We start from the raw sequence: 70,024 nt of genomic DNA on the forward strand, positions 1-70,024 counted from the left end.
GTGAACAGTGAAACTTGAAATATTGAAATAACAGAGGATATCAAGTTTCGATTGTAACTGACAGTATGCAGTTTTTCTTTGCTTCAGTAGTGTGGCTCCCTCTGACTGTCTTGTGCTCTCAGTCTGGGACAGGATGTACTGAGGATATTTAGTTTCATTTTCTGCTGCTGGTTGGCAGGAGTGCTGAAACGGATTTGGCATTAGATTTCGAGCCAAAGAGGGAAAAAGAGTTTTAGTCAGTGATGCTAATTGCTAGTGATTGCTAATCAATAGCCCTGGCACCATTAATTTTGGATGAAGAAGGTTTGGTCAGACATCTTGAGAGGAAATACAGTCTCTTGCATTGGACAAACACCCAAATCCTTTTTTTTTTTTATTACAGATTAGACTAACATTTCAGTAAGTTTATATGTATAATATCGATATTACCAGAAGTGAAAGGTAACTCAGCTGTACTTATGTGAAGTTTTGAGGTACTTGTACTTGTACTTGAGTATTTCTGTTTTATGCTACTTCATACTTAATGTATTTCAGGGTAAATATTTTACTTTTTACTCAAGTTGCTTTTCAGATTATAAGTTTTCAGACAAAACATATGATCAGTTGACAAAGTATGATCATATTTTACACTATGTGACAGTATATAAAGCAGTATATAATAAGATAACACTGGCAGATGGCATTCTGTATAATGAGTACTTTTAGTTTTAATACTTTTAAGTACATCTTTTTGGTAGTACCTCTGTACTTATTTCAAATGTAAGATTGTTATATGTTGTAGTGGCATTTTAATAGCAGTACTCCTCATTTCATTATCATCTTTTATTTTATTGTATTCTTTTAATTTTTATTTACGTTTTTTTCCATGTTGCCTTGTGTTTCATTTATAACTTAAAGTCTTGATGTACATCAGACACACATCTTTCAAAATAGATTCTACAAGTACATGTCAGTGATAACACCTACAGCAGAAATCGAAGAATATCTTAAGAGCTATTTATATATCTGGCCCAGTGCCATTTTATTTTTATTTTTCAATCATTATCAGATATTAAATCATATTTTACTGGCAGAATCAGCTCCTGCTGGTTTCCTGCAGGTACGACACAATGACTTGTGGGTTCAGTTGGGTACCAGTTAATGTCACAAATTTAGTTCACAGGGGCATAATGTGACATTTAAGCCTCATCAGCGACATATTAAAGAGTTCAAAACTAACATGAGCCTCTCTGTGTCACTCAGCTGATGGATAGTAACAGATATACAGCAGATCTTAGAGGAGGTAACCATTCCTCGATATACACGAGGGCCTTATGTGGCCTCCTGAGACGATGCAAGTCATATTTACGCTCTCTCAAACAACATACATGTGATCTGTTTGCGTTCTTGTGGACTGTGTAAAGAATATCACAGGCTTTTTAGTGATGTAACACACATAGGTGTGTAAGCAACACAAAATGGGGGCAAACACATTTCATGGAATAACATTAGAAATATATAAATTGTTTTGGTTCTCCATATGTTGTTTCTTATTTATTCAAGTTTTACTTATTTATATGGAGTTTTTAGAAGTGTACGTTAACTTTAAGTCTTTGAAAATACACATTTTAATGTGTCATTTCTAGGACTTATTTTGTCTCATTTCTTTTGAACCTTTTTTTATTTTTAACTTTTTTTTTTACATACTTGAGGAAACAGCATTTGTTTGGCAGAAAAGATTTTGCTGAAAATTATTGAGGAAGAATCACAGATTTTTTGTTTTGTAGACACACATACACATGCTGACGTTATGTATAAGAAGTTAAAAGCATGCCAAACACCTTCAATATTGATTGTCTGAAAGGAGCATTGTAGAAGATTTTTAGGGATTTAGTGGCATCCAGTGGTGAAGATTGTAGATTGCAACCAGCTGAAACTTTTTCCAGTTAGAATTTCGTAAGTGTTTATTGTTCTGGGTTTTTTTTACTGTGAGGTGAAGTATACCACAGAGGTTTCTTTCTCTTCAAAACAAACAGGCCAGATGATTAAAATCGGTAAAAAAAAACACACTAAATAAAGCAGTTTCAAATTTTAAAAACTGGTGTTTTTCCAATGCTGCTTGTTGCAGAGGGGTTGCGAACTATAGTGGCCATGGTGAAAACCTGAAAGTCACTATCTAGAGCCAGTGTTTGGTTTGCGATCTCCATAGACTAGGAAATGCTCTGCAGATATAAACATCTAGATTCTATTTTCAGATAGTTATACATTGAAGAAAACATAGATATTATATTATATTCAATTTCAGCCAGTATTTCCCCTTAAAATCTGCACGCTGGGCCTTTAAATTATGTAGGACCTCTGCTCTCAGGAGAGCAGTACTCGTGCTCGTACTCTGCTCAGAGGACTCGTATCTCATTCTTACAGACAGTGACAGGGCGGCACAGAGGCCCGTCTGAACACTTCTAATAATAGCCACAACTAAAATAGCCAGTCATCACATGAAATCAATAATGCCACTTAGATATGACAGAGTGCTCTGGCTGGCCGGCCTCCTTATCCCGTATCACCCATAACACTCAGGTCACTCAGTTTGTACCTGGAGACATTTTCTTGTCAACTGCCCAGTGGTAGAATTACATTCACACAAGTATGGGACTTAAGTACTAACATGAGGTACTTGTACTTAAGTCTTTTATTTTCATGACACTCTTTACTTCAACTCCACTACATTTCAGAGGGAAATACTATTCTTTTTACTTATAGAACATTGTGTCTTAAATTGAGTTACCCAGCAGTTAATAATACAAGTACAGCTGAAAAAAAAAAGCTGATTGACAGAAAAATTAATTGGCAACACTTTGTTGTTACCGTTTCAAAGATGTACAAATTTTGCACAAAAAAGTAAGTTATTATTATTTATATATATATATATATATATATATATATATATATATATATATATATATATATATATATATATATATATATATATATATATATATATGTACATTAATATATAGGCGCTACATCAATCAAAAGGAGATTCAAAGACGTGTTTGGGTTGACATATACTGCCTCCCAGTGGTCAATAAGTGTCATTACTGTGTTTTAACAGCTGCTTTCAGTGCTCCAGTGAAGCCTACAGATGGACTCTAGTCTATTATAATTCAGCATAAATTTAAAAAAAAAATGTGAGTCAAACACCAAATAATATTTTGTAGAATAGGCCTGTGTATGTATATATTTCCAGTGTTGGGGAGTTGCAAACTCATGCAATTAAACTCGGAGCTTAATTTCGCAGTGGCGCTGGTAGTTAAACCAGATTCCTATCAGCAGTCATTCAGGTAGTTAATTTACTTAGGACATTTTTTCCTATAGTAAACTATTAAAATTTTCAATACATTTGCATACAAATTAATTAAGCTCACCTGTGACCATCATTTGGCTATGGTTTATAAAGTTCATAATCTAAATAAGTAAAACTAAACTTAAATATATTAGGTGTCAATTAGTCTCAAGCATTGATTATTGCTATTCATTAACAAATATTCAGAAAAGTTTTTGCATGCTATTTAACAAGATACCTCACTAATGGGGTAATCCTGCTCAGTGCAACCTGGTCAGTTAGTTGACCGCTTGGTCAACTGCAAATTTAGTCAATGTAATACTGACTTGAAACCTCCAACATTTTTGTGCAATAATAATTCAGCTGTGCAGTGTAACAACTGTACAATACTCACTATTCTGCTCTTGCATTTATATGTTGCACTTGTGTACAATGCACATATTTACATGGTTCACATACTTCATTTATTGCTATTTCTTACTTTATTTTTATAATATACTTATTTAGATATTACAAGTTGGTACTGTACGCAGTTGTCATATATTGTAGCATAGTGCACTCTCAATTTCTCCATGTTCATAGTATAAAAGCAGTTTTTTTTCAGCCTGGAAATCAGTAAAGTTTTCTGAATCTGAATACTTCCCATCCTGGACTCTACTTTATGAAAGGCAGCTGTCCGACTGATGGATGCAAATAACTGAGTGGCAAATTTTGTATTATATTTTGTTATAATTTTACATTATGTGTATATTACTCATTTGATTTTTTCTTGTTTTACAAAGTAGTTTAAACTTTTTTATTTTTATTTTGCTTTAACAAAACTATATTTCTCCCTCGCGTAGTTCTGCTGTAGTTCAATTTCTCCCAGTGCAAATTAATTGGTTAGTTTCTATTTTGTGAAAGCTCCGTTTCACGTCTTTTCCAATTTCTGTTCCCTTAAATTTTGTAAGTCACTGAGCCTCAATAGACTATCTTTCTAAAAGCACATTAAAGGGAAAGCACAGTCCCATCCTAAGATTTTGCCAAACTGCTATTATTAAGTCCTGCGCATTACACATGATTATTTAAATTCTTATTATCAGAACTACAGAAATTATTTGAACCAAACACTTTTAATGAACTAGCACACAATGTTCAACCAGTGCCATTTGAACCAGTGGGGAATACAAGGCTCGTGTGTAAATGCCACTAAAATGCCCGAGAACAACTTCAAAATTTCAAACGCTTAAGAACAAATTAAAAAAACATGCATGCATGCAATAAGCCTACACTCAGTTCTATTGAGTATACAGTAAAAATCCTTTATATGTCCATGGACCATGGGAGGCTGTTAGGAGTCCTAAAACTTGGACCAAGGTTGTTGGTGGGCTTCGCCGTCTCCACTCTGCAGAGAAACAAGACAAAATGACAGTTAAAAAACAAAAAAATATATATGCACCAATGAGAGTCGGGAGCTTGTGCTGACTGTGTGGAGCCGACCACTTACCTTTGATTCAGGGACGTGGTTACACCCCAAACAAATGGAGCAGCATTATCATCAGCCTCTGCAAGACAAATACTTTGTCAGCTCTGCACACAAATTCCATGTGTTCAAAGTCTGATTCAGAGTACACAAAGGCAAGAAAATATTTTTTATTGCAATATTTCAAATGCGAGCACTGGTTGTTACTTTCAGATATAGTTAAGACATTTTGGGAAACACTCCATATAGCATTCAGCAGAAAAGCAGTGGTAGAGTGCTGGTGAATGCTTCATCCCTGTGTTTCACAAAAAAGCTCTTCCAGACATACTGCGCTTGAGTTTGTTTCCATGACAACAGTATTTTGAAACTAATGTTAGCTCTGTAGCTAATTTAATGCTACATAACCCTGAGCAAAGTGGTTTTATTTTCTTTCAAAAATGAGAAAAAGGCAACTTAGCAAGAAATGTCCCGCGAATTACAAAAATAAACAGCCTTAGAAAATTATTTTAAAAGCTAGGAAAAAATGTCCATAAAACTATATTTATAATTATAACAGAATTACTTTTTAAACACTTTTTCCAATTAATTTCCTTGTTTTTGCCTTTCCTTTTTTCTTGTTAATTTTTCTTTTCTGCAAAAGACTGCACACTAGATTACGCTCCCATTAAAATTTAAAATAAATAATAAAGACCATTTAGCTTAAAACGTCACCTCAGTGGAAATTAAATTAAATAATTATTGGAGCATAATCTAGTGTGTGTACTTTGTTTTTTTCTTTTCCTGTGTTATCTCTTGTCCAGCACCTGGTCTTTTTGTCATCTGGATGCGCGTAGAGTTTGTTGTGGTTATTTAAATACCTGTATCCCAGTCTTCAGTCATGTTTGGGTTCACCCAAGTGCTGACTGGCACCTGTAATTTGCAGTGTTCGTTTGGATATTCACCTGTAAACAGCACAACTCAACTCAGAAACACAGAAAGCACGCATCGACTCTGCGGAGCAAAAAGATGTTACTGAGCGATAATTTTACCATCTTCAATTTCCAGAGAAATTCTGTCCTCACAGGTTTCAGTGTGGTATGCCAGCTCATGTTTGGGAACCAGGTGGCGAGCGTTAAAGGGGCAGGTTCTTAGCTCGCTGGCCAGTTTCGGGTGATTCTACATCAGCGTGAGAGAGAGAAAAAAATCTAAGTTAAATTATGTATGATGTCCATGTAAATCTACAGTCTGTTTTCCACACCTGCTGGTGTTAGCTGCAACAAACAAACAGTCAGCTCACCTTCCTGCACTTAATAAGATGGTAAGGGAAGCGGCAGGCCCGGATCTGGTGGTTCTTGTCAAAAGGGCACTGCATTAGTCTATCCGGGTCACACTTTCCTTTCTCATCTTTAAAATCAGAGAAGAACAAATAAGTACATTGCAAACCTGGAGCAACATCACTTTTCTCGTGCTGCTCTCAGATGCCTTTTACAAGTATTTGACCTTTGAACCCTGAGCAAAGTGATGTGTTTTCTTTTGAAAAACAAGGGAAAAAGGCAATGAGTAACTTAAAAAGAGATGTTGCAAAATAATTCTGATATTTAGAATTATTATTTTTTAAGCTGAGAAAAATTCACTGGGCTGCTACAACATTTAATCCACCAATATTTACTAAAAAAGAAGAAATCTAAAATGTTAAAAATGTGGAAGAATGTCTTTAGTTTTACCTATTTCCTCTGTCAACTGTGCTCTCTCCTCAGAGGCCGTCTTGCATGGACCGCTGGTGGATCCAAATCTGATGGTGGTCGCCATTTCTTGCTGGGATTTACTGAGGACAGCAACTGAGGAGATCAAAACTACAGGTCAGGTTAAGATGAATTGCACAAAACAAAACAAAAGAATGTTGACAAGAATTTAGAAAAAAAAAATTGTGACAAGTTGCTAGATGCACATGCAGAATTTAAAAAAATGAGGAAACACAGCAGCCAATGAGATGATTCATCTGCAGGATTCTCTCCAACAGGTGTTCCAAATTTATCAGTCACCTCAAAGTGTTTGTTTATTGGAGTAGGTTTGTTTTGAACATTACACCAAAAACATCTGGTTTAAGAATTTAATGCAAAAATTAAAGTAAAATTAAAAAATCAATCAGGATCATTGGGTCTACTTAATGCTCAGTTGCTGATATGTATGTTAAGTTGTAAATTTTCCTGTAGCTCTAGTTTTAGTAGGGTTGTTTTTAACAACATATAAACAGTTGTTTTAACATATATTTGATATTTTGTCATTTTCTGTTGCTTTGGGGTGGGATAACAGTTTTTCATCTTGTTTTTATATATTTACATATTCAGATATATATAAAAAATGTCAAACCAAATCTCGAATCTAGGTAGCAGGTATTTATTTCTATTTTTTTTAAATTGTGACTAATGAGGTGAAAAAATCTACTAATACTACTACTAACAATCTACTAATTTAAAGTGTTTTCTCTTCTGAGAGGGAGAAAAGGACAGGGAAACGCTATTTTAAGTTAGTAACAATTTACCCACCCCAAAAAACCCTTAAATTTGATTAATTTTAGCGCCTGTACATATTAGTTGTAGTCTAAATTACGGTGCACCACGCCACAGGTTTGCAATAAAGGTTTGGCGATCAGGCGCCAACATTAAACGTCACATAAATGTATTAAACTAATAACCGCGTTTTAAAATTCATATACACAGTTTGAGGCTCTTTAAATTTAAGCTTTACTGGGAAAATCAGTGCAAGCCAAAAGTTAGCAAGTCGCTAAAGTTTGCAAATAAAATGAGTAACTGTAATAAAGGTAATTCAGGTTACCTGAGCTCAGTTTATCATCGGAAATACTAAAGTTAAAGTTTATAAAGTTGTAAAGAGTTACACCGAGAAATCACCTCACGGTCGTTTTTCCTTCTTTTCTTGCAGCTGGTGGTCAGCGCGAGACTAATCGATAACTTTCTTGCCCTGCCCCCGAGCAACTTTAAGTCAATCTCACGAGGTCACGTGACTTCCGGTTCAAACAATTCTAAAAGTGACGTCACATCGTTACATTCCCGTTACTTTAGTCGTTACTAATATCTGAAGATGTGCATTAAAGAAAAATTACATCTTCTGTGTTAAGTGGTGGAGGAAACTCTCAAATAATTCACTCAACCCTTAAATAGGCAGGCACAAATAAATGTAAAATTAATTAATTGCCATTTTCTCATGTAACTAGGCTAAAATAACATGATTTTAGGTTGTGTGTGTGTTTTTTTTAATGCGTAACCTTTAGTTTCCAAAGTAAAAATTGTATCTCCCAACACACATTGCCTGTTTAGAGTATACATTTAACACTTTCCTTTTATTCAATATTTCAAATGTTTCACCTTTTTAAAACATTTTATTAACAATATTTTTCTACTTCTTTTATGTTTTGTGTAATACGTTTTTAAAAAGTGAAAAAAACAACAACCCCTGAATTATACTCTACAACAAATGGTGACTGCGCCCGCCTGAGGTGGTATGAGTAACCGCACCTTCAAAAGTGTTACAAACATCATAAATACACACAATGTGGCCCTTTAAAAATATATATGTAAATACGCATATATTAACACACAAAGTAATCTTTGAATTATGACCATACATTTGCATGTGTCACATATACATATAAAATTTGTTCAGATTTTGAAGGTTTAAATACTTGTGAAGTTGTCTGAACTCAGCACAAGGGTTAAAATAGCAATACTCCTTTATGAGGACAAGTCCATTACGTATACATCAGACATTACGGTAAAGGAACAGCTTTTGGCTTTGCGGTGTATGAGCGTCATTACGGCAACGTATGCGGAACTTGACCGCATCAAACATGGCGCTGTCCTGCTCCAGCCTGTGTAGCCATTTGTCTTTGACCCGACTGTGTGGTCTCAGGACGAACAGGATAACAAATGGCCTTTACTCCCCTTATGTGTCCTGTCAGTCCAGGTATGTTTAAAACTCTTTATGTGTCACATGTCCGCTAATTTTCAGTAGCATCTCCCTGAAACCGATGCTAGCTTCAGCTCGCTGCCCATCAGGATGCGCCCAACCATTAATGTCTGATAAACATTTAGACACACATTTCATGGTCTAAAATGAGTTATCTATTTTATTATTAAGTCGTGGTACTCTGTAATGTCATGGGTGTGTGTTTTACTCAAAACTACATTTGTTTTATGTCGTTAATGTGTTTAAACACCCAATAATGGAGATGATTTCCGCCTTTTAATTCATTCAAATTAGGGACTGTTGTTTATTTATGAGAGGGAAGGTGGTGGCTGGTGTGTGACTTGTCCTTTTTTTCCACACTCTTCTTTTTCTTAATCCTCCTCGAGGCTACATATGTGTTTCATTGAGCGTCTCTCGGTGACTTAGGAAATATGGCAAAAAAGGCATGACTCTCCTAGTATCGTAAATTATTTGTTATATTCTAATAACTTACCTTTTGATGATTGAAAGTTGAAAGTTGAAGACAAAATCCTGCCCGCAGTTGAAAATAACTCAGTCTTTCACTCTTGCAGTGCATACTAGTTAGTTAGTGCAAATGGTATATTTTGGGCAACAATTAGACATAGAGTAAAGTGATTTTAATGAAATATTACTATTTCAGCTCAGATTTGGTTATGTTTTTTGTCTGATGGATGAGTTTATGCCACATTATGTGTTCAAAGACTGTCATAAATTTGAAAATCCAGTGATAATCTGTTTTATTTTCTATGATAAATGGTGTAATTTTGGTGTCTTTGGGTTCAGGTGGCATGTTTTCTTTAAATATTGGCTGTAAAATAATTTAAAGCCTGACTGCTTTATCGGTTAGCCAGTTTTATTGGCTGATGTTGACCCATCACAGATATATCCATCAGCTTACATGTTGTGCAGTATGCATGATATGTAAAGTTCATTTGTAACAGACAATGATACAGAAAAAAATAAAAGTAATTTTAAATTATCACATTCCCAATTGAATTTACTGTCTCAGTGCACTGATGTTAGTTTTGACAATAAAATCTACTGTTAACTGGTAAAATATTAGTATTTAATGACCATATCTGAGGAGCAATGACAATGCATGATGCATTTATATAAAATATTATAAATCGATATATCAATATCAAACTTTTTTTACTCACCAATATTGGTATCCAAAAAAATCTAATATTGGTCGGGCTCTACAAAATACAGCCATTTAAAGTTGTCTTCCCCTCCCTTAAGCCAAAATAAAAAACATAAGGCCCTCCACAGTGCTTAAAAAAATATTTGACATACCTCCCGTCTTATAAATCACAAACAGTCCCCTGCTGATCTTTTTTTAGTTGGACAGAAATAATTAATGTTCACCTGTTCTCTTCAGGCTACCCCTGTGCAGACACTACTCGTCCTCCAAAGTTAGACGAGGTATTGGTCGATATATCCAGAAGCTAAATACCAAGTATGAAGGTTTCCTCAAAAGGCGGTTTCCTCGCTTCTATCAGCTCTATCACACGTTTGTGGAAGGTAAGATCATCTCTTAACTCACCTCTGACGTCCTCAGCACTGTATTACGAACATTTTATACTGAAGATACTTTCCGTTTTGTAAATGTTTTGTTATTTCTGGTCATCATAAACATAATTTTTTAATCATTGCAGGATTCAAGCTTCTGTTCCGAGATGCCAAAGAGGTGCGGAGGATAAAAGCAAAAATGTTCTCTGATGGCGTGCAGGTCAAGGATTTGCCCTACAGGGAGATGGAGAAGCTCAGACAGGTCGGTCTCCTCCACCACCATTAAAACATACAAAATATTGTCACATTTATTATGGCGGTTGAGCTGCCACCTCGTCCATCTTTACGTGCAGTCTGTAGTTAAATCAGATTAAATCAAACGTCTCATCAGCATTTTCATGTAATACTTTGCCTTTAATGTTTAATTTCAGCTTTGTCATGTTTTTCATCTCACGGCAGCTTCACTGACTTTGCATTTCTTTCACAGTTTCGCAGAGACATGATCAAGGCCATTCCTCTGGTGGTGATATCCATCCCTCCGTTTGCCAACTACCTGGTTTTTGTCTTGATGTGAGTTACTTTGAAAAACCACTCAGTCGTCACCTTTTGATTCACATTCAGCAAAGCATGCGGAAATGATTGGTAGTCGTGTTCATTCACGTCCCTCTTAAATATGACTGTGTTCCATCATGTCTTGGGCTCGTTGATACATATTTTACCGCCCCTCTATGTGTCCCTCCTCGCTCTGCTTTCATCCCCTCCTCTTCACTTCCAGGTACTTTTTCCCCCGGCAGGTCCTGATCCCTCACTTCTGGACTCCAAAGCAGCGGGTGGAGTTTCAGGCGTTGTACCATTCCCTCAGGGTGCAGCACCACCAGCCAGTCCTCAAAGGGCTCGAGAACGCACAGGTCAAAGACGGACACCTCCAGAGTCGCCTGAAGGACCTGTGTGCTAAGGTAAGTCAGAAATGTTTAGCGATAGGAATACAGTATTATGATGAGGAGGTATGTGATAACATGCAGAATGGTTTGTATCTCTGCACAGTTTTACCATCTGCTCTCGTGTAACAACTGTTTAAATAAATGAATGAAACAAATTCACAGTGTATAAAATCACATGTACAAAAGTTTAGTGTGACTGGATCAAGCTGAATAGGGATCAGACTGAATATTAATATTATAACTTTAAAAAGACGTGATTAATGTGTTTTATCATTTGAAACATTTTACTGTTTATCTGGCTGAGATGGTATCAGTCTCTACTCATATATATACAGCTGTGAAGGTGAATCTAGTGTTTTCCAGGAAGAGTCGGCACATCCAAAAAACCATAAGATACATCTGAGAGGCTGTGAGATGATTAATGAGAGAGCAAAGAAAAAAAGTTGTATTCTTTGGACTTTTCTCTAATCTTTGTGTATTTGTGTAATGCTAAATTTTTTTCCCTCTTTTGGCCTCAAACAGTCATGAGATGAAGTTATCTGTAAAGTTTAGAGGAGAAATTTCTCTTTGTTGGAGCTCATTGAAACCACCAGACTTTCTTTGTATTTTATGAACTCATCATAGTAACTAATAGCTATAGAAACAAGAAATTGACCCCTCAAAAAGAATTAAAAAAATATATATATGTATAACTTTGTCAGCACAATTTTAAATATTAAAATATTGTAAATATTATTTTTCAACTAATTTTGAGGTCATTTTCTTGTCAACTTTTTCTAATTTCTTTAAGTTTGTGGGACATTTCTTGCCAAGTTGGTCATTGTCCATGACCCCCATGTTTTTTAAAGAAATCAAACCAATTTGTGCAGGTTTAAAAAGGTTAAGTACAAATGTGTAATTAAAGTTAAAGTATTTCAAAATGTCACTTATGTAAGTATACTTGGTTACTTTCCACCACTGGTAATGGAACATGGCTGATATATATCTGACCTGACACTTGATCAAAATACATTTTAATAATGCAGCCAGCTGGAAAGATTTTTAATTATATAATCACAAAAATACACAATTTATCTGAAATTAAAAAAGACTAAACGGCCATATAATGTCATTTAGGTAATTTATATTGTTACTCATTTTAAATGAACACTACTAACCCTTAAACACACATAACTCTCCATGTTTGCATGTATAAATAAAACAACAAGTTAAACCTGTTTTCATTATTCCATCTATGTGGAATAAACTTGAGTTTCTACATTTTCAGGTGCAAAGTGGAGAAAACCCCAAAGTGTCTGAAATCCTTGCCGTTCGCAGCCTGTTTTCTGGACCTCCTCTGGGTATAAAGAGGATGAGCGTGGCTCAGATGGTGAGTAACACCCTCCACTCTCCACTAACTTCCTGCACAAACACTCGTTCAGTTAACACGAAATACAAAATTCTCGGTGAACCCGGACACCATTTTTCGGCTGTCCTCCCGTCTAATCAGAGACACATCAGTCCGCTGCTCTTCCTGACGCCGCACCTTCCGGGTTTCCTGATTGGCCGCCGGCTGAGCAGCCACGGCCTGGAGCTGCTCCAGCTGGACCGGGCCCTCAGCAGGCTGGGCCCTCAGCAGCTGAGTGACTCTGAACTCAGACAGGTCAGTCACACTTCATGTTCGCTGCCCAGATATGATTTATATGATGTATTTATCTGTGAGCTGCATCACAAATATAGAAATATTTTTCTGTTTTCAGGCTTGTTACGTCAGGGGCCTCAGTTCTCACAGTCTCAACACTAACCAGTGTCGCGAGTGGTTATCCCAGTGGCTTCAGGTGTCCTCCTCACTCAAAGGTATTTCCATTTTACTGCGCCCTCAATCTCATATATGATGATGAGGATAAATATTTTAATAATCCTTCACAGGATATTATATTTGTTACGCCGGTTCATTCAGCTAACCTCTCACAAGCACAAATAACATAAAAGCACATCTGTTATTATTCACAGGAAAAAAAGAATCTTAAAAATAAATACTAAATAATAAATAATAAAAAAATACTCACTTTAAAAAAATATCCAATAATAACAGATACTATGTAATGTATAAAATTTCTTTAAAAAAAGTCTCATGGCAGCAGGCAGAAAAGTCTCTGCAGCGTTTAGTCCTGCAACCCTGTTGACATTTCAGCTTTATCAAGTATGTAAAGGAATAGTTCAGAGTTATTTGCTTTCTTGATGAGAACATTAATGCCACTCTCATATTTGTACTGTAGATTTAAAGTTACAGTGAGCGTAGCTTTAAGAGACAGGAAAACAGCTTGCCTGGGTCAGCTTACTAGCACCTCTAAAACTCACAAAATAACATATTATGACTTATTTGTTTAATCTGAACAAAGTTTAAATGACAGTTTGTGGTTTTAAAGGTCTAGTGTGTAGGATTAAGTGGCTTCTAGCAGTGAGGCTGCAGATTGCAACCAACTGAAACTCCTCCTGTGCACCAAACATGCAAGAAAAACACCTTGGCCAACACGAAAAATACGAACAGTGCTTTCTAGAGCCAGCATTTTGGGTTTGTCCGTTCTGGGCTACTGTAGAAAACAACATGGCGGACTCTGTGGAAGAGGACCTGCTCCATATGTAGATATAAACAGCTCATTATAAGGTAACAAAAACAAAACAGTTCTTATTTTCAGGTGAATATAAAGTAAAGAAAACATAGTTATGAATACTATATGCCATTTCTGCAAATGTATTTCCCTGAATCCTAAACACTGGACCTATGAGGGGAATTATGTATTTTTTTGGGGCTATCTTCCCATTTTTAGTCTTTATACAAAGCCAAGCCCAGCTTCATATTTAAGAGAGTATGCCACCGATTTAGAGTCGTACTCCAACTAAATTGTCAGTCTTGCGTTGAACAGTTAAAGATCTTAATCAATGAAGCACCATCAGAAATATTGTGTTTTTTATTACATGCTTCATTTCCCCCTGCCAATACCTGGTGCCTACATTACCCATGATGCACTTGTAGTTTTCAGAGCAATCCAATGCTGACTTGAAAGAACACTTCACCCCCCCAAATAATCATATGTACATAGATTCCTCACCCTGTGTTGCGTTTAATTCATGAAGAAAACTTTGCCTCTGGTGCACGAAAAATCCAAAAATGGATAAAATTCCAGATGGAGTAAAAGGGGTCCACGTTTAACAACAGCAAAATGGTATCAAAACATCTGTTTACAAACTCTCACACAGCTTGTGCGGTACAGAATATAAGTTTGTATTAGTCGTATGCGCTGAACTTCCCTAACACATGCATTTTCACTAAAACGTTACCATTTTAAACACTTCTGCATAAACAGTCTCATGCACGGATGAGTAATGCACATTCACTGTTTATGCAAAAGTGTTTTTAAAAAGCTTTATTTGAGTTATGTAGCATTACTCCATAAAACCATCAATGTGGAGAATCAATCTTCTCATCTCTCTGCCAAAATGCCAAAACTATTCCTTTACACTTATCTTTAAACATGTCTTTTGTAGTCTAAAATGTCATTGTATTTTATGCCTGTCTTGTTTAATTTTCTGCAGACTCAGAAGTGTCACTGCTTTTGCACAGCATTGTATTTCTGTCTGCCAATTACCCGAGCGGAGCCAGCCGACACTGACAGGAAGCCTGAGGCAAGCTGCTTTTGCGATTATGTTCTCTTACTTGCACTGGGCAGCACAACTTCCCGTTAGGGTTGTCAACATCTCCTTTTTGCCAAAGTGGGGGGGGGGGTTAAAGTGTTCCTGGTAAGATTATAAGATTAAAGAAAAAAAAAAGTTGTAGTCTAAATTTGCAGCAGGTTTGCAGTTAAAACGATCACTTTAATTCTAGACGCCACAGAACTGCAAATTATCCGGTTAATTCTTCTGAAAAATTGAATGAATAATTAATGTTTTTATCAGAGGGGGCGGTATGGAATTGGATTTCATGAATGAGGACAATGAGACAGGCGTATTTTGACTTAAAAATCTTCCTTTGTGGAATTCTCATGTATTTCAGACCGTCACGAGGGACTTAAATTGATTTTGATGCATTGAACTATTACAAAAGGTGATGTTGAGGTAATCTGATTACTTATCGCTGTATTTTCAGCTTGTTACCACTGTTGAGCTCAGGCTTGTCATTTGTTTACTTCTAAGCTAATGCATCATTACACGGCTACAAAGACACGCAGGGAACAAAGAGGATATTGTTGAGTAAAAGTGCAGCAGCACATTGTGTCCTGTTAATAATTCACTGGTGTAATGGTACAAACGTTCGGACTCATTCCACATAAAAATACACATAAAGTCACTCGTATGTGGGCGTCTTAAGTGTTTATATATTCACAGCAAGCGCATCCTGTAGCTTCTCATACATTTACCTCAATATGTGCTAAGCTTTTTGTTTTACAATAACACTGGTCAAATTGGAATTTTGTGTCTCAAGAGAAGAAAATAGTTTTGTCAAATATGGAAAAACAAAAACAATCAGTTGGTTACACAATGGGGTCCTTTAAAAGCAAAATTTACATTAAAAAAGCCGAATTAGTTTGTAGTTTGTTTTTGCAAAGACATTTAAGTCTGTTTGGGTGTCAATAAGCTAAGGGGGACCAAATATACCATTATATACTTTTTTTAAATCAATAAATGACTCAATAAATAAATAATTGAAATAATAAAGAAAGAAATCTATAAATTCTCAATTATCTAATAAATAATGCACTTTTATTTTTTAAATAAATGAATTAATTCTCAGACTTAAAAAAAAGTATTTATTTATTTGACAAATTATCTATTTATGTAATTGTTTGTATGTATTATGTATTAAGCTTTTCTTGCAATTTCTGGTTATGACCAGGAGGTCTGCTCAGTGGCCTGTATTGCTGCCTCAGACAAGTAAAATCGATCTGTGAACTCTTATTGATTAACCAATGGCTGTTGAGTGACACATGAAGACATGCCGCCTTTATAACCATATACAGAAATGAAGAAATACATAAAGCAGAAAATAATTAAATACGGAAATAAATGAATACAGATATTAATAAAAAAGAGAAATAAATGTTGAAACAAATGAAGTGGGAAATAATTAAATACAAAACTAAATAAATGCATACAAAATAATTTGTCAAATAAATGAATGTCATTTATTTATCTATTTCTAAAAATAAATCTGCATATTTATTAGATAATGGAAACTTTAATTTCTACATTTTGTTCTTCTTTATTGCAATTATTTTTTTAGAGTCATTTTAAAAAAAGTATGGAAGATTTGGTCCTCCATAAGAAGCTGAACTTATTCTGGTAGATTAATGTCCTTTTTTTGTGTGCAGCGCAGCATTTACAAGCTGTCTGAAAAGAATTGTGACGGCACTTTACTTTATTGTTTACTTGATGTTTTCTTGCTTTGGAGGCTTAAAATGACATTATAACTTATCCTGGTCAGACCACCAACAGCAGCGCAGAATTTCACTCAAACAGCACGAAGAGGAACGTATGCTGGCGTTTGGTATTGTAAAGAGTAAAATAGGAACTGTCATTTGCTTCCTGTGCCTTTTGCAAGGGTTGGCACAACACTCCTAAAATATGAGTCGCAAAAGCTATTTTCTGTTAAAGATTTTTAAATAAATATATGATATTATTTGCTCAAAAGGTTTTGAATATTGTGCCAATATTAAGCGCGATGTAATGGAACTGTGTCTGAAATAAATGCCTTTTACGGTGCATTAGTTTCCCCTGTTTTTATTTACAATTTTCAAATTTCAGACAGAATTTAAAGAGTCTTTAATAAAAGCAGACTCTAGGAACCAGCAAAACATAAAAACCGATCTTAAGTCTCTTAACATGAGTAAAGTTTAAGATGTTAGAATCCCTCACAACCAGCAAGAAAAAATGCTGACAACAATTTGGACATTCATCTTTCCTACAGTTTCCTAAGTACAGTTTCAAAGCAGAGACATCAACCTAAGAAAATATAATCCAAAATCAAAACAAGTGAAAATATATTGTTCTGTGCATTATATCTGAAGTATAGGATGAACATATTAAAAGTTTCCAAATGAAGCTCCTAATCGGGGCGACACGAGCTACTCAGGTGTGGAGCTGAATCACATGACTTCGTAGCCGCTGCGGATGCCTCTCATCAACACGCAGGCGAACACGATGCCCAAAATCTGTAAAACAATCACATACAAGAGGGAGAGGTTAACGGATGTTTATAACAGATTTTTTTTCCGTGCCTGCAATAAAAATAGATTTTTTTAATGATGTATAAAATAGCTTTTATTTCCATCCTATAACAGTTTAATAAGCAAGATAAAAACCCCACACATGAAAATAATGTAATAAAAAATAAGATTTCGTTGGTAACTTTTATGAAAATAACTTTGTCAACAGTGGGGGGTGCGGCCGACAAGACACTCGAGCGGCTCTGTAACCATAGTAACTCACTCACGCTGTGCTGCTGTCATTATCCGTTATTTATTTTTCACTTTGAGAAGATGCACTTGTGGCGTGAGAGTGTGTGAAATGTGTCAGTTGTTACTCTTAAGTGTCAAAGTTACTATATTCATATTTTTTGCACGTCACACCGCTGCTCCGTAAACACCAGATCCTATTAGAGGACATCCCATGTCAACAGTTGACCTGAAATCAATCAGACTGATTTCAATCAGATTTAGAAAAAAATGTGCATGTAAATGCAGCTACTGTTTAAAGGCCTTAAGAGATTCCTCGGCTCTGATTGGTCTGTCTGTCTCATGCACTTTTGTGTCGGTGTGACACTTTCAGCAAATAAGACAAAGTTATTTTTATAAGTTACCAGCTGTAACTTTAAAATGACAAAGTAAAATAATTCTAATAGGTTAATTTTAGCAGCAAAGATAAACTGATAAGGAGTTCTTCATGTCTGGTAACAGTAACGTCTCTTTTATTGATGTCACGTACCTGCAGGAAAGCAATGACCAGAGCTGCGACTATCACCCAAAGGAGGTTTTTCTTCAGTAAAGCCTCAAAGGAGTCGTGGCAACCCTACGACAACAAAAGAAAGTTAGATTTCATATGAACATTTCACTGGTTGAGTGTTATGTGAAACCTGTTGACTCTTTGTCAAACACTGACTTCTTACTAACGTTCGTGTTTTGTTGACTTTGGAGTCATTTCCTCTTCGTCTTAAGTCCCACACACCCTGAAAGCTCTTTGACCTTAAAGCCCAATATGTAAAAAAGTATTGAGGAGGCAACCCTGTTTCATGAATTCGATATGCATATTTGATTAAGGTGACAAAATACAAAAATGACCTTGAAGAGAAGTTGTCACACCAAATAAGGAAATACTTGATCAATAATTTGTTACACGGTCTTCGTTATCTATAGTTTAGGGTGAGAGATGTTTTTACAAGCACCTGTGTGGGGACTCGCTAAACACACAAACTGTAGGTGTGTGTGTGTGTGTGTAGGTGTGTGTGTGTGTGTGTGTGTACCTATTTGGCACAAAGCACCATCATAATCCCACTGGAGTCATGTTTCTGTCTAATATTTACATTCTGTTCAGCTCCGGTTTGGTCTAAACTAACTATTGTCTCTGTAGCTCAGTTGATGTTTGACCTTTTAAAGCAACGAGTCTTAAACTTTGTCGGCTGTTTGGTGTCAAACGTGTAGATGATGGTGAGTTTACATATCGGAGGTTTTTGCTGCTGCCTCTGCAAAGCAGAAATGAAGAGTTGGGTCATAATTCTCTGTATGTTTGTCACAATGTTCAGCCTCTTTCTCTTCACACTGCTCTTTGATGCTTTCGCAGGTCTGATGCCGAGAACGTGTTGATGAGACGTATGAAAGGCTCCTCAGCTGTTTCAGATTGCCAAAAGCACTGCTTTAAAAACTTTTTTTTTTAATTTTAATTACAGTGTCCTTCTGAGCAGTGGTGGAATTTAACTAAGTGCATTTAATCAAGTACTGTACTAAAGTACAAATCTGATGTACTTGATTACTTTAAACTCAAAGTTATTTTACAAATTAAGATTTCTGCACACAGACTGTATGAAAATACACAAGCGCAGCTGAAACAATTGGTCAATTCATCAGCTAACTTTTTATTTAATAATTGTAAGTCTGCAAAAACATTTCATGATTCCAGTTTCTCAAATACGAGGATTTGTTGGCTTTCCTCTTAATTATTTTAATTTATTAGATTGATTTAAAAATTTCTGCATGAGTACTTTTACTTTAAATACTTATATACATTTCCCCGGTTGTACTTACATACTTTTACGAACGTTTTCATTGCAGGAACTTACTAGTAACAGATTATTTATACAGTGTGGTATTAGTGTTTAAGAAGTTTATTAGTTGTTAAAAGGATCTGAGCACTTCTTCTCCCACTGCTGCTGACACAACATTTAAAGTATCACAAATGTTTTGCCATCACATGTTTACTTTGTTGAAGTTTATGTAACATTATGTCCATTGCAGATGCTTTTCTTGCAGCCTTTTTTGGTGGCATCTCTCCCATTCCTGGGCATGTGCCAGAGTTTGCACATGGCACAACACGAACGACACGTTTCCTCTAAATGATGTGAAACTGTGCGTCAGCGGTGTCAACCAATCAGCAGCATTTTGTATTAAAAAGCAAATAGATAGGTAGATCTTTACATATTGTACAACGTTTTTAATTTCACACTTGTTTAGACAAAGTGAAAGTATGTTTCCAAGGTTGATACAGTCCCTTTGAGTGGAATTTAATTAAACCCTGCTGTATTAAAAGACACAGTGCTTATGTAACACAACAGCCTGCTCAACGCACCACCGTTTCTGTTTGAAAAAATTTTTTTATCGGAGCTAAACACAGCCCTGCTCTTATATAGGTGTGACCTATGCTGATAAGTTTCTTATGATCAAGTGGGATTCATCATTTAGTACATCTGGGTAAGAGCAGATTTTGATTGCTTACGATTGTACGAAGAGAAATTTAAGAAAATATTGCTGGATGAGGCCCAGTGTTGCTATATCATTGTTTGTCATCATATCGTTTTTCATCTGTAAAATGCCCTGCATACATTATTTAAATATGTATAAGGATTCTTTTAAAACATCAAGTATCAGTGTGGACTGGGCTCAGTCATTTGCATTATGTGACTTTATTTTGATAGGGATGGTATGTATGTATCTATGTATGTATTTAATCCTGTGTCACTCTCCTACAGCACAATCGGAGCTGTAATAAGTTTCTGCTATTGCAAACATTTCCTCCTGCTGCTGCTTCACATGAAATCGTTCAGCTGTGTTTTGTGTTAAGCAGTCACAGTTTACCTTCTGGTGCACTTTGGCGGCGTCTGTCATGGCTCCGACTCCACATTTTGGAGAGACTTTGATGCAGCATGAGTCAGGCACCGTCTTTCCATCAGGGCCAAAGTTTCTCCAGTCAGAGGAGCTGTTCCCACCGCAGCATTTCAACTGCAAGTGAGTCAAATGAAAAACATTTCATGTGGATGCATCAGCAATGCACAGTAAAAGGATGTACCTTGTGTCAACAGATGGTGCGAAGAAAAACAGTGTCACACTGTGCAGCGCAGACCAACAGGATGCAGCAGTGTTATGTGAAGGTGTTGTCGGACTGAGTAAACAGTGACACTGAGAATTTACACTGAACTCACATCCTCCTGCAGTTTATCCACGCTCTTTTGGAAATCAGCTGTGCCGTTCTTGTAGCTGTTTATCATGTCAGTGAGACTGTCCTCGACGACAGCTGAGAGCTAGAGGGGAGACACAACATGGAAGTTAAAGCAAACCTGCAGAGTCTAACATGCTGTAATCAGGGTTCCTGCAGCTGAAGGCAAGGTAGAGTTAATACCTTTAAAGACTTTTTTATGCCACTCAGAATTAAGTTTGACACCAATTTTCTACTAACCAAAACTGAAGAAGGACAATTTTATTTTGTCCAAATGTTAATTGTGACATATTTTTTTTGTCCAGTGAAAAGTAAGTCAAATGTCTGGAAAAAACCCCAACCCCCCTTAGAGTTAAACACACAAAAGATGATCAACATATAACAATATCATAAAAGTATGTGTTGATTTACCAACAGAAGTGGGAAATATCTGCTGTTTCTGGATGGTTTTTCTGGTGATTTTGTGTTCTACTGCTTTGATTACCATCATGACGAGTTTAAGAAGAGGAATTTATTCAATTATTCAATGAAAACATAGATGTTACCAAATATGTAGAGATTTCACTACACAACGTCAGAAAAAAACTATTCATAAAATCAAACTTTCCATGTCTGAGCATTTTTAAGACTTCTAAAGGATTAGATGAATAAATTAAATGCCTTTTAAGACTTTTTAAGGATCCGTGGGAACCCTGACTGTGACACAAAAATCTGTGAAATTCTGCACTCACTTTGTTTCTGTAGATGTATCCGGCGATGGCAGCTGCGATCTCAATAAGAATGATCAGAAAGAGAAGGATGGCAAACTGGGGGAAATAATATATATTTAAGTTATTTACATGAACACATTTTCTGTCCTGCAAAGTCAATTAAACCTTTTTGTTTATCTGTAGTTCAGCAGATACTACACTATGTGAATTACCGTGGTAACCATGCAGTAATTCTCCTTCCAGGCACCGCAGCAACCGAAGAAAGAGATGAAGAAAATCACCACGCCGACTGCGATGAGTAGGATGGGCACTCCTGAGGCCGACGCATCACGGATCTTTAAGGTGTTGTGCAAACCCACTTGAACCAGGATTCCCACAATAATCAGTGCTAGGCCACATAACTGCAAGAAAGAAAAGGCAGGGTTGGTTTGACGTAGAAATGTTCCAAATATTATTATTGTTTTGTCTTTCCTATATAGATTTTGATACCTGAACTTGTGCATGAGCTAATACCAAGTACCGATCTGATACCATTGAGTAAAAATTTACAAATGAACAACTGTAAAAATTGTTACATGGTTTAGATGATTATTTTATTTACATTATTACAATCCCATTTTTCCCAAAATCAAAGAAAAGTTAGATTTTAGGCCCACAATCTCTTTCCAAAATGTCCAAACTAATGGAAAAAATATGTGCATGGTCCGCTGAAACCGGTCCACACTCCCTCCAGCAGGTGTCTAAGGAAATTTTTTAAATGTTGGTGTCTGAATTAAATTGATTTTTAATTTTATATCCCAAACTGCTCAATCTGAGCTTATTCATTAGATGTTTCTAGTGTGCGAAAGTGGAGTCGTGATGCCAGTTGCTCTGTGAGGCTTTACTGAGATAACCACTAACATCAGGACATGCAAATATGTTCTCAGTAACAATGCTAACATGCTGAGTGTATAATATTCATCATGTTTATGATCTCAGTTTTAAGAGTTAGCATGATAACATTTGCTAATTAGCACTACAGTACGCTGACAGGAATGCCATTACTTAGAAATTTGGACCTGATGATGGAAATTAAAAATCAGGGGATCACCAAAGTAGAATTCATCTTCTGGGGACCATGAATGTTTGTACATTTCATGACAAGCTATTTCATCGTCCAGTTCAGTCAGCACCAAAATGGCGAACTGAATAAGTGACCAGCTTTACCGTCCATTGAGCCAAACTCACTATTGGAAATGTTAAACTTGGTAAGTAAAACCACATAAATGTAGCTGTATGAATGTCAAACTGATACATTTCTATTCTATTATTTAGTCACGAAACAACAAATATTCACTTGCTAATAAAATTCAAACCTGTATAAACACCTCACTTTGTCTAAATGATTAGGTGCTTATTCTAAACAGATGAAAGGAAATTGCAACAGTTTTCACTTCCCTATGCAGCCAATGTGAAACGATCAGATGATAAAAAAGTGCTATTTACGAGTCACTGCTGTGGGTCGGATGACGAGAGCACCTCGTGAGATCTTTTACAAATACCGTACGGATGGACCATTTGACCGCCATCAACTGGGGTCAACTCGCCAAAGTTAACGTCGCGTCCTTTAGTTTGACTGCAGATGGTACACTCAGTGTAGATATGACTGTGGTGGGATCAATCTTAGGACAGAAAGGGTTTAACTACTGGAGCTGAAACTATTAGTTAATAAAAAAATATGTATAAGATTTATTTTATGGGCCAAATGATTAATTAAGAAAATAACAGGGAGATTAATTAAATAGGAAAATAATCTTAAATTGCAGCCCCATTCAACTCCACCGTGACTCCACCGTGTCTGAGCATTTGTTTTTTTTTTTGGATCTGCAGCCGGAAAACTAACATCAGATTTACGAGCTTAAAGACTCCCTTTAACAAGCCGAACTGTACAAAGTGCAGAAGGGCTCATAATTTGTACATATTTGTACATAAACACTGACTATGAGGCTTTGAACAGCATCCTACGTGATGACACATCAGCGATTAACACATGAAGACAGAAGGAGAAGAAAAAAACTTTCCACAAGGCAGGAAATACAAAAAAAAACATTAATCAGTTTGGAAAATCAAGTGACTCTGACTTTAAACTTGTGTCATTGATTGTGACTTCACTATAATGTTGCAATGAGCTTAACGTTCGTTAAAACAGAGCCTCCACTAATGTTTATTTTCCCTATTGTTCGGAAATTATTACATTCTTATTTTCTCCATTGACTGTTTAGCCTAGAAAAGTGTGTAAAAAATTGGGGATCAACCAATATTGTTTTTTTCAGGGACGATAATTAACCCGATTATTAGTAATTAATGAGACAGATAACCATTATTTGGAACCGATATGCATTTACCATGAAAATAAAAATCTTTCTTTCAATATTTAGAATTTAGAAAATAACTAAATCCAACACAAAACTTTGCTTAAATGCCTTTAGCAAATGTTTAGTCAAAATTGAGACTTTCAACATCAAATACAGCAAGTTCCCAGCAACTTTTTAAAAAAAGTTAAGTGACATTTTTAAGAAGAAATGAATAAATAATAAAAGCTCCCTGAGATTTCACAAAGTAAACGTTCCTTTCATGCTATGACTTTCTTTGCAATTTTTAATAATTAATTTTATAAACGATAATTAAAATAAAATACCGATACAGATAACTGGCAAAATGTCAAAAATCTGTCTCAATAATCTGCCAGGCTGGTGACAAAATCCTACTTCCTATGTCTGAACATTTTAAGCCTTTTAAAAGATTAGTTTAAGTCAATTTCATACCAGTTAAAGCCTTTTTTTCTTTAGATTAATGGATTCATTGCATTTTTAGACTTTTTAAGGCTCCGCGGGAACCCTGGATAAAACTCAAATTTGTGATGTCATGAAGTGTAAAGTCTGGACCTGGTCTATAGATAACAAATGGGAGACTAATTTTGTTGACCCACACTTTGTTTGTTCTCTTTTTTACACCCAAATGAGCTTTATTGTATTGCAGTATTCTCAGTCCTGAAACAGAAAACGCATAAACTCAGAACATCCCCTGGCTGCTCTCACTGTCGTATTGGACCATTTATTGTCTATGAAGCAGCTCCAGACTTAATGACATCACAAGTTTGACTTTTGACACCCTGGTTTTTGGTTAGGAAGAAAATGATTCATGTTTACTAATATTTTTGGAGCATCGACTCTTATGACCGTAGGAATCATGTGAATTTTGTAAAATGGGCAAAGCTCCCTTTAAATAATTTCAAATTAATATTATCTTGTTTGACTTATAAATTACTTCAGCTCGTTAATACATAGTCAAAGAGGCGGCTTTATCCTTTCTAATGCTTTTATGATCATTTGTGGGTCAGACTGAGTTAATTTATCGATCTTATCACTTTAACTTTATGTCACCAAGCAAAAACAAACACGTCCTGACAGGACGCAGAACAGGATTAAGTCATAAATTCAGCTCAAGGTTATTAGCTTCTCTATGGCAGTTTTTAATTAACATTAAAAAGCCGTACAGTCAGTTTTCTGTTAACAAATCAACAGCAGCACTAAGATCAACAACTCCCAGCAAAACTGGTCTGATTACTAATTTCAAGTAAAATTACATGGTAAAAAACTAAATGTTTACACTGGAGTCTGTCAGTGCTTTATTAACGTCAGACGACTATCAGCCCAGTTGGTTGTGTGTTATCCATATTAAGCCCTCTCTGCAGTGAGGCCCTCTCCTTTTTGGCAACACCAAAGTAAATATTTGAGCATGAGTCAAATAAGTGGCTAATGGCTGAGCTAGGAAAACATAAAAGGAGTGAACAGCTCAGGCAAACAGGGCAGAGACAAAAGACATGAGAGAGAAAAGAGAATACTATAAAATAAGTAGAGACTATCCATCAAAGCCATCAGACCTGCTTAAAACTAATGTGGGCGGGGGGTTACTAATTCCTACTTCCAGCACCCGAGTATTCAAACTCGGCCTTCAATGTGATCTCAAATACACATTTGCAAAGTTTTGTGGCTACATCTTACGCAGTTACTACTGCAGTGACGAAGTACGTCCACAGACAGACATATAAACACTTTGCAAAATACTCACAAAATGAGAGATCACATTTTGGCGTGATGACACAGACTCACAAAACGACTTGTAATGTAGTTCAAAGCAGATATAAGTATATTTTTACTTGTTTATTAACCCTTTAACACCTGAATCGACATCTTTCTTGCGCTGCATTCAGATGCCTTTGATTAGTATTTAATACTTCTGAAACCTAAGAAAATTAGTTTGATTTCTTCAAAAAAGGAAAGGAAAAACATAATGAACAACTTGGCGAGACACGTCCTGCAAAAAGCAAAAAAGGGAGGAAAAAAATTATAATTGGGGATTATTAGATTTAAAAAAAACACAAACAAGAAAAATATTCAAAAAACTGAATGTATAATTCTCTTACATTTAAAATTATGTTGCAGAAAATATAGGAAAAAAAAGTCTAGCACATTCTTTCCTAGCAATTTTCTTGTTTTTTTTGTATGTTTTTTTGTGCATTTTTTGTGCTTATTCATGTAACTTTTTACTAATTTCTTGCACATTTTTGGGCATTTCTTTGTTAAGTTGCTCATCACCCTATTCCCATGTTTTTTTTTTTATAAAAAAAATCAAGCCACTATGCTCAGCATCCCGATGGCTGGTACTGTTTTCCCCTTGAGTGTGTGTGTCATCACGGCTGTAGCAGAAACTGCCACAGAAGTTGTTTTAATTCCTTTGTCAGGTGTTTATGTCTGACAGTGGACAGATTTTTATCAGCATGATAATGTTGCAGCTGTGCAAGACGCAGTCACGAAACTTTACAGGTCTGTTTATGCTGAGATCAAAAGTAAGGCGAAGCTCGAAGGTGTGTCGTCTGAGCAAGAGAGGAGCAGTCGAGGGCTCGGAGGTGTTGCCCCCCCGCTGACAGTGTGACAGTGATCTCTCATTTTTAATAATACAGCTGTGTTTTACTGCATTATCAGTCATCATCTGTTATTTACCAGCCAAAAAACATAAATAAACAACAACAAATAAACTTTTATCTGCTTAAAACTACAGTATAATGTGTAAAAATGTGCATTTCATCACTACAAAGTGCTAAACGGACAAAAAATAGGTGAAGATGTCACTCTGGCATTTTTTTTTTTAATTGAAAGAATAAATAATTTTTGTTTTTGGTTACATATATCTTGAGAAACAAAGATTATTTCACACAAATTTTCTCAGTTAATAACCAAAAAAGAATAAGCCAAACCCCAAGATTTAGTTTTACTGATCCTATATAAGCCAAAAGTTGACCCAAATATCAGCAAAATAAAATAAATATATAGTTAAAAAAAAGCCAATTATTATTTTACATTATAATAATGTAAATTTTACTTCATAATCTGTAAACATTTTACATTATTACATTAATACATTAAAAAATTAATAAGGTACCAGATTGCTTTAACCCTTCATTTAAAGGCATTGTACAAATATTTTTTTTTTGCATGTTATTAATGTACAGTATTTGTAAATAATTAAAATAAATAATAAGTTCCTCTGTAGAGACATATTTTTTTAGTATTACTACGTCCGACGCTTTTATTAATCATTAATCAATCAATCATCAATCATCTGGTCATGCACCAGCCACCGCATTAATATTTCAGTTATTGCTCAATTAGATTAGTCTATAAAGTGTTGGAGATCAGTAAAAAACACCAGAGTGATGTCCTTATTTCTTGTTATGTCCAACAAGCAGATACTCAGCTTAATGCAACACAACAAACAAAAAACAATAGTGAAACTAATAGTTAATTTCAGTCCTATAAATGTGCACAAAGTAAGTAGAGCGGATAAAACACGCGCGTCACTCTGTACTTCCTCCCTCGTGTGAGATGATTATCAGTGTTTCCCTCGGCGCTGCTGAGTTCACTGTGTAATGCTTTAAGTGGCATTGTGTCACTGAAGGAGAGGTAGAAAAAGTACAGTGTCGATGTGGACGACGGGTCACATGACGCGGTTACACTGAAATCTGGTCATAAGATTCACATTCCATCATCACCACGTCTCGCTCCACAGCCCTCAAACACACAATGTATCAACTGCAAACAGGTGACATCCAGGAAGCGTTCAGGTTAATCCAGGATATTTGAGAAGAGTGTCCTCCTGTGTGTGTTCTTCCATGCTTTCATGGCTATTAAACAAACACTTCTATCAGACAAACGCGGGCCGTGAGTGAGCGTTCAGGTGGAATAAATTAAGAGGGTATGTCACAGGTTGTGTGTTTGCTCATCAGCTGATTTTACAGATGATTACATGGTGTGTGTTGGGATAACACGACCAGGGCTCCCGCTCAAAGTCACGAGGGTTGGCAAAAAGGAGAAATGCCACATAACTAGTTCATATTTCAGACTGCCAAAAAGATAACGCTCATCACAATAGACAAAATAACCTAGCTTTAGTTCCTGTTCGCTTCTTCATCGCTTCAATTTAGGCCTAAACAAGCTACTGCAGCACCGAAAAATGCAATAATTTCCTGAAAATGATTCAAGGTCTGAAAATGCAATAAAATGTGCACTTAATTTGACTGAAAATGTAATAAAGTGTAATAAATTGTTCTGACTGATACTGTTATCACATATTTACCAATAATGTCATACCTTTCAGGTGGGTCTTTTTTTCAAAACAAATTATTTAATAAAATGTCAATTAAAAAAAGTGTGCAATAGAGGCAAAACACTCACCTGACCTGAACCTATGACATTTCTGCATTCAAAAAGGGTTTTAAATTAAATTTGAAATGAAGAAAAAAGTTGGCCTGATACTTTAAAGGTAGAAACTTACTGACTTTCACTCAATTGCACTTAAACGGGTTATAAAAAAAGGCCTCACCAAAAGACTTTTTACACCTTTATTGATTTCTTTTTTAATAAGGCAAAGTTAGCATTAGGGGTCAACTGATATTGGTTTTCAGGGCCGATACTGATACTGATTATTAGTAGTTAATGAGACCAATAACAGATATTTGGAACTGTTATGCATTTACATAAAACTGAAATCTTTCTGTCATTATCAAGAATCTGGAATCTAACAAACTCCGACACCAAACTTTGTTTAAATGCCTTTGCAAATGTTTAATCAAAACTGAGACTTAAACAACATATACGGCAAACCTTTTTAACTAATTAATTTAATCAGAGATAATTAAACTAAATGCCCATACAAATAATCTGCAAAACCCCAAATATGGGCCTGGATTATTGTCCAGGCCGATAATCTGTCGACCCCTAGTTAGCATCGCTTTGTACTGTGCAAAAAGTTATTACAATAACAGTTAGGACTTTTTATTACATTATTGGTCAGTTTAATAAATTATTGGGTTATTGGGATTTTATGACATTTTCAACCAAGTTTAGTGCAAACTTGTGTATTAAAATGTTATTACATTTTCAGGAAATTCTTATATTATTGGGTGCTCCCTTCACTTCTCAGTAACATTACGCTTAGATCTGCATCCACTTTGCTTTCTTTCCATAGTAAACATTAAAAGAGGTGGTTGGCTGCTACTCACCCAGAAAATGAAGTTGAAAATGAAGAGCAGGTACTTGACACATTTCATTCCCCCCTCTACACCCATGGCTGACGGCGATCTGTTTCCTGGATTTAAAAAATGTGAACAAACTTTGTTAGATTCACTATTTTAAGGCAGAGTTTTGTGAACATTGCATCAGCTGAAATATGATCAGCAGCATTTGCGTGGAAAACATGAGTCATTTCATTTCACAATAAAAAAGAAAATCTTGACCTGTGAACTGGACAGCTGTTAGAAACTTTTTTAGACTTTATGTTTTTTATCAAAAACTTTAGTGGACCCCACGTGTCCCCGTTGTTTGACTCATTTATTTACACCCAAGGCGATGGCATACATTCAAAATATAATTAAAAGACAAATCAAAGTTTATAGCCACCAGATTTTTTTTTATTACTTTATGTAAACAATAATTAGGCCTTAAAAGAAAGGCAGGGCTTTTCCTTAAATTCTACTTAACAAATCTGTTTAGGCCGTTAAAACACATCGTCGGGGCCCTGAAGAAAGTGCCGTTTTGAGGAAGAAGCGGAGCCCAGCCCAGACCGTTAATCAACGCTAATAGTTTACAACAATATCGGCTTTGTCCGCGTAATTACATCAACCTGAGCGACATTTCTCTTATTGAATTTGTTAGAGTTTCTAACTAAGTTAGTCTTGAGTAAACACAAACACACAAAAAAACGTTTCCACCATGACTATGAAGCTGAAAAACATCCTTTTGTCTTTGTGAAGATCGTTTAAACGGTCTTTAACAAGCTAGGTTCAAACGCCATAAACGGAAAAAAACGGTTAGCATCAACAGATAAAACAGGATATTTCGGAGTTGTTTTTAGGTTTACCTTTCAGATGAAGTTTTTAAAATCTTCCGATGAGAGGCGAAGACGACAATGTGTTGAAGTTTAGGAGTGACTTGTGCTGTTATAGTCCCTCCTCCCTCGGCTCACTCACTCCCACCTCCTTCACGTCTCCCTTTATTGTCCATAACTTTATGCTGCCTTCAGGGTCTGCTCGTTAAACACACAACTCCCACCAAAAAACTCCCACTGCGGCTCCTCTGGTGGTCAGCAAAACAATTTAACCCTGTCAAGGCTTATTTTTCGCGCTTTTCATTCTTTATTTTATATTTATATATAATTTTGGCCGTGTTCATGCATATGGCATACATTTTGATAACATTGTGAATTTTTGTTTACTATTGGTATTTGAAGCTGAGCTCTTATAGGGGAGACTGGGGGCAATTGTAACATCTCAAAATGCAACATGCAGAAATAAGATAAAATCATGAAACTCGTAACGCACATAGTCTGTGATGAAGAACAAACTGATTTCTCATACTTCTCAGTTTTTCTGCCAAGACTCATTTTTGTGGCACAAAAGTATTTTTTTTTTATCAACAGTACTTTCTTCTTACTGTCTTTATCTTTAATGTATTTGGATTTAAATTTATATAGTTTAGATGACCATTTTGTTGTTCAAAATTTGATATTTTTGTGAAATATTCATCTCAAGATAAAATAACAACGTAGTTCAAATATTTGTTACTTTTTTCATAATAATAACAATGTAATCACTTCAAGGGTAAAATCCTGAGTAATGTTATAGTTATGAAAAACAAGAGAACTTAAATTTGACCAAAAACTCATTGTTATTTTACACTGAAATAATTAGCAGCAAAGTACTTACACTAAAGTAATAATTACAGTTTTTCCAGCAATTTGACTTTATTAAAGGGTTAAGTCTTAATTTCCAAATGCCTCATAGATCCGTTCAGTCATAACCTCTTGATAAGAACAAATTTTGGATTGCCAGATTATGAAAAATCCCATTGTGAAACGTGATTTTTTGTACAAGTCTTCACCTACTGTATATCCAGTCCCCCATCCCCTAAAACAGAGACACTTTTTAGTAATGATTGTGATTCCTTGACATTCACAGGAAATGAGACACTATGTGAAAGACGTATAGGAAACCCAATTTCTTAACTTTTTCCTCTTTTACAGGCTGAGTAACTTCCTCACACTGCTGAATAACTGTCTCCTTGAGCAACATGTTCAGAGAATTCGTGTGACACCCAATTTTTTGTCACAAATCAGGAAACTTTAAAATGAGTGTTGCATTGACAGTGTGCTTCACTTTTAAGACAGAAGTTATTTTGACTCTGAGGCATCGTTACTCCATAATGTATGGTACGTTAAGGTCTGAACGAAGTGAACTTGTGGCTCAAAGTTGTTGTCATGTGGTGAAAGTCACAAGTCTTTTCTAAACTATGGAAGAATTCATTATTCAAAGTTCACATTTTTATGGCGTGAGAGCGACTCCGCTCTGTTTTCCACCAATTCACAAACCCCAATTCGAAAGTTGAGACGTGTAAAACGTAAATAAAAACAGAATACAATGATTTGTGTATCCTTTTCAACCTTTATTCATTTGAATACACTACAAAGACAAGATATTTAATGTTCAAACTGATAAACTTTTTTTTTTGCAAGTAATATTCACTCATTTTGAATTTGATGCCTGCATCATGTAACACAAAGGTAAACATTGTGTTACATGACCTTTCCGTTTAACAACCCCCAATAAGTGTTTGGGAACTCAGGACACTAATTGTTCATTCATGTTGTTTCCGTTTGAACATTAAATATCTTATCTTTGTGGTTTATTCAGTTGAATATAGGTTGAAAAGGATTCGCAAATCATTGTATTCTGTTTTAATTTATGTTTTACACAATGTCCCAGCTTCACCGGAAGTGGTATTTGTAGACACATTGATGTAAATAAACATGGGTTTTTTTGTTTGCATGTTTGTTTGCAGTGTTCTCTATATAGAGCGTATGCTCTAGAATATCAGCAGGGACCTCTGACTCACGCTGCATTTTTCTCTCACATTAATGCTGATAAAGTGAATGCAGTGGACAAAGTTTTTGACCTTAGTTGGTCTCACAAGCGTATCAAAAAGCAAACACCTGACTGACCCACATCCCTGAGCACACCATAATGGACTGATTGTATCTGCTTACTGTAAACATCTCACGGCATAGTTTTAGTCATGCTCAGGTAATTAATTTGAAATAACTTTTTCATTTGACTAGTTTATGAAGCAGGTAGGGACAAATGTGAGTGCTGTGGTTGGTTTCTGTGACTCATATGTAGCAGAAGGTTCAGTTTAATCCTCCTGTAAAGTGTGAGACCACAATGATAACGCAGCTAAAATGCAACGTAATGCGGTTAAAACATTTGTACACTGTGAACACCACATGGAGCCGTATGGTTCCCTGTATAAAGAGACTGAAAGTCTACAGCCATGCTAGCAGTGGTGTGAGAAGTATTCCCATCTTTTACTTAAGTAAATGTACCACTACGACCCTGTGGAAATACTCTGTTACAAGAAATAGCTCCACATCGAGAATGGTACTTCAGTAAAACTTCATGTATAATCAGGAAAATGCACTTTAAGTATTAAAAGTAAAAGTACCCAGACATTTCTGTCACAGCAGCTGTGGACACATATATATTTAGGATATATGGGCATGCACTGACAATGGCCCCTTTGTCATTGGTTTATTGGTTTTTCTGTGTCAGTGGCCTTTTAGGGTCGGAGTTCGTGTATAGTTTTTTGTTTGTCTTTTTAAGTATTCATGTTCTTAAAGCTCAACATAAGATAAAATAAAATGTTTATTTGTTTGTCTGACAAAGCTCTCAATGTCTCACATTGATGGAATGTCTTCTGAGTGTCCACAAGAGGACACCACAGGGTTCAGTCAGTGTTAGGTCCCTTTTACTTTGCACATAAGTGAGGTTTGGGAGAATCTGTCAAATGCAACAATACACCACTATGCAACAGATAAAGGTACTTACAGAACAGAAGGCTTTTGGAAAAATACAAAATACTTTGAATTTGATTCAGTCAGAATTGTGCGAGGTTATACTAGACAGTAAATCCAAAATTAGATAGCCACCAATCAAAAATTTTGATGGCGCTCCCATTAAAATGGTGTCATTGGCTTCTAGATGATTGTGAATTTGTGTTTTTAAACAAAACAAAAAAGGCTACTGTGAAACTTATAAAAGGCTGGTAGCTGCCACATAGTGCTATTATGGAGATGAAATTAATTTTTCTTGCCATTGAACCTTAACATTTATTACAATCTCATATACTTACATCCATCAGTGTGTTTTTTTGACAAATCCAATGGCAAACTTTAAATTCTCAGAGGAGCTTATCTTCGAGCAGCCTCCCCATCGCTTCTCATATTTACCTACTCCACCAATGTCAAACTGCAGGCGCTCATGTTTGTACTAGTTTGGCAAAAGAAGTCCATCTATGCTGCACAAAATGTGCTCTGAAAATAAGTTTAAAAAATATATATAATCAGATTTAAATATTTTGCATGATATTAATAACTTCAATGTCTTAACAGCCTTTTTGTTCTTTATGTAAGCTAATATGTTGCTATACTGCTGGAAGTCATGAGTAAAATTTAGGAAAGTTGGTTTGGTTTCTGATCATTTTCTCTTATGAATATTAACATTTCCAAAAATAATACACAATTCATAGCATTACATTAAATATTTTTTAATTTCAACTTTATCTTAAGTTTCTTTTTTCTTTTTTAATTTTTTTTTTTTCTAAGGAAATTGACAACATCAATCCAAAATATTCTGGTGTATATTGGAAAAATAAATAAAAAATACTCTCTGTTTCCAGTCTACAAAAATCACAGTCACAGATGACTGGCAAGGCAGCTTTATAGCTCATTTTATACAATGAGGCAGTTCGCAGTGCTTTACAGAGCAATATAAACTAAAGGATATAGATTTACAATAAAAGACTAAAGAGATAAGATATAAAGGTGAATCAATTGCTAAATAATTTAAAAATCAAATTGTTAAATAAAAATAAATAATAAGTATTCAGCTTGAATCTATCAAACACAAGCTTTACTCTATAAATTGTATGTAAAACTTGAAACATACTTACTAAAGCTGGTCATTTATACACTAATTATCTGTATATTTAATTTCCCATGCTAGCTCGTGGAGCGATGACGGTAAACGCACACTGACGACGCCGTTCAGTGTGACTCTGTGATTGGCTCGACGGCCTGCCATTCAACCGGGCTGTCGGAGGCGGAAGAGGCGGGGCAAAGGATAAGAGGAGGGAGATGCGGTGCTCTCATCATGGCGGGATGCATGAAAATGATAAACGGTTTTACCCTCACAAGTGCTAAATTATCAGTTTTCACGGTGCTGCTCATCTGTTTACATCAAACCTCAGGGGACCGGGATACGGGTAAGAATCACCGTTTGGTGTTTATAACAGAAACGTTTTTTATAACGCGTATTTTGAACAAGTGTCACTGTTTAGGCTAACCCATGTTAGCTTGTATTAGTCTTCTCAGATGAAGTGAAACTGAACACGGGCTGTTTGATGTTGAGTCTGTCTTTTAGCCTGCTCGCTGCTGTCTGTTTTCGTAGACTGTCTCTTTATAATGGACGCATTTAATTTAATTTATCATTTACTTAGACATTGTATATTTGCTGAGAACTGAGGTCTAAACTTTGTGACCCGCCCTGCTCAGGTTATTTTTAACATGCTAATTATAAAACCAATGCGTCACTAACAGAAATTTGTTTTATATTAGCACGATATTCTTAAAGTGAGAACATTAATATGAACACCTGTGTGATATATTTATACCCTGCATAAAATATTTCATCTGTCTGTTCGTTATCTATAAAACGTCAAATAACGGAGAAAAATGTTTATCAAAGCCCAAGAAGGCATCCTCAAATGTCTTGTTTTGTCTGCAACAAAAATAATCACATTCAAGAAGCAGTAATCAGATAACTTAATTTCCATAAAAAGTTACTCAAGTCGAATATACGATTATCAGATTAGATGGCAATTAATTAAATTGTTGACAATTAATTGAACTCTAATGGACACGTAACACCTTTGTTATCTCAGTATGACTATTTATCTTAGTGTTATTAGATATGATTTATAAATAATTACCCAAATGTTTGTCCTATTTACACATACATAATCATTGTCTTGATCCTGCTCATTTTTATAATTATAATAAATGTTCTGTGTTTGCTGCCCTTCTTTTGTTACTATATTTTTGTACATTTCTGCCCTTAATCCCCTGTCTAATTCTGCCTTAACTCTTATCTGGCCTTTGTTTGGCATTAGTGACTAACCTTAATTGTTTTATTAACTCTGGGGTTTATTGCCTTGGCTTTGCTTTGTTTTTCAAAGCACATTGTAAATTGTGAAATTAATAAAAGTTATTGTGTAGGTGCCAATCCAGCATGTCCCATCACGCACAGGGATAAAAACATATTTATTTGTAGTTATAAACTGCTGACAGCTTTAACTTAGATTAAAACCAGGGACAGGGAAATATTTTATCTGTACGAGCCAACAATTTCTCTATTTTCTTACACATGTTTGAAATAAATAATGTGAAAACTGAAGTGTAAAAAATAAAAAAGTGCAACTTAAGACAGCAGACATTGCTTAAGTTTGTTATATATGTCACAGGTTTCTTCTACAATAAACAGCCCAATTATAAGTCCTGTGATGCAATCTCACTATTAAATGCTTGTCTTTGCTTTTCAAACACAGGTGACAAATATCCGATAACTGATCTCCAGGATGGAGACGAGTACGTCATGTCAGGGCCCAACAGGTTCTGTTACAAAAGCACTTTGGTGCCAACATGGAGGCAAACATGGACAAGAATTCAGGTAAGTTACATGATTGATGCTCAACAAAACCCAGGACTGTTAACGTTTATCTTTAATGCACTTCCCTAATCATAAAATAATTAGATAACATTCATGAAAGAGAACTGTTTTTGAATTATTTTGCTGAATCCTGGCACCAAATTTAATGTGGTATAAACATCAAGAAAAAAAAGAAGCCTCTGTATCCTTTGTCAGCGACATATTGTCAGTGGCACTTTATTCTAACAGTTCTTTGTTGCGAGTTAGGTCCACAATAACCAAACATTTCTGACAGGTCAAAGTTTGGAGTTCAAACGTATTTAAGGTGGCGACTGTGGAGGGTGAGGAGGAGCTGCAGGAGCTGGATCGCTTCAGTTTCTGGGGCTGGTTTCAGAGTTTGTTACGTGAGCGGCACAATGAAACCACTATTAACATCAATCTGTTCAGCAAGAAGACATGCTTCAAGATCGATCCTGCTGACAAAACTAAGTACACGGTCAAGCACCTGCGCAGTAAGTGGAAAAACAAATGAACACAATTAATTTGTTCGTTATGTTGACAGATATTACTTGATGAACATTATGGTCTTTTTATCCTTGCAGAGTTTGATATCTATCTGTTTTTGGTATTCTTCGCTGGGGCATTGTTGTTCCTCTTTGCAGGATCACTAAGCAGGTCATTTTTCTCACACATGCTTCTTCTTTGTGGGACTTAACAGGATTAAAATATGTTATTAACAAATGTTTCTCCCATGATTGAAGGAGTCAAGTTTTCTTCTACTCTGCTGGTATGAGCACAGGCATGATTGCCTCTCTCATCATCCTCGTTTTCATTTTGGCACGCTTTTTGCCAAAGGTAAGAACTTGTTTTTTCCTCAAATATCCAAGATTTTTTAAAAATGTTAAATAACTTTTGCCTTACCTTTTGTGTCTGTTGTTACCACAGAAAAGCCCGTTTTATGCGTTGATTGTTGGCGGCTGGTCGTTTTCTGTGTATGCCATCCAGCTCGTCTTTAGGAACCTTGGCGTAATTTTGCGAGAGCACTGGAACGTGGTATTAGGTACGGACCCTTCATTTACACAAACTTTTTATAGATAGATAGAGAGATATGAAGATACAGAGAAAAGCTGTAAGAGGAAAACTTTGGTATATTTTAACATGGACCTTATTTTCCCATGATAGGGAGATGTAATCATTAAAAAATATTTTTGGTGTGTAGTCTTTGAGAAACATGATTTTCACTGCTTGACATGCTCCTGTATCAAAGGGAAACTCTGGTGTTTGTCAACCATGACCCCATAGTCCTATGTTTTTGTGTCTAAGTGACTAATCTAGACTCTATTTTTGACATTGTTGTGCTGTTGAGAGAGACCGCTGCAGCCGCAGCACTGAGACAGGCTGTGATGTAATCACAAAAGTGCTTGTTTTTGTCACCAACAGGCTCAGATTGTTATTAGAAGTGTCTGACAACATTATGGTAAAGACCTTACAGAGAATTAAATGTTATTCTTTACCTGTCGCTGATGCGGTTTATTTGGTATTATGTAAAAGTCTTGCTCTGAAATCTTTCAGGCTTTTCCACATTGTTGAAATCAGCTTAATATTCAGCCATGACACTGGAAATCGTTAAGATACCACAGAGCTGTGCTTTCTGTACTCCAACACAACATCTCATAGCGGCACTTTTCTCCAACTCTCACTAACGTTTCCACTGTTTCACTTGCAATAAGTCACTGTGTGGGGGGAAAAATTGATACAGCTAATATTTTGTGTCTCCATTAGTTACTTCGACACAAAAATATGGGAAAAAAGGATCCAGGTTGAAAGACACCAAGGTTTCACTTAAACATAGCATATAAAATAGCTACTTCTAAGACCACTAAGCATGAAAGTCTTGCGTGCCTTACATTTGTCACTTTCAGAATCACCTTTTTAAGTGAACAGCTGTCTGTTAAAGTTGTGGAAACAGATTTGTGTCCTGCCTTTGTTTTTTTCTGTAATGCCAAAGTATGCATGCTTAAAGCTACATACAAAACACAATATACTCCACTTTGAGCCAAAATACAGCATGTATGACTTGCTGCAGGTCAGAAAAAAAGCCGTGCAAAAAACGGTGAAACTGTTAATATTTTATTAGTTAGTTCCTTTTAAACGCTGTGTTAGTCAGTGTGTCTGTCTGTGTGTTTTTGTCAGGTTATGTCGGAGTGGTGGGATTCATCACTTTTGCTGTGTGTTACCGTTACGGTCCTCTGGTGGATGAGAAGAGCATCAACATCTTGTCATGGACACTGCAGCTGTTTGGCCTTCTCCTAATTTATTTAGGAATTCAAATTCAGCAAGTTGCGTTCGCTGTCATCGTGGCAGCTTTGCTCTCCAAACATCTGGAGTACCCGGTCTTTTTGGCAGTGGCTGCATGGAGGTGGGTGTTCACAGTCTGACAGAAGGTGGCGTAAGAGTACAGTAATATATACACAGAATATCGACTTCTATAATAGCTCTATGATGTTCCTTCTATCTCATACAGTGTAATGTAGCCATGTGGTTATAAACAAGAGTGTCACACATTTATTATCAAGAACACTTGTGTTTTTGAGTCTGAACAAAATAGATAAAGAGCTTAAGCTATAAAAGCTCAAACATTTAAAAGTGTGATATTTCACATTTTGTATTTATTTTACTGAGCACATGCTGTATTGTGCAGGAAAATCAGAGGGTATGTACGCTGGAAGCCGGAGCCACGTCGCCTGTTGACTGAGGAGGAGTATCAGAAGGAGGGGGAGGAAGAGACGCGGCGTGCTCTGGAGGAGCTGAGGAAGCTCTGCAACAGCCCAGAGTTCAGTCCGTGGAAAACAGTGTCCAGACTGCAGTCCCCAAAAAGGTGCCCGTTGTGATGTTAAGCTCCTAAAAATCTAATTTGTTCAGGGTTCCCACAGTCATAAAATTCCTGTAGAAGTTCTAGAATTAGAAAAACTGTTCTCTAGGCCTGGAAATTGTTTGGAATTAATAGAAGTTTTGGGGAAAGTTTTGAAAATACATTGTATTGGCTGCTGTTGTAGACGTATCGATGTCCAGATAAGCTATATGGGGCCACTATGTTGGGTCATTGATCCATTTGGACACCTCACAATGGGACAATGATGAACCCTAATTTGTTGAGGTATCTCATACTTTAAGGTTCAGGCAAGGCCACAAAACAATTATTCAACATGGCTATTAAAATGTTTTCTTTAAATAGAAATAAATGCACAAAACTTGTCAAAATTGTAATCCAATCACACGTCAAATTAAAATTAATATCTATCTATAAGATATTAGATTTTCTAAGTGCCCGCATGTGTCACTTTGGTCTGTAAGCATAAGCAGCTGTTTGGTTTTGGGAATGTCAAATGACCAAGTGAAGTTAGCATGCACTATTAGCATTTGCTTATGCACAAAATGCCTGGTTAATAATGTATGGCTACATTGCAATATAGGCCCACAACTTTAAAAAAATCTGGAAATGTTCTGGAAAAGTTTTGAAAATTCATTGGTAAAAATGTGTGGATGATGTAAGCTGAAATATAAAGTACTCTAAAGTTACACGTAAACTCAATTGTGGTTCAATACAGAAGCAGCGACTCACATCGAGGACGTGCAGTCAATGGTCCCAACAAACTCACACTGCTCTAAAGCAGCTCGACGTTTGTCATTAAACCTGCAGCCCTTCACCTTCGTTAGCCCTGTCACTGTGTGTGTGTGTGCGAGATGGGCTGACTGTTAACTCCACGGTGTGGCGCTCACACTCCCGTATTTGACAGAGGGGCAAGGAGGCGCAGAGCGAAGCAATGTCCAAGTTGATGCTGCGCAGTGCAATTTAATCCACTTTAAAATAGTTTGAAAAAATGAGAGACAGATAAAAAGAAAAGTCATGCTACACCCTTTCAAAGTGTCATAAATACTGGACCACTGTGTTTTTGTGTGTGTGTTTGACAAACACACAAACGGAGGTAAAAATGTAATAATGATGTATTAGTTAAGATTTGCATCATAATCAAATAATTGGTGCTTTATTTGTATAGATTGATAAGATGATTTTACCTGATGTGAGGTCTTTGTAAAGAGGTAATATTTGGTGTTTTTATTTTTTTTTAACAGTGATTGATTAACTATCTTTTGCAAGCTGTGTCTGCACATTTTTGATTTCAGGTAGATGAATAGAAATACATCCAAAATTCAAAATCTCATATACTGAAGTTTTGCCAAATGTCAGTCCTATGTTCAGTCTGTAGGTGCCACCACATGGTTTATAAACTCTGTATAACACGGATATTGTTGCTGACGTTGTCACTCCACAGGTTTGCTGATTTTATTGAGGGGTCTCCTCACCTGATGCCAAATGAGGTGTCTGTCCACGCGCAGGAATACGGCTTTGGAGGATCTTTTTTTGAGGATGAATTTTTTGACACAGACGACGAGGAAGACGACATTAAGCCCATGATGAAACCGGAGTGAGACGCCACCGTGTTATAACAAGTATGAAAACAAAGACTGTTACATTATTGCCTTTCAGAAAGGTGTCCGGAGAGCAGCTCTCCGAGGCTTCTGTGCAAACTTCCGGTCTGATTTCGAGTGATTATTGTCGAGGCTGGATTTGGTCAAAAACATGGATTGTGATTTCAGTCATAAGAGGCACCACAACAAAAAGTGACTGACAGTCACAGACAGAACAGTGGTCATTTCTGTTATCAGCATTAAAAATGGAGAAACAGTGTAGTTTCAAAGACTGTGCACTAAAGCCAGATCTCTTCTTTTTTAGGGAACAAAGGCTTCTGTTAAATTTGAGGTTACAGATCCGTTGATACTCGATTGGGACCTTTTTTCGGAGGTCAAAACAAGTGAACTTTCTACTGTGTGGTGATAGTTTGTGTTGTCTTTTATTTTAGATAAAGGTTTTACGTTTTCAAAACCGTGTTCACAGCCTTTAGCCGCTAAAAGCTCACTGTAATCAAAGCGTCCAGATTACATGCACAGTTTATCATGTGACATGACGACATCACGAAGCGCTAGGGGAGGAAAATTTGTTCAAGTTTGTATTTGACAGTTTTTTCATTTAAATGGACATAAATGTTCAGAGGTGTTTCAGAAGTATTTTGAATAAAAAATAAATTTGAGCTCTGACGTGCATTAGCATTATTGTATCGGGTTTTAAACACAAGACGATGGAAATTAAGTGACCACGTGGCTGTGGTTGATTATGTAATGATCTGAAGCCAAAGTTCAGGCTAAAGTACAATTTTGAGGTACTTTTTCTTTACTCGAGCATATTTATTTCATTCTACTCGATTACATGTCAAAGGGGATTGTACTTTTTACTGCGCTGCATTTATGACAGCTGTAGCTACTTTATATAGATGAGCGCCACACTGCTGCCTAATGACTGCTTTTACTTTTGATAGTCTTATGTACAGGGGTGCTGGGTATCACCAGAGACCCCAGGATACACTAATATAACAATACTGATGATTTTAGATGTATTGCGACAATATATATTACGATTCATGACCTTTTTCAACTGCAAATTTTTTTCCCCAAAAGAAAACTTCGTCCACATTTGTTCTATCTAATAAGATAAAGTCTTTTCATCTCAATTGCTAGGCTAGGCTACCAAAATTTGTCTTTGTATGTGCAAAATCAATTATATATGGAACATGAAAAAATAGATACTCAGCATCTGTGTATTGATACAATATTACCTGCCAAAACTGTGTGATACCATGCTGCACCATTCTCCCCCTTACCCACATTTAAGTAGGTTTTGCTAATACTTGTGTAATTTTACCTTAAAGTACTGCTACTTTCACTTAAGTAAAAGATCTGATTACTACCTCTTTCACCACAAGGTTTGTTTTTGGATTTAAGAATGACTTAGGATAGTTAGAGTTTTACTGTATTCTTATTTAGTCTAGAAAATGTTTTTTAAAAAAAAGCCCAGTAGAAGTTACCGCAGCCCAAGATAATGTCCTCAAAACAGTTTCTGTCCAAACACTGTCCAAAAAACTGCAGAAAAGTATGCAGTGTAAAATTGTATGCTTTGGATAATCACTAAAAATATTAAAACTACTAATTTGACGCACATTTGTTTGACTTATTAATTCATTGCCAATATTATATTATTAATTATTAACATTATGAATGTTTCAGACCGATATTCCTATACACGATTATCATAGCTGAGAGAACTCATTATAGTGGTTTTATAGCCTTATCTACTGAAAATTTGAAGACAAAAAAAAAATCAAATTGATATTTTGCTGTGCATTTTGTCTCATTCATGATTGATGAATAACACTCAAAACATGATCGTGGGGAGGTGGAGAGGGAGCCAAAGTGAGGATGGAAAAACACTGAATAATTTAAATTATCATATGTGATTTCCCTTATGTCAACATTTCATTTTTGAAATATCAACATTAGTGTAAATACCAGTATATCGCGACACTCTTCGTCTTATCTGATCAGCAAGTGATCTCAGAGTAGCATCACAAAGCTGTTGATTAAATGACCAGTGGGAAGAAAATAAACATGAATCAGTGGAATTTCCTCTTAACAAACAGCAGTGTTTGAGTGCTGAACGATCAAACACTGTTCTTGCAGATGCTTCATTTGATTGTAACTGAAGCAACAAGCAGTTTAAATCTGTGTTTTGGGGAAATGAATCACTCAAAGTCAGCATGATGTATGACATGTTTTGTTTTCCCTTTTCTTATCTAGATCCCAAATGATACTTTAATCCCCTCCTCTTCTTGTTTATTTCCCCATCTGTGTTGCATCTTTAATGTTAAAATACGATCTTATTTTCTAAGAATTTTCTCTGGAAGTTTTTCCACCTGCAAGGGAGAAATTTGACCTTTCTCATATCTGCTCTTAACCCCTTACATCTCCTTTGGCATTTCTTTTCACTTGACTTTCAAATGTTAACCCTCTATGGCAGGCATGTCAAACCGGTCCACAGGGGGGCCGGTGTGGCTGCAGGTTTTGTTTCCAACCAAGTAGCAGCACACCAGACTTGACTCATTTAATCAACTGATCTCTGTCTTCAGACAGTTGATTGGTCAAACTGTGTGCTCTTGGTTGGTTGGCACAAAAACCTGCAGCCACACCGGCCCCCCTGTGGACCAGTTTGACATGCCTGCTCTATGGTATGCATGATGATGCCAGTTGGTAAAAAAAATGTCTGCAAAGTTTTTTTTGTTTGTCATAAAATGGGCACACTTTTGGGTATGTTACCTTAAAGCAACTCTGTACCAAATGAGAAAAGACAGTTAGTGTTTGAAATTTTCTACAATGCTTGTGGAAGATATTGAAAAAGTTTAAAATTCATGCCATTCGAAAAAGGAAAAATATGAAAAATTAACTCTTACTATAAGTTTTTCTGATTGTTACCCTCAGGCAACATTATACCCAAAGGAACAGCCCAAAGGAATAATTGCATTAATGATTGTAAGCATATTTCAGCAAACTTTAAAGAACGTTAAGAATTAAAAATTAAACTTTACTCAAAAAAAAAGACCACCTTTGTGGAAAGAGTTGATAGGGTTGAACCGTGCGTGGAAGGTCCTAAAAAAGTGACTCAGCATGGCCTCCAGAAAGTCATGTTATAATATAAACATTGCTATTATTGGTGTCCTTAGGGCCCTTGCCTTTCTGAATGTAAACAGCCAAAAATAAGTATGTAAACCGGAGGAAACACCTTACAATAGATGACTAAGTGATGACCTGCACAGACTTGATCTGCCACGAAATGCACTCAATTTTAAATTCTAAGCATATATCTATTACCTCTCAAGATTTACTGATTTCACAGTAAAGTGAAACTGGAAGCATAACTGGGGGAAAAAAATGCATTGGATGATCGAAAACTTGCTCTTCTAAAGAAACAGTGTTATCTTGGATCAGGTAGCTTTCGGTATATCAGGCAGAGGAAACAAACATTTTGTTCATCCTTTCTTCCCCCCCTCTCCATTTCGGTGAGCCATATCTGATGACATTTAGCCCATCTGCATCCCACCGCTGACTTCTTTACAGTAATGTGACTGTCCTCAGCATTTAAAGGCAGGGAGCACACCAATAACGTTGTTGCAAATGATAAACACTCAAACATGTCATAACATGCATGAAACAGCTTGCATTATTTGCATGTGTTTACCAGGATCACGTTGGCACACTCAACAATAGTCACATTCACATGCTGCTGCATTTCCTGTGACCTACTTCCCTAAAAAATGTATCACTAACAGGGAAACCTCACTACAATGCAAACACGACCACGTTGCATGCAGAAGAAGGGAGAATCCCCCCGATATTGCACCAGTGACGTCCCCCTCATGGTGGCTTCATGTAAAGTATCTCTTTGGAGTTTCCAACAGCTAATAAACTGACTCATAATCAATCAGTTGATTCTTACAAACATACACAAAAAGTAGCACGCTGCTTATCTGCAACTCTGATTCCAATAAAAGTTGGGATGCTGTGTAAAACACAAATTTGTGAATCATTTTCAACATGCAGCGAGGAAATAAGTGTTCAACACATTTTTTTTATTAAACATATTTCCCATGCAGCTATTCACATGAAAATTAGACCAGACATTGGTATTAAGTTAATCAACCTACCCTTAAAAATAAAACAAAATGAAATAAAAGTAAAATGATCTGCACTAAAGAGGAATGAAACCCTTGTTTACAACCTACACACGTAAAATAAAAAAAACCTACACATATAAAATTGTTTACAACCTACACATACAAAAAAAAAACAAAACGTAAAATTTCAATCAATACAAAATTATTTGATTACAATGACAGCTTCAAGGCACTTTCTGTATGAATGAACTAATCTCTGTGTTCCACACAGTCTTTAAATCTTTAAGATTTTGGGGGGCCTGCTTGTTAATCTTGAGAAAGAAATTTCACAATTAGTGTACCAAATGCATACTAAATTGTTAAAACAAAGGTGATAGGTGATGTAACACAGCGGTAAACATGACTGTCCTAACTTTTTTTAAACATGTTGCATCAAATTCAGAATGAATGTATATTTACAAACTAGAAATAAACCAAACCAAAATCGAACCAGTTCATCATTGAGTCCAAATGGGTGTTTGTGCCACATTTGAAGAAATTCCCAAAAGTGTTCTTGAGATAATGAGAATAGGTTAGACTGACCATGACCTTTGTCCACCACAATCCAACCAGGACAGGCCACTAATGTTTGCTTCATGTAAAATGTCTGTACTTAAGTCTATGTCACGTCTGTGCCAAATTTAAAGAAATTCCCTCAAGGTGTTCTTGAGATATTATGAGAATGAGACAAACAAAGTTTCAGTAACCTTGACTTTTGACCTATGACCATGTCGTTGATGAGTCCAAGTGAATGTATGTGCCAAATTTGAAGAAATTTGTCACGGTGTTTTTGAGATGATGTGTTCACGAGAATGAGATGGAAGGGGTCACGGTGACCTTGACTTTCGACCTGTAACCATCAAAATTTAATCAGTTTATCACTGAGTCTAAGTGGACCTTCACAAGGAAATTTTGAGATATTGCACTCATGAGAAAGGGACATATTAGATAACAATGACCTTGACCTTTGACCACCAAAATCTCCTCAATTCATCACTGAGTATAAGTGGATGTTTGTGCTGAATTGAAAGAAATCTATCAAGGCGTTCTTGATATACTGTGTTCATGAGAATGAGACCGAAAACATAATGTCTCTGCACGGAGGCAGAAACACTAAAGTTCACCAGTTTGATTATGAAATATATTATCTTTGTATATTTGTGTTCAATTGGATATAGGTTGAAGAGGAGTTACATATTATTGCATTCGGTTTTTATTCATTTTTACACAGCGTCCCACCTTCTTTGAAATCTGGGTTGTGGGACAGAGATAAGATGTGAACACTGTGTAGTTCTCACTGCTCATTTTATACGTGGGAAAAAAAACAGCTTTTAAAGAAAACATTAACTTACATGATTGTGTGTGTGATAGCAAGACTGCAGTGTTTATTGTAGGCGCGTAAATGCATGCTGCATGTAAATCCTTCATAGTAAATTAAGCCAAAAAGCATGAAGGAAAATAGAAAATTGTCATTCGGAACATTAACCACGCTGCCACAATGAATTCATTCACATTTATGGCAACAACCAGAAATAGTTTTACAGACGTGCAGCCAGTGCAGTTTGTAACAGAAATCAAAACTAATGAATAAATGTCACATTCAAAAGCAGTGCAGTTCAAAATTGCTTTTCTTGAAGCCAAAGTGTGTTGCTTTTTGACAAACATACATCAGGAATGTCAGTAAAGAAACATTTACTTTCATAAAACAGCAGCATTGCGTACACGTTTTTGTTTTTTTTCCAGGCTGCAAGAGGCAGCACAAACTGCAGCTTTCATACATTACGCCACACAGTCTGTACAGTAAAGACAAATCCAACTGGTTCTCTTCTCCTCAACCTCTAAACATAAAACCGTTCAGCAGTAACAGACGACTAGAAGTCCAGTGTTGATGGTAAAAATCCAGTGTTAGGTCAGTTCTGTCAGTATTTGTTGATCCCAAATATCCGTACTCCATGAAACTGAGGCAACTTTGGGAGGAGGACACTGAGGAGGGAGCTCGTGTTGATTAGGAAATGCGTGGGGTCGTATTTTGTGTAGAAACTGGCAAGAATATAACTGCAGAGAGAGAAAAAGTGTTAATGTAGCATTGACAGGTACGTTGTGTACGATTAAGGGCTCTGTGGAGTTGTCTTGTAAACAAGTTATTTTAACACACAGTGCTTCTCACCAAAATGCTGTTAAACAAACATGATGAATGTAGCAAACTTTTAATATTTGTTGGCAAATTACTGTCACCTGTAGGTCAGTGGAATAGTGTGAAACTATTGATATAATAATAATTAATAATAATAATAATAATACATTGGATTTATATAGCACCTTTCTTGAACTCAAGGTTGCTTTACAATCAAAACAACAACAACAAAAAAAAAAGGCAATGGATGGGAGCACAGTATAGGCACTTGCACCTGTCTGCACGTCATTTGTTATTGTTATATGACATGATCTTTAGCTGCACAGGTAAATTACCCTCCCAGGTGGTCTCACAAGGCCAAAATTATTCTAAACAGCCCGACCGAGTGCATCAGAAACATTCCAGCCAACTACACACATACGTGTCTGACTACATGCTGATTTAGCCGTCATTATGAAAGAGAAACTGCAAACTGACTCAGCAGAGGACTTTTCAAACATACTTACAGAACAATTGGTGAGATAGTGAGGAATTTGCGCGAAGATGTGAACTGGACACCGTAGTCCATCTGTTCCCAGTGTGTGAGCAGACGAGCTTTGCCTTGGTCTGGTGTCTCAAAGGGAGTCCCCTTCACTGTGTGTAGAAACAGGTACATCACCTGCAGAGGACAACACACACACAAGAGATAACAACTAGTGTTGGACAGAAAGACAGACAGGTGTCCATCCAGGCTACATTTTCAAGAAGTGATACTCAGAGGTTCTTGTTGAAGATGAAAGAAGTATATTTCCAAAAAATGTGGAACTATTCCTTTAACATATGGCAGTCCGGTTTAATTCCCACAATGGTCAATCATATTATGGACAATGAACACCACAGTATAAACACTATGGTTAAATCTCTGTTTGTTTCATGTTAAATATCATACTGTCCAACCACCTAGAAATAAAATCTGTATGTTTCAGACATGTAATAAATGCTGTGTGATTGCTGTTTATCTCTGTCTTTGACTGACCAGGTTGTGGATGACGTTGGTGAGGGTCCAGACGAGCGGCACAGTGAAGAAAGGAATGCTGAGCAGGACGATGTGCAACACGACGGTCAGCAGCAGGTAGGTGAGCCATATTCCTCTGCTGTTCATCACCCGCGTGTTGGGGTTCACCTCGCTGTGAGCTACGCCCACATTCATCTTCAACACAGAGACACAAAATGTAAGAGGTCAGGATACTGAAAACAAGCATGTGTTGTTTAATCTTCACATTGGAGAAATAGGAACCAAAGAACCAAAGAATGCTGCAACTAAGTATTATTTACATTATCAAATAATCTGCCAGCTATTATTTTTTATTAATAAATTAGCCGTTTGGTCTATATAATGTCAAAAAATAGTCAAGAATGCCCATTACAGATTTTTAAAGTTCAATTACAGTTACAAATATACTGTTTTGTCATTTGTAACTAACCGATAAATGTTTATTGCCATGTAGATTTTCACATACAATATCTGCCTTACTGATTTCGTGCATGACAATAAGCGTACCAAGAGAAAATAAAATAAAAGCAAGTACTGCAATAGTAAAAAATAAAATAAAACAAACAAGCAAACAAAAAAAACACATGTTGAAGAGAAAATTGTACAGTCAAAATGTGACATAAATAAATAAAAGTATGCACGTGCATTATTTTGATATGAAATTAACGTGTATTTTAGTGCCAAATTATATATATGTATATACCTCTATATAATTAAAAATAATATTAATTAATTACTTACTTGACGCTAAAATACATAATTTCGTACTGAAATAAATGCATGTGCGTAATTATATTTTTTTTATTTATTTATTTTTATTCTCTAGTTTTCACTGTTTTAAACTCTTATTTTGTGCTCATTTATTAGACATACTCTACTACATTTGTGTGGGCTAGATCTGAAATAATCAGTCGATTAATCAATAAGTTAATCGACAGAAAATTAATTAATGACAATGTTTGTGATTTTTTAATTTTTTAATTTTTAAAAAATCACAAACATTTTTAATTTTTAATTCGTCAAACATTTTATCACCAGTTCAGCTTTTTCAAATTTGCTTACTTTGTCTTATTGCACTATTACCATTCTGGGGGTTTGGGACTTTGTAGAAGACATTTTCCACTCCTGTATGATATAAATGATTAATCGAAGGAGGGAAAAAGTCGCATTTTTGACATAACATCAACATTATGAAATGACTCCGCCCGAGTGAGATGTTCTGTGTGACTAAACAGGCGCTTCCTCTCAGGACTCCCCTCATCACTCAGCTACATCTAGCCGCAACATTCACACACTAACCGGCGCTAAAAACAACCACAAAACAACAATAACATTTAATTCTTATACATTAAACGAGAGCACAACAGTAATACCTTCACACAAAACCTAAACTATTTAACTTTGAGCCTAACAGTTGGCTTTAACTGACATAACGTCCGCCTGCTAGCTAACAGTTGAGCTGCTATCTACAGGTTGACATGCTAACGTCAGTTCAAAGTAACGTTGATCGGGATGTAACGGCGGAGTAAACGGTAACGCAGGACGGTTTGAAAGGTCGTGTGAAATGGTGTTAAATTAGTCCAGCCCGTGCGTCATTTCGAGGTTTAAAACTTAACATTTACACGGAGCAAACTTTACCTTCCTGTGTTGTCGTAGCTCACCAGGAAATTCCTTGTTTTTTCTTTAACCCCGCCCTCCTGAGGTCTGGTTCCTCTGCAGCGGCGGACAGATGCAGAAACTCCGGCTCCTCCTGTCCTCTGCAGGTACTCAGGTGAGCTGCTCAACCCAGCTGGCAGGGAGCGTCCTCACAACATCGGCTAAGGTTACCTACAAGTTGCAATAACGTTTTAAAGAAAACATTTAAATCTAATGTTCAAAATACCATTTAAAATAATGTTCCCTTAAGGTTAAATGCTGACCAAGATGTAACGTTACAACTGCATCATTATGAGGATGTTTTGGTGATGTAGAAGCTGACAGAATAATCAAAAAACTTTTATAAAACGTTTCCACAATGTTACATATGAACAAAGGAATGAAAGATGCCTTCACAGTCATTTAAACTTTTGAAATTGGTTTGCTTTTGTTTTGAAAACAAAAGCAACTTGAAGTGTTCTGCAAATTGGCAGAAATTGGTAACTTTGGATTTTTTTAAAAAAAGTTAGGGGAAAATGTCCAAAAAACTATAGTCATAATCATCATCCTTGTATATTTAATATTATTTTAGGAAATAATTATGTTTTAAACACCTTTCCCAGGTCATTTCCTTTCTTAGCTGTGTTGCTTAGAGTTGTTTATTGCCTGTTTCTTGTATTTGTGAAAGAAATCAACCAATTTTCCAACTTTTAGAGGAACGTTGTGGGAACTGAAAGAAAACTTGCAGCTGAAAGCATTACTTAAACATTACATTGTACCATTAACAGAAGGTTTTTAGAACCAAAAATTGCTGGCTGGGAAGACTTTATCAGAGACCAAGTGACCTCCAAGAAATTCCCTGGATCCCCCCAGAAAATGTGTTAATATCATATCACTGTTAATTCCCAAATGTCAGGACAATAACAGGATACGTGGGGATGAGTGTTTGATTGTGAGTTTTACTCTCCAGCCCACTGTTTACACACAACTTTCAGTTCAGCTTTCAGCTTGTTTGCACCATTTAGGCTTCATTCAGTGGTGGAGGTAAGTGCTGTGGGCTACTCAAGTATTGTAGAGTGAAGTCAGGTAATTTGGGACACTTTTTTTGGTAGATTACCAAGAAAACCACCCGAAACTGTAGACTACCATCAGTGTTACTTTTATGACTTGTTATTGTTCTCTGTTACATTTCTGTGAAGGAAATATTTAGTTAAGTAAAATAATTTTGAAACTTTAGACCATCAAACACATTGAGAGCCCCCTCACTCCGATGACATGTTCAGGTAAAATGGAACAATCATGTTTGTCTGTTTTTTAAATGGTTAAATCCATTTATCAGTTCAGTCAATACATTATTTAACAATTCATGCAACTTGTGGCAATTTATTGTCTGAATGCATGAGGTTATTCACTCAAAACCCTTTCCCATAAAAAGTAAATTGTATTATGAAAATATTTTGAGATTAAGTCAAACGGTTAATAAAAAGAAACATCCCATAACCATAGTTGTTGTTATTGTTTTAGCTAACTTAACTCTCATTACCAGCTTAAGAAAATCAACATGTTTTTCTTGCAACTTCTTGGACTAGTCATTTTTTAATGCTTTGTCCTGCCTAACTATTTATGTCAAACCAATAAGAGTAAGAAAAACACCTCAAGAACATGTTTGGTGACCGATTGGCAATATTTAAAAAGCCAAAGATGTAAAATATTATTTGTGTATTTTACCTGATTTCCCAAATGTCCTGACTTCACCCTTTTATATACAATATGAGCAGTGGTGGAAGAAGCCCTCGGCTCTTTTACTTGAGTAAAATAATTAATAACAAAGTTTAAAAATACTGTGTTGCACGTAGAAGTTCTGCACTCACAGTAAAGTAAAAAAAAAAAAAGCTTCAAACTTTACTTAAAGTACCAAAAGTAAAACTACTCATTAAGTAAAGCCATACCTGAGTAAAAGTATAGATATCCTACCAGAAAATGACTTTGGTAGAAGTTAAAGTCACCTATTAGAATACAACTTGAGCAAAAGTCTTAACGTAAGTGATATTTACTGAAAGTATCAAAAGTTATTTTATGATATTATATACACTTATGTATTAAAAGTAAAAGTACAACTAATCAAAGTAAACAAAAAAGCAAGCGATCTGAATTTTAAGAATTGTGAAGTTTATTTCATCATAACATAAACATCCTTAAAAATGAAGCCTACATTACAAAAAGTAGCTCTTTTTTTTTTATAACTATAAAGAATTTAAAGAACAAAGTCTAATTCTCCTTCCCCCCGTTCCTTCAGCTGTCACTAAAATGTCTGATGGAAATGTAATGGAGTAAAAGTATTTTTAGTTTGGGAATGTAGTGGAGGAATAGTATAAACTTTATTTAGGAAATGTAGTGGACTAAAAGTAATAGTTGAAAAATATGATACTCCCAAAAATACTTATGTATTGTGAAAAAGTATCATTACTTTGTTGCATTACACCGCTGCAAAGCACACATATATTATATAACTATTATATAACTGTATTTTCATATTGGCCACCGTAATTAGCAGCCCCTTCTCAACAAGAGCATCAGAAAAACACAACTTTTTTAAAATGTCAAACTGCATCAGTGTTTTTACCGGTTTATATCGTCTGGTCTGTTTGTTTCAGTGGAAGAGCCCCATGTGGATAATTCAGCGCCTGGGAAAAACCTCTGGAGACTCTGCATTGGAAAAAAGGTGAGCACACGTTAGCAGGTGCTGGGCAAGCGGCCTGTCTGTGACATACCAAACAGCATAGGAAAAACACTGATTTTTAATGTGAAACTGCTTTATTGAGTGTTTTAGCAGTTTGAGTCATGAGGTCCATTTGTTTTGACGGGGAACAGACCTCTGTTGATAATTCAGCTCCTGCGAAAAACTTCTTGAACAATAAACTCTAAAGGAATTCTAACAAGGAGAAATTTCAACTGGTTAAAATCTGCAACCCTCACTGCAACATCTCACTAAATCTCCCTAAATCTTTCATGATGCTCCTTTAAAGCTTCAGCCAGTAAAGCTAGAACTATTTTAATCACATAATATACTGGCAAGTAAATTGTTTACTTGTAATAATACATCAACATGTATTTTTTAAATGTATATTGTATGATTAATCTAAATCTGAAAAGAAACTAAGTTTTTAAATACATATAGTGGAGTAAAAACTACAATATTTGCATTTGAATTGCAGTGGAGTAGAAGTACAAAGCAGCATGGAAATGGAATTACTCGGGTAAAGTACAAGTCAGCTTGTACTTAAGTACAGGACTTGAGTAAATGAAAGCTACAAATCACAACCAAATTCTGTTTTAAAAATTTGATGAAATGGAATTTGAAACCTTTATAAATTACACCATTTAACACTAAAAAAATGCACTTCAAAAGAATTAACATTATATCAACAGTCCAAAGGACGACATACAAGTGGTTTGACACAATTACTTTAAGGAAATGTCTGGTGACATTTTGTAGTTTTTGTTTTCATATATTCTACTAACAAGTATTGTAAAAGCCGTATAAAGCTTCCCTCTGTGCCACAGAGGTCCATTGTTGTCTGAAGACCACTTAAAACCATATCAATGAACCACTCTGTTGCACTGTGTGATATGTTTACATGTGAGACATCAGTGCAGCGAGCATGGGCACCAAAAAGCACCACGTCCACATGAGTTAATAAAAAAAAAACCTGATCATATTTCCCCCAGTTTGAGTCACATTTTCTAAACTCTGCCCAACTGTTACAGGAATTACTGACCCTTTTTAAAAATGAAACTTAACATTTGTGTGCCTTTTTTTTTTTTACAGATTTATATCTTAAGTAAGAATCATTGATCTTGGGGCTAAGTACAACAGACTGAGAACAGTTTTAAGATTTTAAGTTTTTTTTTTTAAAGTATTTCCGTTTTTTGCTACTTTATGCATTGTATTTGCACCATATAATCAAGGTGAAGCCTGCATTATTGGCAAGCTCTGGGGGACTTGTGTCATAATCTAGTTTAAGGACTGTTAATATTTTATATCAATGTACTTTAATTATTTGCACATGGTAAATATTCCTAAATATACAAAACATGAATGTTAGATTAATACTCCTGTCGGTGCTCCTGACCAAGGCACTGGCAGAAGATCTGGAGTTGGTCCTTGAGCATTGCACGCTGCTCCGTTGAGGATGGGATAAATGCAGAGGACAAATCTCGCTGAACAATGTACAATTGGGGAAGTTAGCAGATGGGGATATTTGTTGTTGTTGGCTAATCCGGTGACATAAGTACCTGAAAAATCAAAATCCCATTGACAAAACAATCCTGTTAAACCAGTATTACCATGAAGCCGACCTGCTGATTCATTTGCAGCATGGCTTAATAGAAACCCAGATATTTAAGGGGTAGTTTCCACTTTATACTGTTAACGCCTCGCCTGCCCCGAGATTGAATTTTTTTGCACCACCTGTTCACCCCGTGTGCCTAAAAACCACAAAACAAATCAATCTGCGCTTGAACATCAGAGTTCATAAAAAGGAAGAGCCAAAATGCTGCTGCATAGATTATTATGGTGATCACAGACAAACCTGATGATTCTGCAGAAAACATTAAACTCAAGCATGGTTGAATTTATGACATAATTCACACCGAGGAGTATCTTGGACAATGGGGAAAAGTGACTCATGCACAGTGGGCGGGGGAATGAAAACAAAAACACACAGGCTGTTACCGGCACGCTCAGCAGATTGCTTCCCCTTAACATGAGCACTGTGTAGAGAAATTACACAAGGAAGTGACATCACAGATGACCCATGGATTACATGTGCGGGACGTCCTGAGGAAGTTACGTTTGCAGAGTCAAGTAATTTATTCAAACACATTTTTATATGGATGTTTTATATTAATATACAAATGTTTATGAAAACACTGATGACGTTTTATATTGTACACACATTACAGCCATAACATATTGTTATCGATTTACAATAAAATAAATAAATAATTGTATTTCTGTAAGGAATTTGCCAAGGTGTTTGGTAGATACACAAACACATTTAGAGGAAATGAAAATAAAAGCAAAGTATTGCACAAAGCAAGACCACAATTGAAGTATAGAAAAATTACCATTAAAGAATGACAAAGACACTTTATGAAGTTAAGTTAGAAAAATACTTTAGAATAAGAGAGGCAAACTGTTTTTTGCAGAATGTGCAAAAACTCACAGTGTAGAGAAAATGTGCAATTTGCATCTTGTTGATGAGGCTGCAGATGGGAAGAATGTTTCGTGAATAACTATGTTTTCTTAAGTATAATGGTACTTGTACTTTACTTCAGTAGTTCAATTTTACTTTATACTTCTTCTTTTGACAGCTTTAATTACTTTTTAGATTGATTGGTACTATGAAATATAAATAAACTAATAAATGTTGATAACATTTTATAAGGTATGCTACCCAGCAGTATAATAAAGGAATACTTCACCTGCAAAATGACCATTTGTAAATCAATGACTTAAGCCATGTTTGAATTTGTGAAGAAAACTTTGTTTTCCATGTATGGAAAACACATCAGTTTATTGATTTATTGGGTTCTGCGTGTAATAACAGCAAACCTATTTTAAAGCATCCTTCAAACACATGCCTTTTCACTAAAACATAACAATTAAGAAATGAAATGGAAGTGTAACTGTCGCTCTCTCCAAAGCCAGACTCCAATACAGTTTTTTTTTTAGCCAAAATACATGTGTAATCTGGTCATCTGTTTTTATTTGTAAATATTGTATATATTGGATTGTACCTTATTTGCATCTTACTTTTGGCTAGTTTTACTTTTTTGCACCTCACTCTTAGGTAGTTTTAATATTTTGTACCTTATTCGTAGGTAATTTTAATACTTTGCACTGTACTCTTAGTTTCTACATTTGATATAAATTTACAATAGGACATAAATCTGAGGTTATTTTTGTTTATTGCACTCTTTGCAGCTGCACTCCTCTTACTTTGAATTGAACTGCTGCAGATCAGTTTCCGTCGGGATTGATAAAACTCTGTCTTAATGTATATTTCAGTGCTAATACTTTTGTACTTTTACTTAAGATTTTAGGACTTTTACTTATAGCATTGTAGTGTTGAGTATTAAATATTTTTTTGGTGGTGCTTCTTTTACTATCTGAATACCTCTTCCACCACCGCTTACTGTAACACACTGACCTTCCTGCTTGCATCATCCTCACACAGACGCAAGCTTTTACCGTAAAACTACCCTTCACATCACTTTTCATGCTCACAAAGCAATAAACCCTTCCCTTATGTGACCAGAGTCCCTTACTGTGACACATTTACTTCATCGATTGCCAAAGATAATAAACAAATGTGGGAGCTGAACAGGTTTTCTTTACAATGAGCATTACAGCCTCACAGATTGCACAGGCTGATGCTTGATATTTCTTTGGTACTTTAAATGCTATTATTATGGCTATGCATTCATTTATCCTTTTGTTGTTGCACTTCATTTTATCACATTATTACTTTTCTTGTAAAGCATTTTGGAAAGTTCGGTTTAAAGTTTGGATTAGGAGCTAAATAAATAATTTGGGACATGACACATATGATGACACTCCACCTGCAGACGTGAATAATAGTCTTTGGAGTTTTTACCTCGACAGGATGAGGGGTTGAATTAATTCTGGATAGTAAATCTCTCAGAGAACAAACTTCCTTGTTGAGCAATCTGGTACCTTTACAGTGAGCTCACCGCTGCTTCCTCTTTCCCGTTTAACCATGACACCTTCCTTTTTTTGCCCTTGATTACTACAAACACATTAACATTGCATAGTCAGCGTGTGTGAGAGATGTGAGGCGAGCACTATAATAGACACATTGACTTGGAGGAAGTATGCAGGAAGTTGCAGATCTCCAGAGAGCGGAGTGTTTTAGGAAAGCACAGCTTCCTTCTTGTCTCAGCATATTTGTCTGGGTGTTGCTTTGGGAATTCATTCAGAGAAAAGTGCAGGTAGCCCCTAACTTTCCTCAGTGAGACATTGTTTATCATGATTGTTTTCAGTGAAAGGAAAAAGCCAGTGTACGCACCCAACACATGATGGTGAAAGCCACATTGTTTGTGATGAATATTGCTTTTATTCTGCATGAGAAAATTACACAAGTAACAACTGATTTCAATAAATATCAATAAATACATGCAATAAATATGATTAGAATAAATATGTTAGATAATAATTCCACTGGAAATACAGGCCATGTTTACATGGGAGAAACATTTTTGTAGAGGCATCATCAGCCACTGAAGGCTGTACGAGAGACTTTGATCAATGTGATCATACAAAGGATTCTTGTACAATTTCATAGCTGCATGTTAGCAAATGTTTCATGCTCTACATGCATTTCTGAGCCGAGCCTTCTGCGTGATGAGCCGGATCACCGATGGCAAAGACTCGAGCGGTGAGGATGGAGAAGGAGAAGAGCCTGTCCATGGTGTACTGGCACAGATAAATCTCTTTCCAGTGATTTTTGGGCCAACTCTCTTCTTCACTGACGTGGGACTCCTGCAGAACCAGAAAAAAACCCCATCATACTTTTGTTCAGTTTTATCTGATAAATGCTGCAGACTCCTGATGGAAACAAATCTCTGTCTCCAGAAGCTTACTGGATTTTTTTATGATTTATTTCAGGACAGCGAGCTTACCGTCTGGTGATGAGTCCCTGTCCTCGACTCCACACATGATCTCATGTCTTTGTGCAGATTGTGCAGCGCTGGCGTCACTTTTTTGACAAACTCAGAGCAGCTTTGAAATCCAGCAACCCTCTCCACTGCAGCTTTGTAGCTTGTTAGGACGTTGAGCATTTTGCCAAGACATGTCTGAGGAGGGAAAGTGGGATACAATCAGGTATGCATTCTTGCCTTTTGTATTTTTCTCTATTAGTTTCTGCTATCACTGACTCAATAATGTCATTCATTTTGATTTTTGTTGCTTACCGCAGGTCTTTGTTTAAGGGTCTCGGGGTCACACATGTCTTTTGCCTCCATCCAAGCAAGTGAGGTGGAGAAATCTAACATATCCTTGGATCCATTTCTTGCCTACAAAACAGATTGAGAAAAACATGCTCAGTAACAATAACACATTGTCTGAAAATAATAAAGACATAAAGCAAGAAATGCTACATATTAATTTTAAATAAAAAATAGTGGATATAACCCAAGACTGCGCAAAATCTGCCCAGGCAGCACTTCTTAATTTAAAAATTCATATTACTGCATGTAACAAAAACCAAATTGTGTTTATAGACACGCATCGACATTTAATGTGATTGTAAACATTCATACAAAGCACAATTTGAGTGACCTTTTTTTCTTTTCTTCAAGATGCTTTATGGAAAAGTTATTTCCATTATTTTGGTGTTGATAATTGATAATTTGAATAGACTAAACCATTAAAAAACTTACCTTTACTGATACAGATCTGGCGATGTCATTAAGCGCCAGAGAGCTGCTACGCACAGCCTCGCATGCGTCGTGCAGAGGATGCCCGGTTGGAGCGCACGATGCAGCCGCCAAAAGCATGAAAAGAGCTGCAAAAGTCGCGAAACAAAAATCCATGGTGTGTTTCTCTGTTTCTCAGTGAGCTGTGTCCGATGAGCGCCTGCTGCTGTGAGCTGGTCCCTTGGTGTGGTCTGAGTTCTTGTGTTGAGTCCTGCTGCTTTTAAACGTTTGTGATGCGCGCGGCGTGGACCTGTGACTCAGCAGGGTTTTCCTGTGGGCATCCCTCAACCCTCAGGTGAGTTCATGTCGAGTGCAAATCAATATTACCACGGACAGGGAAGAAAAGTGATGGGAGAAGTAGGTTACTCAGATTTAATTAAACACTTTAAAACTCCTATTAAATAATGTGAAAACATGTTAAAACATATGTATTTTTACAAGTAATTAACTTAGACTGTCTTCATAAATATGGTAATATAGTATATAATTGACTGTTACCATAATCATGATCACACGTTTTTTAAGTTTGTTACCAGTAAAAATCAAAATGGTCCAACATTTTTTTCCCACACTATTTGAAGGGAATTTTAAAGTGTAGAGAAGAAATGCACCCTTACCACACAAATACTCCCTCACAAGTAAATGTCTCTTATTGTCAGCTAAATGCACTTAAAATATCAAGAGTACTTCAAGTATCAAAAAATCAAATCAAAATACTGTCACAGAGTGACTGTGACAGTATTATGAAATATTTTAAGCATGTTAACATGTAAGAGTATTTTAATGTGAAGCCATGTTTGTTCTTATTCTGCCACATAGACCAGTGGTATCATACGATTTTATATGTAAAAAGTAACTAAATTCATTGGAGTAAAAAGTTGCAAAAATTGGAAATACTCAAGTGAAGTACAAGCAGTTTTGGGGAGTGATTTGTTAATGTAACAGAGGTATGTAATTAAATTACACAATAAATGTAATTGTAATCCATTGCATTTACTGATGAAAAAATATGTTGTTAAACTACAAATGTTGTTGATTCCAAAGGGATTTCATCTGGATATATTATTTTTAGTTAAAGGCTTGTACGAGAAATAAAACATCATTTGATTTATTGAAGAACTTTCAATAAAAGTTTGTCAGTAATCTGTGTTTACATTTCCTGGTTTAAATCTATATTTTTAGCTTTACTGCCCAGTTAAAAACATTTGTTAGAAAATTAATCAAATGAAGGCTTATATGTTTATTGCATAATGAGGTAATTAAAAATAGTGACATTACTTATTAATTTTTAACAGGTTAACTAGTACTATGTAATATATTACATTTCAAAAGACATCGTCTGTCTGTCAAAACTGTACTAAAAAGCAGTACTTCAGTAAATGTACTTTATTTGTTTCCCTCACTAAAAAAAAGGCTTGTCTGATGTAATTTCAATATTTAAAGTTAAACTTGCATTGCCATTACCAGCATGGCTGTTTATTGTCTAAAACACCTCTATTTTTAATTTAACATTTTCCCTACTCTCCACTCACTAATACAAGGTTGCCTTTATGACTCATATCTTTCATTATTATCGTAAATGATTTAAAAAACTATATTGTATTACAAGTATGTGCGTAAGATTGATAGTTGTGAAACACCAATTAACTTAAATGTGTCCTAATCAAGTCTGACATCTGTGGCGGTGTCGAGGAAGTGAGATTAACCTTTACATTTCAGGGCGATAATGAACTGAGTTCTCCTCACAGATTGGACAAACTTTCCATGTGTGTCCGCGATCTGCCCCTCTTCTCTACCAGAGAAAAACCTCTGCTCTTCAAATGAATTCTTTCTCTTTTTTTTTCAAAGAAAGGAAACGATAAGGGAAGGAGTAAGATCATTTTTAGCTTCCTTAATATTTCCCATTTACGTTCTAGTGGTCTGTAACTGACTTATGTAGCACACTAAACAATATCATCGAACAAATTAGGGAAGCTGGTGTCTTTTTTGGTCAATTATCAATTCATTTTAAATATTTGCCTTTTTTTTTGACCGATAGTTTCTACAACTTATTCAATTAAAATGAACACAGGAAAAAAATATTAAATTTGATGCTCATTTACTTTTATGGGGGAATTATTGAGATTTTGTGCAATTTTATAGGCAATTTATGGATTCAACCGTTGGGGGTTTTAGTGCAAAATTGAGCTGTGGGCCCCTTTTAACCGTCCCTTTACCCCGCTCTGCACACAGCAGGCTTCTTTCACCACATCAGAATATTAATATTGGACAATTCTGCAAAGATCTGATGAGGGTTGTCTTTACATTCATTACAAATACTTATAAAATGATTTCTTTCTGCAATATTTGCAAATAGCAACTCAGGTGGTCAGGTTATAGGGTTACCACTCAGTGTATGGATGTAAATTGTGAGGCACAGAATTGTACATCATGCATGTAATTCCCATGATACTGGCCTGCAAATGTCACATGACAGACTATTTTTTGCCCAATCCGGCGGAGAATACTGTTCCACCCAAGGGTTTGAATTAGTCTGTGGTATTTTGATTAAAAGTAATTATATATGCGCTGTGCGAGTACAGTTTTAATAGATAAATGTAAAGTGATAAAGGTTTTAAAACAACAATTTCACAGAGGGCCCTTCTTTACAGTATTTTATCTTTCTAATTTAAGCTGTTGTGGTGCATTCTCCCTCAATAGATATGTAGAGCTTTATTGATTTATTTTATTATTGATTATTCTGCCATTTACTTTCTAAATTAACCAATCAAAATGTCATAATACACTAAATATCACTGTTACAATTTCTGAAACTCTATGCTGCACATGTGAGATATAAAAACTCTGAGGTTTTAAAAAAAGAAAATGTGTGGTATTTTTGTGGGAAAACAACTGAAATTTCAAATACTGGCAATAAATTATCTGTTGGACAACTATTTGATTAATTGACTTTCAGCTCTACAAATTTGCAGTTCATCACATTAATATAATCGCCAGTGGTGAAGAAGTAGTCAGATATACTTCAGTGAAAGTATCAATACCGCAGTGTAAAAATACTCCATTACATGGAACAGTAGAACTGACAGCAAAATGCACTCAAAGTATTAAAAGTAGAAAAACTCATTATTTGAAAGTCAGAGTGTTACATCAATCATTTACACTACGTAATACTGGAAGATTACTTATTCATTTATGAGCAGAGCTTAAATGGTGTCAGCTTTAGATTTCGCTGGTTACTTAGATATATAGCAGTGTATATTGTAAAAACTGATCAAATGTTTTACTTATAAAATCTTGACCTGAAAATCAATCAGCAATTAAATTTGTCAGATAAATGTACTGGAGTAAAAATGAAAATCAGAGCCAGAATCCAAAAAGTTTTTCTGATACCCGGGGTAGAAATTTTGATTCGTTGAAGTTGTTCTGACACCATCTTAGAGAATTATAGCAAGTAGAAATAAGTACCAGCACAAGTATATAAAAACAGAAATACAGTAAGAGTAAGCAGTTAGCACAGTATATAAATTATTAAACAAATAAAAGTAAAGGTATGTAAATATTCTGAGTATGTAAGTGTGTAAAAATATAACTGCAAGAAATACAGTAATAGACAATTTGCACTAATCTGTGAATATTTTAATTATGATATGGATAATGTGCTGAATGTATAAAATATAAAACAGTGCCTTATACTGAATATTAATAACTAAAATTAGTATGTAAGTTAAAAATATAAAAATATGAAAATGTGTGCAAAGCTACAACAACGAACAAGGTACATAGCAATAAGAATATATACAGTATATGCTATACAGTGTGTCACATGTTAAATGTAGCCTGCAAAATATTTTCCTCTAAAATTTAGCAGTAGAATTATAGATTATTATTAAAATTGAATTACTAAATTACCACAAAAGTGTACTTTATTACTGCACTTAAGTAAATATACTTAGTTAAGCAACACTAACAAAAAACACAGGAGTTCTTGAACGCACCCTGTTTGCTCCGGAAGTGTTTTGTTTTTAATGTGTGTTTTTGTTGTGAATGAAGCGAGCATGGACTCTGCAGGAAAACGTATCATAAGAAGAGGTCGGTTATACTGACATGTCAGTATATATTTTTATAACGCATGCTCTACAATAATACTGATATTTTGGGGTGTAAATACGGACAGAAAGTTTAGTGAGTGCAGTTTAAACATTGCCTGTGTGGTTCATGCTAACGTTAGCTAAATGAGCTAACCGCTATCGCAAACTAGCTTTAGCTGAATAAATACAAATGTGAGCTGCTACTTTTGTGAGTGAATAAATTGAGCTTAGTGTCTTTTTGTGCACATATCTGTAACTTTAACTTTTGGAAGGTAATGCATAGAGTTAATTGTTAGTTTTAATGTTAGCCGTAGGGTTAGCTTCCGGGGCTAGCTTCAAGCCAAAGCTTTGAAGTTACCCTGAAAACATTGAAGTTACCCTGAAAACATACTTGAATTGGGTTTATTAAAACATACTAAAATAAGAAATTAAATAGCTGGGCAATATAAAGATATAACGTATAGACGTATGAGACTATAAATCGTCTTAGTTATTGGATATTGAATAAACAGCGTATTTCTTGGTGCTAATGGTTGCATTACAGCTATTTTTGGCATTTTGCTGAGTTATCTGTATCAGCATTTTATTTTAATGATTGCAGATAAAATTATAAATTGAAACGTGCAGCATGGGAGGAAGTTTTGCTTTGCAAAACTTCAGGGAGCTGGTTTTATTTGTTCTTTTTTTCATTTGAGTTCATTAAAAAAGTTGCAGGGAACATGCTGTATATGATGTTGAACGTTTCAGTTTTGATGAAACATTTGCTAAAGGCATTTAAACAAAGTTTTGTGTTGGAGTTTGTTATAAATCAAATTCTATTTTCTTTTATTGTAAATGCATATTGGGTCTAAATATTTATTATTGGAACTACTAATAATCCGTATTAGTAGCAGCTCTGAAAAACCAATATCGATCGACCCTTAAACGAGGTATGTATCATGTACCGGGATTTAGCCTAAAAGTATCGCGATATAATTTTTAGCTCATGTCATTATGGCGTTACTAATTTACAGGAGTTGTGATTTCTCTGCAGGCTGATTTTACTGTACTCATGATGAACTTTGATGGTCTCGACGCTGGGATGGGTGAGTACCCACCCAGCCTTCACGGGACCCTGGAGGCAGGGATGGAGCCCTCCATGGACCCCCACATGAACCCCAGCTTACTGCAGGGAGTAGAACTGGACCCAGAGGGGCTGGCCGTGACAGTCCCTGAGCCTGTGCACCTCATGGAGGGGATGTTTTCAGAGCTACACAGTGCAGTTTCAGAAGTTGGCATCCCTGTCACTGCAACACATTTTGACCTGCAGGAGGAAATGCTCTGGATGGGAAACCACAGAGTAAGAGCCTGGAGTATGATGTAGTTTAGATTTAATCTGAAACATGCAGGTTGCTTCAAGATTAACAAAAATACTTAATTACTTTTATTATTCTCTTTAGGGTCACGTAACCTCGTTCTTCGGCCCTACAATGGTCCGTCACTCTTCTTTCCAAGCGCATGCATCAGATGACATCCGACACATTCAGAGTTTGGAAACAGGCGTCCTGTTCCTGTCCAAGTGTAACCTCAAATGCCACACTCGAGGGGGCCTTGTTATGTTTGATTACCCGTAAGTGTCACATATTATTAATTGAGAAAAATGTCCTTTTGCTGAGATTGATTGTAGATAAACTGCAGCTGTAAGATGATTTATTCTCTTACGGACTTAATTGATAATCACTGATTATGTGTGTGTGCATTCCAGGATGGAGGAAGGAGCAGATATGCACAGTCTCCTCATGACTGATAACAACACTTTACTCATGGGCGGATTACAAAACTATGCGGTTGAACTTGACTTGAATACTGTTCAAGAAACTCAAAAGGTGAGAGATTATCAACATCCACAACTATCTCTGTATGCAGCACAGGACCACAATTTCTCAGTTTTGAGATGAATAAAGTATATCTATCTATCTATCTATCTATCTACATTACGAAATTTGTCAGCTCGTATTTTAACGCTCAGGCGAGAGTCAAGTCGAGTCAGTTCCATTTATAAAGCCCATTATCACAAATCATAATTCACCTAAGAAGGCTTTACAGTAAACACCATCCCTCTTTCCCTGGACCCTCAGTGGATAAGGACCCCCAACTTAAAAAACAACCTTTAACAACCTGGTGTAAGTGCAGAACAGATCAACATAATAAAATGACAACAATCAATATGGCAAAATGATACATAGAGAGAAAGAAAGAGAGAGAGAGAGAGAGAGAGAGGCACTGCAATAACAATAAGTACAATAATGACTGTATTAATAGTAGAAGTGGCACATTTTCCCATGCTGGCCTCTCTTCACTGACTCCCTGTGGGTTTTAGGATTGATTTTAAGATTTTATTATTTACCTGCAAATCATTTAATGTGCTAACTCCAACCTCCGACCTTTTAAAACCATATATCCCGCCAAAGGTAATTAAGGTCGGCTGATCAGTTTCTCCTTGTTGTCCCAAGATCCAGGTTTAAGCTCAGGGGCGGCTGTGCTTTTTCATTTGTAGCCCTCAAACTTTAGAACAAGTTGCCACCACGTGTAAAGGTGGCCCCTGCACTGATTTTGTGTTTAAATCCCATCTTAAAACAGATTTTTATTGTCTGGCTTTTAATTCACAACGAGTGTTGCCAATATTTATATTATTGTCCTTTAGTCTTCTAAACTGGTCTTTGTCTACTGTATCGTTAATATGGACTCTGTTTTTCCCTGCGTCATTCATTTTCATTCTTATTATTCTTATTCCTATTTTTATTATTATTGCTGTTATTTTTGTTGTCATCTGTGTTGTCTTGTGTTGTTTTTACAGTTTTTGAATTTTTTTGGAATTGTAAAGCCCTTTGGTCGGAGGTTGTTTTTAACTGTGCTTTATAAATACATTTTGATAAGATTTTGGATTGGGCATAAGAATAACTTACTCAAAAGCAAATGATTGACTGTTTGCTTTCTTGTCGTGTGCACTTTTAGTTCACTGTTGAGGTACCTGGAGTGGCAATAATGCGTCAAACCGGCCGTTTCTTCTTCTGTGGGCACACTTCTGGCAAGGTAAGAAGGACTTAATCAAATCTTTTCTGGCCTGTTTTTTTTCTGGTTTACACAACACTCACATTCACTCTCTGTTTAAACACAGATAACTCTTCGGGACCTGCGTAGCTTCAAGACGGAGCACGAGTTCGATGCGTTTTCCGGCAGCCTCTCTGATTTTGACGTTCATGGAAACCTTCTGGCTGCGTGCGGGTTCTCCAGCCGAGGACTGAATGGGTTGGCATGCGACCGTTTCCTCATGGTGTACGACCTCCGTATGATGCGAGCTGTAACGCCACTTCAGGTGCACGTGGACCCCCTCTTCTTGCGCTTCATTCCGACCTACACGTCACGCCTGGCGATCATCTCACAGACAGGTATCAGCCGGGGGAGTGGAGCGTCATGCTGCAGTGTTTTTGTAGACAGACATTATTGAGATTGGTCAACATCAAGATTTGTAAGATTTTTGAAATATCAAAGTGTCTACAGTGAAAGTGTTGCTGAAATAGTGGTGTTTTTTAATTGTTTTCTAGCTCACATGCATCAGTATACTGCTGTTGTCAGGCGCAAACCTCCTATATCCGAAATTGCTATTTTTCAGGAATTACAAAATAACACTATGTTGTTAAAGTGATCCATTGGAGATTGGAGGTTTTGTCACAAGCTTTTTGAAACCCACTGATAGACGTAGACGGGGACCAATAGGATTAATTTATGAAAAAAAAAGAAAATAATGAAATGTGGAGGTTTGCGCCCGATAACGACGATATAGTAACCGTGACCACCTTAGTCACTTAGATCATTAAGTGAAGGTGCTTCTTGAATACTGGCTCATGTAGCCTGGGAATAACGTTCCACTTCCTGTTTCTGCATCCAGGTCAGTGCCAGTTCTGTGAGCCTACTGGACTCGCCAATGTGGCGGACATTTTTCACGTCAACACTGTGGGCCAGCTGCTCATGAGCTTTGACGTATCGTCCAGCAAACAAGCCTTGGCCTTCGGGGACTCGGGGGGATGTGTGCACCTGTGGTCTGACGCTCCAGAGGTTTCATTTAACGACTACTCCCGGGAGACGGAGTTTGCGCTGCCTTGTCTTGTGGACACGCTGCCTCAGCTAGACTGGAACCATGACCTGCTGCCCCTCTCGCTCATCCCCATGCCGCTGACCAGCACAGAGCAGCTGCTGTCGGACTGGCCCACTGCACTGGCTACACCCAGCCCCAGGTAACACAGTACTAATGGAAATACTTCATTTCAAGCAACAATGACAGGAATTGTCCGTATATCCAGATATGATCTGGCCTCATTTACCAGCAGTTCTCAGTGAAAAACTGCGTGGCTTTTAAGAAGAATTTTTTTTCCTAAGATTCTGATATTCACCAGTGTTTCCTTATTTGGGATTTGTTCCTTTTTTGCACTTCTGTTGATTGGGTTTTTTTTTTCAAAATACAAATACAAAATTTCCCTCTGAACAAGTATACGTGCACATTCTTAAACACAATGAGCATTTACACTATATATATATATATATACATATTCAGTAAAAGAACCACCAGGCAAACAAGCAAAAATAAATAAACGTATAAAAGATAAATAAAAATAATGAAAGAAAATAAATTAAGAATAAAAGTAAAAGAAAAAATATAAATAAAAGTTAAAAAAGGATGTCATTACAGTTATTACAGTGTTATCAAGAATCAGTTATGGGTTTATTTTATTGAAATGGTCATTAAAGGGTTGACATGTCAGGTAGAAAACATTTACCTTTCCTCTCAATGAAAATGTATTTTTTTCAAAATGTAAATGTTTCATCTTAAGTGCATATTAGCACAGACATTTTTGCTTAAAATATTTGTTCTTGTGTTTTCTTCAGTTCTACTGTTATGTAATATTATAGGATTTACATTAACCGTAATATTTTTAAATAATTTAAATATATATATATAATTATTATTTTTATTTTATAATATTTTTTATTAATTATTTTCAATATTTTACAAAATATTAAGGACTTTTGAAATAAAAACTAAACTAACACTTTGATGTCAGTTATGTTAATGGGAACTATGACATCTAATAGTTGATGATTCAAGCTAGGAAAAATCACAGGTTTGGACAGGTCAAAAGGTGACAAAGCAACGTTCCAAGTAAGTTATTACTAAACTACGGAAATATTGCGTGAAAAAATCCAACTTCCACCTTCTGTTCCCCTCTCCGTGTCTCTCTCAAATCAGTTCGGTTGAATTCAAAAGGCTTTATTGGCATGAAAGTTTAAAAACAATGTTGTCAAAGTACCAAAATACAATTTTTTTCCAAATACTTTGACAGTACATAATAATAGTAATATGAACATTAACAAAATATTAAGATTGATATATATGAAGTATATACACTATATGCAGTATATCATACACATGTATTCTTGTGTGTGAATCAGTGTGTGTGTGTGCTGGACTTTGTGTGTCTCACTCTCTCATACATGCACAACTTGGAGAGCGCCGAAGTGATGTCTTCGGTCTTGACAGTTGTGCTTCTATAATGCAGAAAGTCTGCAGTTGTGGAATGATTCAGTTAGTTGATAAATGCATATTCTTAGTATACAGTGCGTCTTTATAGCTTTATTTTATATCTACTTCTAAAACTGCTAATTAGGACAAGTCGTTTGGCGTTTACTTCATGCAGAATCACCTATACCTCTGAACTGTTGAAGTTTTTTTTTTAAAGTTTGATAATCAGTGCTCCTCCGTTGTTAGACTGTTGGTTAGGCATTATTGACTTTATTTTCTCATCTTTTCAACGTTGCACTGTTTGACATGTGTCTTCAGTTTGATGAACACAGACGCTGCAGTTTATTTTGAGTCAACCCTGCAAACACCATCCTGCTGCTGCTGGAAATACTCAGCAGTATAACAACTCTGCTACTGATTTTTTTTACCCAGCAAATGCACAATTTACTCCCAGCTGTATTAGGAAATTAGTTAGCCTTTATTAAAAATGAAACGATATATTTGTGACCGGCTTTCAAAGATTTACATCTTCAGCAGGAAGCAGTGGGCTCAAGACTGAGTGCCACAGACAAATAGGGAAGTGGGAAAGTATTGACAGACAAATGAAAGCATTGTTGGTGTTGGTCATGCTTACATGGCATTTGTCACCAGGAGCAGAAATATCAGCAGCTTTATCTTTTAACTGAAGCTGTGACTTCACATAATGAAACCAAAACATCAAACTGGGATTCATATTCTCACTGCGCACAATGAAAATATTTTGTCATAGTGAGAAACTGCAAATGCAAATACAGCGAGGGGAAAAGCCAAATAGTAGTAGGCGATACTATGTACAGAGGCGAAGAAATCCTGCACAGTTTACCTTCAACTTCTACCACTGTTCTTTCCAACAGACGAGCTCCTCCTGTGGACCCCGAAATCCTGCGCACTATGAAAACTGTTGGCTTCATCGGTTACGCAGCAAATCCTCGTACCCGCCCTCGAAATCAGGCATGTCAAAAACATCCACAGTAGTTAAACCCACAAACAAAAAAACATATTTTGTTTGCAGTCTTAGTACTGTGTTATTTTCTCTGTACTCAGATTTAGAAAACAAATATTTTTGCTGTGTTCAGTGTCATGTTCAAACATACATTTCAGTGATCTCAGTCTGTTTCCTGTGTTGCTTTCAGGTTCCTTACAAAGTTAAAGATGTGGAGCTCGATTATGATAATTACAATCAGGTCCCTGAATCACCAATTGGACGTGATGAGGAGCCTCACCTCTACATGGTGCCCAAAAAGTACAGAAAGGTTTGAATTATTTTAGTATTCTTTTCAAAATCTCTTAATATTTTTTGTTGTGTATGAAAATAAATTTTGGTCTTTGTGCTGCATCAGGTCACAATTAAATACTCTAAACTTGGACTCGAGGACTTCGACTTCAAACATTACAACAGAACTTTGTTTGCTGGCCTGGAGCCTCACATCCCCAATGCCTACTGCAACTGCATGATCCAGGTAAGAAAACAAAGAAGTTCGTGGTGAAATTTAGTTTCAGAGATTATAAAAAAAGCTTTGATTTCTGTGACCCATACAAAATTGTTCTCCTGTTTCTGTCTTGGCATGGTAGGTTTTATATTTCTTGGAGCCAATTCGGTGTCTAGTCCAGAATCATTTGTGCCAGAAGGAGTTTTGCTTGGCCTGTGAGCTCGGCTTCCTCTTCCACATGTTGGATTTGTCACGCGGAGATCCATGTCAGGTAGCTTTTTCTTCTTGTTTCTTTGAATAACAAACGGCCACACACTGTCTTGCCACTGCACATCTCTTCTTTATCCTCTTCTCAAGGCCAGTAACTTCCTCCGAGCATTTCGTACCATCCCTGAAGCCTCAGCACTCGGTCTGATCCTCGCAGACTCAGACGAGCAAACAGGGAAGGCCAGACTGGGTCGGTTAATCCAGAGCTGGAACCGCTTCATCCTCACCCAGCTGCACCAGGAGACACAGGAGCAGGAGGGCCCGCAGGCCTACAGGGGAGCCAGCAGCAGGTCAGAGCAGCCCACAGAAATAAAAAAGCGTTTGACATGCTCATCAGTCTCCAGAGTCTGGAGGCACGAATGTTTTGCAGAAAGAAATTCAGGGACGATATGAAGAAGATTATGAATTGCGAAAACAATGTCCACAAATGTGAGAATTTGCCTTTAGTGTCACCATGTGTGTTATGTTATTATGTTTATGTTGCTTTTTTACTTAAGCACAGTCTTTGGGTTCCTTTAAAATTTTAAAAGTGCTTTATAAATAAAATGTATTTTTATTATTGGTAGTAAAAAAACCAAACATAAACTAAAAACGACAACAATACATTCTAGTTAAAAAGTATAAAAGTAGGTCTCAGTGATACTCATCAAGCAAATATAATTTACAGTAAAATGATATGCATGTAAAATTATCATACCATGCAAAAACCTGCAG

General features: G+C 36.1%; 7 protein-coding genes across 10 annotated transcripts in view; 3 read left to right on the forward strand and 4 right to left on the reverse strand.

Moving 5' to 3' along the window:
• Positions 1 to 4,418: 4,418 nt before the first annotated feature.
• gtsf1 (gametocyte specific factor 1) lies at positions 4,419 to 7,811 on the reverse strand. Its single transcript, XM_042492293.2, has 7 exons — positions 7,676 to 7,811; positions 6,491 to 6,604; positions 6,064 to 6,170; positions 5,816 to 5,942; positions 5,645 to 5,728; positions 4,812 to 4,869; positions 4,419 to 4,709 (listed from the first exon to the last, which is right to left on the reverse strand). The coding sequence occupies exons 2-7, from the start codon at positions 6,573 to 6,575 to the stop codon at positions 4,628 to 4,630; spliced, it is 543 nt and encodes a 180-aa protein (XP_042348227.1). The 5' UTR covers positions 6,576 to 6,604; positions 7,676 to 7,811; the 3' UTR covers positions 4,419 to 4,627.
• A 777-nt stretch (positions 7,812 to 8,588) lies between these two features.
• Positions 8,589 to 16,963, forward strand: letmd1 (LETM1 domain containing 1). Its single transcript, XM_042492611.2, has 9 exons — positions 8,589 to 8,747; positions 10,153 to 10,295; positions 10,430 to 10,545; positions 10,771 to 10,853; positions 11,059 to 11,239; positions 12,492 to 12,593; positions 12,714 to 12,866; positions 12,964 to 13,060; positions 14,801 to 16,963. Exons 1-9 carry the CDS (start codon positions 8,608 to 8,610, stop codon positions 14,875 to 14,877), a joined length of 1,092 nt encoding a protein of 363 aa, XP_042348545.2. The 5' UTR covers positions 8,589 to 8,607; the 3' UTR covers positions 14,878 to 16,963.
• Positions 16,964 to 16,965: 2 nt separating this feature from the next.
• Positions 16,966 to 30,221, reverse strand: cd63 (CD63 molecule). The gene is made up of 8 exons (XM_042491693.2): positions 30,070 to 30,221; positions 29,213 to 29,298; positions 21,825 to 22,013; positions 21,634 to 21,708; positions 20,889 to 20,987; positions 20,545 to 20,688; positions 18,185 to 18,268; positions 16,966 to 17,412 (listed from the first exon to the last, which is right to left on the reverse strand). The coding sequence occupies exons 2-8, from the start codon at positions 29,276 to 29,278 to the stop codon at positions 17,347 to 17,349; spliced, it is 723 nt and encodes a 240-aa protein (XP_042347627.1). The 5' UTR covers positions 29,279 to 29,298; positions 30,070 to 30,221; the 3' UTR covers positions 16,966 to 17,346.
• A 4,145-nt stretch (positions 30,222 to 34,366) lies between these two features.
• nemp1 (nuclear envelope integral membrane protein 1) lies at positions 34,367 to 41,115 on the forward strand. The gene is made up of 9 exons (XM_042491911.2): positions 34,367 to 34,523; positions 35,865 to 35,986; positions 36,261 to 36,477; positions 36,568 to 36,640; positions 36,727 to 36,820; positions 36,911 to 37,025; positions 38,159 to 38,384; positions 38,667 to 38,843; positions 40,300 to 41,115. The coding sequence occupies exons 1-9, from the start codon at positions 34,412 to 34,414 to the stop codon at positions 40,454 to 40,456; spliced, it is 1,293 nt and encodes a 430-aa protein (XP_042347845.2). The 5' UTR covers positions 34,367 to 34,411; the 3' UTR covers positions 40,457 to 41,115.
• Positions 41,116 to 44,520: 3,405 nt separating this feature from the next.
• Positions 44,521 to 49,569, reverse strand: ormdl2 (ORMDL sphingolipid biosynthesis regulator 2). Its single transcript, XM_042491660.2, has 4 exons — positions 49,431 to 49,569; positions 47,775 to 47,948; positions 47,266 to 47,417; positions 44,521 to 46,680 (listed from the first exon to the last, which is right to left on the reverse strand). The coding sequence occupies exons 2-4, from the start codon at positions 47,946 to 47,948 to the stop codon at positions 46,545 to 46,547; spliced, it is 462 nt and encodes a 153-aa protein (XP_042347594.1). The 5' UTR covers positions 49,431 to 49,569; the 3' UTR covers positions 44,521 to 46,544.
• A 6,769-nt stretch (positions 49,570 to 56,338) lies between these two features.
• On the reverse strand, positions 56,339 to 58,075 carry LOC148188676 (uncharacterized). Its single transcript, XM_088081861.1, has 4 exons — positions 57,894 to 58,075; positions 57,426 to 57,527; positions 57,135 to 57,308; positions 56,339 to 56,994 (listed from the first exon to the last, which is right to left on the reverse strand). The coding sequence occupies exons 1-4, from the start codon at positions 58,044 to 58,046 to the stop codon at positions 56,824 to 56,826; spliced, it is 600 nt and encodes a 199-aa protein (XP_087937987.1). The 5' UTR covers positions 58,047 to 58,075; the 3' UTR covers positions 56,339 to 56,823.
• A 12-nt stretch (positions 58,076 to 58,087) lies between these two features.
• Positions 58,088 to 70,024, forward strand: part of pan2 (poly(A) specific ribonuclease subunit PAN2) — a 21,991-nt gene continuing 10,054 nt past the window's right edge. For 2 of the 4 annotated variants that reach the window (XM_042492045.2, XM_042492047.2), the window contains exons 1-12: positions 61,900 to 62,018; positions 63,051 to 63,356; positions 63,457 to 63,626; positions 63,762 to 63,882; positions 65,012 to 65,089; positions 65,175 to 65,445; positions 65,946 to 66,291; positions 68,468 to 68,564; positions 68,747 to 68,866; positions 68,954 to 69,073; positions 69,186 to 69,314; positions 69,401 to 69,600. In XM_042492045.2, coding sequence (XP_042347979.1) covers positions 63,069 to 63,356; positions 63,457 to 63,626; positions 63,762 to 63,882; positions 65,012 to 65,089; positions 65,175 to 65,445; positions 65,946 to 66,291; positions 68,468 to 68,564; positions 68,747 to 68,866; positions 68,954 to 69,073; positions 69,186 to 69,314; positions 69,401 to 69,600 — 1,940 coding nt within the window. In that variant the 5' untranslated portion in view covers positions 61,900 to 62,018; positions 63,051 to 63,068. Of the gene's footprint in view, positions 58,225 to 61,899; positions 62,036 to 63,050; positions 63,357 to 63,456; positions 63,627 to 63,761; positions 63,883 to 65,011; positions 65,090 to 65,174; positions 65,446 to 65,945; positions 66,292 to 68,467; positions 68,565 to 68,746; positions 68,867 to 68,953; positions 69,074 to 69,185; positions 69,315 to 69,400; positions 69,601 to 70,024 lie in introns of those variants that run through there. The other 2 variants (XM_088081860.1, XM_042492046.2) reach the window with 2 other exon arrangements.

The sequence above is a fragment of the Plectropomus leopardus genome, chromosome 9 (assembly GCF_026936395.1).
Source record: "Plectropomus leopardus strain MGB_pleo_1.0 chromosome 9, ASM2693639v1, whole genome shotgun sequence".
NCBI lineage: Eukaryota > Metazoa > Chordata > Actinopteri > Perciformes > Serranidae > Plectropomus > Plectropomus leopardus.

Bases quoted from the DNA above. Each gene is read 5' to 3' on its own strand.
- cd63 (XM_042491693.2), bottom strand. From the start codon at position 29,278: ATGGGTGTAGAGGGGGGAATGAAATGTGTCAAGTACCTGCTCTTCATT. The intron at 21,709-21,824 runs GTAATTCACATA...TATTTCCCCCAG, and splicing joins ATTACTGCATGGTTACCACG to TTTGCCATCCTTCTCTTTCT. The intron at 20,988-21,633 runs GTGAGTGCAGAA...TCTCCCCTCTAG, and splicing joins GATACATCTACAGAAACAAA to CTCTCAGCTGTCGTCGAGGA.
- letmd1 (XM_042492611.2), top strand. From the start codon at position 8,608: ATGCGGAACTTGACCGCATCAAACATGGCGCTGTCCTGCTCCAGCCTG. The intron at 11,240-12,491 runs GTAAGTCAGAAA...CTACATTTTCAG, and splicing joins TGAAGGACCTGTGTGCTAAG to GTGCAAAGTGGAGAAAACCC. The intron at 13,061-14,800 runs GTATTTCCATTT...AATTTTCTGCAG, and splicing joins GGTGTCCTCCTCACTCAAAG to ACTCAGAAGTGTCACTGCTT.
- LOC148188676 (XM_088081861.1), bottom strand. From the start codon at position 58,046: ATGGATTTTTGTTTCGCGACTTTTGCAGCTCTTTTCATGCTTTTGGCG. The intron at 57,528-57,893 runs GTAAGTTTTTTA...TCTGTTTTGTAG, and splicing joins CCAGATCTGTATCAGTAAAG to GCAAGAAATGGATCCAAGGA. The intron at 56,995-57,134 runs GTAAGCTCGCTG...CTGGTTCTGCAG, and splicing joins CAGGGACTCATCACCAGACG to GAGTCCCACGTCAGTGAAGA.
- nemp1 (XM_042491911.2), top strand. From the start codon at position 34,412: ATGGCGGGATGCATGAAAATGATAAACGGTTTTACCCTCACAAGTGCT. The intron at 36,641-36,726 runs GTCATTTTTCTC...CCATGATTGAAG, and splicing joins TTTGCAGGATCACTAAGCAG to GAGTCAAGTTTTCTTCTACT. The intron at 38,844-40,299 runs GTGCCCGTTGTG...GTCACTCCACAG, and splicing joins AGACTGCAGTCCCCAAAAAG to GTTTGCTGATTTTATTGAGG.
- ormdl2 (XM_042491660.2), bottom strand. From the start codon at position 47,948: ATGAATGTGGGCGTAGCTCACAGCGAGGTGAACCCCAACACGCGGGTG. The intron at 47,418-47,774 runs GTCAGTCAAAGA...TGTCCTCTGCAG, and splicing joins CCAACGTCATCCACAACCTG to GTGATGTACCTGTTTCTACA. The intron at 46,681-47,265 runs GTAAGTATGTTT...CTCTCTCTGCAG, and splicing joins ACTATCTCACCAATTGTTCT to TTATATTCTTGCCAGTTTCT.
- gtsf1 (XM_042492293.2), bottom strand. From the start codon at position 6,575: ATGGCGACCACCATCAGATTTGGATCCACCAGCGGTCCATGCAAGACG. The intron at 6,171-6,490 runs GTAAAACTAAAG...CTGATTTTAAAG, and splicing joins ACAGTTGACAGAGGAAATAG to ATGAGAAAGGAAAGTGTGAC. The intron at 4,710-4,811 runs GTAAGTGGTCGG...GTTTCTCTGCAG, and splicing joins ACCACGTCCCTGAATCAAAG to AGTGGAGACGGCGAAGCCCA.